The sequence below is a fragment of the Cetorhinus maximus genome, chromosome 34, assembly GCF_964194155.1.
Source record: "Cetorhinus maximus chromosome 34, sCetMax3.hap1.1, whole genome shotgun sequence".
NCBI lineage: Eukaryota > Metazoa > Chordata > Chondrichthyes > Lamniformes > Cetorhinidae > Cetorhinus > Cetorhinus maximus.
The window spans coordinates 3970915-4041708 of record NC_135912.1 but is presented as its reverse complement, the minus strand read 5'-3'; the positions used below and the strand labels follow the sequence as shown (position 1 = coordinate 4041708).

Genomic DNA, 70794 nt, shown 5'->3' with positions numbered 1-70794 from the left:
ATATCAAAAAAAGAGAACATATATAAAGGAGAATGAAATGGTATGTGGGATAAGGCCATGTAAGCTCTGATGGGAGTGTGTGAAATAGCCTTAATGAAGGCTCCAGCCTTTTGTGCATTAGTCTGCTATATAATGAAACTGAAGTTGGGGAAAAGCCATTTGGAATTCCACTGTCAAGTGGACATTGCTTTAGCTTGCTGATTCTGTTTTAAATCTCAAATCTATTTTGGACTGTTGCCTTAAAGGGGGTATAACTGGGAGTCAGGTTAATTTTAGGATTTGTTATAGTAGTAAGTAATTGTAGTCTTATGTATGTGCCTGAAAACTTTTATTTTGCTAATAAATCTTTTAATTTAATTTTTAAAAAACCTCTAAAGATCTTGGTGGACCCATTACTTCTGAATTCAGTGCACACGTCTCATAATAAATACAAATTGCAAAACTGTTGTGATAGCTTGGCCAAGTTTCCCTCATGGATTTGATCTGCCTGGCACACACCATCTGCCATATTATAACACGGTTCCTCTCGTACCGAGCCAAATTGCTATTGCCTCGACACAGTCACCAGTAGAGTAAAACTAACTTGCCTCACATGGTCTAAGCCCAGTTTACATTCCCTACTAATGGGTGAACAATTCAATGCTTGGCGAATTCTGCTTCACAATGGTAGGAAGAGCTGACATTGAAGAGTCAAATTGGAGGTGTAAGGTGAGGATGACCCCTCTCTGTAGCTTTAATGTGGCGAATAATGTTCACTTGGTACTTAAATTCAGTGAGCAGGGAGTTTACTCTCTTAAGTACCTCGATAAGACTAGTGATCACACAACTCAATAGTCCAATCCTAGAGTCATAGAGTCATAGAGTTATACAGCACAGAAACAGGCCCTTTGGCCCATCGTGTCTGTGCCAGCCATCAAGCATCGATCTATTCTAATCCCACTTTCCAGCACTTGGCCCGTTGCCCTGCATGCTATGGTTTTTCAAGTGCTCATTTAAATAGTTCTTAAATATTGTGAGGGTTCCGGTCTCTACCACCTCCTCGGGTAGTGTGTTCCAGATTCCAATCACCTTCTGGGTGAAAAAAAAATCCTTAAATCCCCTCCTGCCCCTTAGCTGAAATCTATGCCCCCTGGTTATTGACACCTCTGCTAAATGGAAACGTTTCTTCCCATCTATCCTCTCCAATCTTTCCTCATGACTGCAAATCCCACTGCTAGGGGGTCAATATTGTGACTCGACTCCGCACTGTCTCGCCTGAGACTCACTAACCAGAATTGGACATAGTCCCCAAGCTGTGGCCTGACCAGAGCTTGGTCACAAATTTATTGGGCTTGTACTCTGCTGTTCTGACTATGGAGTTCAACACTGAATTAACCACAAAAGTATCCAGCTGTTAGTGTGGAGAATGAGAGGGTTAACATTGAAACATAGAAAATAGGAGCAGGAGGAGGCCATTCGGCCCTTCGAGCCTGCTACGACATTCAACATGATCATGGCTGATCATCCAACTCAATAACCTGCTTCCACTTTCTCCCCATATCCTTTGATCCCTTTCGCCCCAAGAGCTATATCTAACTCCTTCTTGAAAACATACAATGTTTTGGCCTCAGCTACTTTCTGTGGTAATGAATTCCACAGGCTCACCGCTCTCTGGGTGAAGAAAGTTCTCCTCATCTCAGTCCTAAATGGTCTCCCCGTATCCTCAGACTGTGACCCCTGGTTCTGGACTCCCCCACCATCGGGAACATCCTTCCTGCAGCTACCCTGTCTAGTCCTGTTAGAATTTTATAGGTTTCTATGAGATCCCCCCTCATTCTTCTGAACTTCAGCGAAGAGAACCTCCCCTTCCCTCTTCTCCTCTCCCCCTCCCCCCTCTCCCCCCACCTCCCCTCTCCACCCTCTGCTCTCCCTCCTCCCCTCTCGCCCCCTCTCCCACTCCCTCCCCTCCCCACTCCATCCACTGCCCCTTCCCTACCTCCCCTCCCTCTACCCCCTCCCTCCCCTCTCCCCCTCCCTCCCCTCCCTTCTCCCCACCTCGCTTCCCTCCCCTCTTCCCACTCCCTCACTCCCTTCTGTCCCTCCCTCCCCTCTACCCCCTCCCTCCCCCTCCCTTCTCCCCACCTCGCTTCCCTCCCCTCTTCCCCCTCCCTCTCTCCCTTCTCCCCCTCCCTCCCCTCTACCCCTCCCTTCCCCTCCCTTCTCCCCACCTCGCTTCCCTCCCCTCTTCCCCCTCCCTCTCTCCCTTCTCCCCCTCCCTCCCCTCTACCCCTCCCTTCCCCTCCCTTCTCCCCACCTCGCTTCCCTCCCCTCTTCCCCCTCCCTCCCCTTCCTCCGCCCTCTCCGCCCCTCCCCTCTCCCTCTCCTCTCCCACCCCCTTCCGCACCCCCCCTTCCCTGCCTCTCTCTCTCCCCCTCTCCCTCCCTCATCCTTCCCTCCGTCTTGCCCTTCCTCTGTTGTATTTCTCTCAATCTCTCTGTATAAATGTTTGCCTCTATCTCATTCTATTTTATATCTATATATAAATGTGTATTTATCAATATTTCGCACTCACTTTCTGTATCGGCGCCGTTTTGATGTCATCGGATTGTGACTCCAGTGACATCACAGAGGACGGGTAACGCAAGGGGTTAGTTACAGAGTAAAGCTCCCTCTACACCGTCCCCATCAAACACTCCCAGGACAGGTACAGCACGGGGTTAGATACAGAGTAAAGCTCCCTCCACACCGTCCCCATCAAACACTCCCAGGACAGGTACAGCACGGGGTTAGATACAGAGGAAAGCTCCCTCTACACTGTCCCCATCAAACACTCCCAGGACAGGTACAGCATGGGATTAGATACAGAGTAAAGCTCCATCTACACTGTCCCCATCAAACACTCCCAGGACAGGTACAGCATGGGATCAGATACAGAGTAAAGCTCCATCTACACTGTCCCCATCAAACACTCCCAGGACAGGTACAGCACGGGGTTAGATACAGAGTAATGCTCCCTTTACACTGTCCCCATCAAACACTCCCAGGGCAGGTACAGCATGGGGTTAGATACAGAGTAAAGCTCCCTCTACACTGACCCCATCAAACACTCCCAGGACAGGTGCAGCACGGGGTTAGATACAGAGTAAAGCTCCCTCTACACTGTCCCCATCAAACGCTGATAAGGTTGGATGAAGTAAGGCGTGAGGAGGCTCATGAGAAGCACAAATGGAGTTGGGCTGAATGACATATTTGGATGCTGTACACGCCTTCATAACATGATCATATTGAATGTAGTGTTTGAAAGGCTGAAACATGACATGGTTAAGGTTCTCGATTGAGTTAAAGTTGACCTCAATGTGATGAGACTAATACCATTCAGCTGTAAACTGGGCAAATCTGTTGATAACATAACAGAAAATCATTGATAGATGTTCAATAAAACAGAATTTAATGCAATATCAGCTGATACCCCTAAAGGGCAAGGAATCTACTTGCAAAAAATAAATAACCATAAATGACTAAAGAGTTAAAAAGTGGCAACATTTAACTAAAAGTTAATGCTTACAAGAATGGGAAAAAAACCAGCAGAGTCCTTGGCAAATGGCCAACAAAGCACAAGGCAGAAGATAATAAGAACGATGTGAAAAGAGTCTTCAAGGCAAAAGCAAAACCAGCACACCATTTAAAAAAAAATTATATCAGGTAAAGGACAGTTTTAGTTTAAACCATCCCCAACCACTCTGGCAAATATTCCCCTCCACAAGGACATCAGTCCCGGTCCTGCCCAGGTGTAACCCGTCCAGTTTGTACTGGTCCCACCTCCCCCAGAACCGGTGCCAATATCCCAGGGAACCTGAAACTCTCCCCCTCACACCATCCCTACAGCCACATATTCATCCTGCTATCTCTACTCTGACTAGCACGTGGCTCTGGTCGTAATCCTGAGATCACTACCTTTGAGGTCCTACTTTTCAACTTACTTCCTAACTTCCTATAATCTGCTTTTAGGACCTCATCCCTTTTTTTAACCAATGTCGTTTGTACCAATGTGTACCACGACCACTGGCTGTTCACCCTCCCTCTTCAGAATGTCCTCTAGCCGCTCTGAGACGTCCTTGACCCTAGCACCAGGGAGGCAACATACCATCCTGGAGTCTCATTTGCAGCCACAGAAACGCATATGTATTACCCTTGCAATTGAATCACCTATAACTATTGCATTGCCACACTTTTTACCCCTCCCCTATGCGGCAGAGTCAACTGTGGTGCAACGAATTTGGCTGTTGCTGCTTTCCCCTGGGAGGCCATTCACCTCAACTGCATTTTGCAGGGGAATAGCCACAGGAGATTCCTGCACTGCCTGCCTAGTCCTCTTGCTCTGCCTGGTGGTCACCCATTCCCTTCCTGCCTGTGGACTCTTGGCCTGCGGTGTGACCACCTCTCTATACGTGCTATCCACGATACTCTCCATCTCGCGGCTGCTCCACAACGTCCCCAGCTGCCGCTCCAGCTCCGAAACCTGGGCTTCCAAGAGCTGCAGCTGGAGACACTTCCCGCACACATGCTGGCCCCGGGCACTGGAAATGTTCCCCGGCTTCCCACATAGAGCAGGAGGAACATACCACGGCTTTGAGCTCTCCTGCCATGACCATAAGACATAGGAGCAGAAATTAAGCCGTTCGGCCCATCGAGTCTGCTCCGCCATTCAATCATGGCTGATAGGTTTCTCAACCCCATTCTCCCGCCTTCTCCCCGTAACCTTTGATCCCCTTACCAATCAAGAACCTATCTATCTCGGTCTTAAATACACTCAATGACCTGGCCTCCACAGCCTTCTGTGGCAATGAATTCCATAGATTCACCACTCTCTGGCTAAAGAAGTTTCTCCTCATCTCTGTTCCCTTTACTCTGAGGCTGTGCCCTCGGGTCCTAGTCTCTCCTACTAATGGAAACATCTTCCCCACGTCCACTCTATCCAGGCCTTTCAGTATTCTGTAAGTTTCAATCAGATCCCCCCTCATCCTTCTAAACTCCATCAAGTATAGACCCAGAGTCCTCAAACGTTCCTCATATGTTAAGCCTTTCATTCCTGGGATCGTTCTCGTGAACTTCCTCTGAACCCTCTCCAGGGCCAGCACATCCTTCCTGAGATACGGGGCCCAAAATTGCTCACAATATTCTAAATGTGGTCTGACCAGAGCCTGATAAAGCCTCAGCAGCACATCCCTGCTTTTATATTCTAGTCCTCTCGAAATAAATGCCAACATTGCATTTGCCTTCCTAACTACCGACTCAACCTGCAAGTTAACCTTAAGAGAATCCTGGACTAGGACTCCCAAGTCCCTTTGCAATCCAGATTTCTGAATTCTCTCCCCATTTAGAAAATAGTCCATGCCTCTATTCTTCCTACCAAAGTGCATGACCTCACACTTCCCCACATTGTATTCCATCTGCTACTTCTTTGCTCATTCTCCTAACCTGTCCAAATCCTTCTGCAGCCTCCCCGCCTCCTCAATACTACCTGTCCCTCCACGTATCTTTGTATCATCTGCTAACTTAGCCAGGATGCCCTCAGTTCCTTCATCTAGATCATTAATGTACAAAGTGAAAAGTTGTGGTCCCAACACTGACCCCTGCGGTACTCCACTAGTCACCGGCCGCCATCCTGAGAAGGACCCCCTTATCCACACTCTCTGCCTCCTGCCAGACAGCTAATCTTCTATCCATGCTAGTACCTTGCCTCTAACACCATGGGCTCTTATCTTACTGAGCAGCCTCCTGTGCGGCACCATGTCAAAGGCCTTCTGGAAGTCCAAGTAGATAACATCCATTGGCTCTCCTTTGTCTAACCTACTCGTTACCTCCTCAAAGAATTCTAACAGATTTGTCAGGCATGACCTCCCCTTGATGAAACCATGCTGACTTTGCCCGATTTTACCATGCACTTCCAAGTATTCTGAAATCTCATCCTTAATAATGGACTCTAAAATCTTACCAACGACCGAGGTCAGGTTAATCGGCCTGTAATTTCTCGTCTTTTGCCTCACTCCCTTCTTAAACAGGGGGGTTACATTAGTGATTTTCCAGTCCTCTGGGACCCTCCCTGACTCCAGTGATTCCTGAAAGATCACCACTAACGCCTCCACTATCTCTTCAGCTACCTCCTTCAGAACTCTGGGGTGTAATCCATCTGGTCCAGGTGATTGCAGTTGGCCGCTACATGACCAGACTTGCCGCATGAGCGACAAAGTTTTGGGCTGCCCAGCGTAGACAAGGTAGCCACGGCTTCCCCCGATAGTGAAGCTGGAAGGAGGGTGGAAGATGGCTCCCTTACCATCGGTCTTGAGCGTGACCTTAACCTGGCGTTTGCATGTCCAAATCCCGAAGGCGTCTCTAACCTTGGTGCAACTCCCAACCTTGTCGGCGTACCTGGCGAGGAAGATGAACACGTCGGCGACAGGGACGTGGGGGTTGTAGAGATGCACCGTCACCACATGGTCCCGTTGCAACGGCAGAGCAAAGAGCGGCCCCACAGTCAGGATCTTCATCTCGGCTGGTCTCTCTTCTCCTTGAACACCTTCAGGAACTTGACGCAAGCCGCCACACGCTTGAAAGTCACGTTGAAACATCCAGCGCTGGGGGAGTCTTGTACACCCGTAGGACTTCTCCCAGAATTTTTTTTTTTTTTTGTAAAAATATGCTTTATTCATAAAATATCTTCAATCACATTCCACACCATTTCAAAAACAACATTACAAGGGTACAATCCAGGTTAAACTTTTACAAAATGTATCACCAGGTGCATCAGTACAAACAATATTACAATCATTTACAGCCTTTCATTTTGATCTGTACAGCCCGAGGGGCTCTAAACAGTTCCCAGTCTCTCGGTGCGCTGTGGTAGAAAGGTCTTAGACAGCGACCCTTCCCCATTGCGCCTTTGCGGCAGCTGCCCCAAGCTTTAGTGCGTCCCTCAGCACGTAGTCCTGGACTTTGGATTGTGCCAGTCCGCAACAATCGGTCGGGGACAACTCTTTGTGCTGGAAGACCAACAAGTTTCGGGCAGACCAAAGCGCCTCTTTCACCGAGTTGGTGATCCTCCAGCTGCAGTTGATGTTTGTCTCGGTGTGTGTCCCTGGGAACAGCCCGTAGAGCACAGAGTCCTGTGTCACAGAGCTGCTCGGGATGAACCTCGACAGCAACCACTGCATCTCTCTCCAGACTTTCTTTGCAAAGGCACAATCCACAAGGAGGTGAACAACGGTCTCTTCCCCACCACAGCCACCTCGAGGGCAACGTGCAGAGGGGGTGAGCCTCCTGGCGTGTAGGAAGGATCTGACGGGGAGGGCCTTTCTCACCACCAGCCAAGCTACGTCTTGGTGCTTGTTGGAAAGTTCTGGCGATGAGGCATTCTGCCAAATGACTTTGACAGTCTGCTCGGGGAACCATCCCACAGGGTCCACCCTCTCCTTTTCCCTCAGGGCCTCTAGGACGTTACGTGCTGACCACTGCCTGATGGACTTGTGGTCAAAGGTGTTTTTCTGCATCAATTTTTCCACCAGGGACAGGTGGTACGGCACGGTCCAACTACTTGGAGCGTTCCGCGGCAGCGTGGCCAGACCCATCCTTCGCAACACCGGGGACAGGTAGAACATCAGCACGTAGTGACACTTGGTGTTTGCGTACTGAGGGTCTACGCACCGCTTGATGCAGCCGCACACAAAGGTGGCCATCAGTATGAGGGCGATGTTGGGCACGTTTTTTCCCCCTTTATCTAGAGGCTTGTACATCGCGTCCCTGCGGACACGATCCATTTTCGACCTCCAGATAAAGCGGAAGATGGCTCGAGTGATCGCCATCGCGCAGGAGTCTGGAATGGGCCAGACCTGCGCCACGTACAGCAACATCGAGAGTACCTCACACCTGATGACCAGGTTCTTACCCGCAATGGAGAGGGAGCGTCGCTCCCACATGCCCAGTTTCCTTTTCACCATAGCCACTCGCTCCTTCCAGTTTCTAACGCATGCCCCGGTCCCTCCGAACCATATCCCCAGCACCTTCAGGCCGTCAGCCCTGACAGTGAAGGGGACAAAGGATCGGTCAGCCCAGTTCCCAAAGAACATGGCCTCGCTCTTCCCACGATTTACCTTGGCTCCCGAGGCCAGTTCGAACTGGTCGCAGATGTGCATCAGTCTGCGCACCGACAGCGGATCCGAGCAGAAGACGGCGACGTCGTCCATGTACAGGGAGGCTTTTACCTGAGTGCCTCCACTGCCTGGGATCGTCACTCCTCTTATGCCCGGATCCTTCCTGATGGACTCGGCAAAGGGTTCTATGCAGCACACGAAAAGGACAGGCGAGAGAGGGCAGCCCTGCCTGACTCCAGATTTAATCGGAAAGCTATCTGTTTCCCACCCATTGATTGAGACTGCGCTACTGATGTTAGTGTAGAGCAGTTGGATCCAATTTCGAATTCCCTCCCCAAACCCCATTTTGGAGAGCACATCCCCCATGTAGGTGTGCGATATTCTGTCAAAGGCCTTCTCCTGATCCAAGCTGATGAGGCAGGTATCCACACCCCTGTCCTGTACATAGGCAATCGTATCCCTGAGCAGCGCCAGGCTGTCAGAGATCTTCCTGCCTGGCACAGAGCAGGTCTGGTCAGGGTGAATTACCAATTCCAGAGCGGATTTGACCCGGTTGGCGATGACTTTGGACAGAATCTTATAGTCCACATTCAACAGTGAAATGGGTCGCCAATTTCTAATTTCCTCCCTTTCCCCCTTGTGCTTGTAGATGAGGGTGATGATGCCTTTCCTCATGGATTCTGACATGCTGCCGGCCAGGAGCATACTCTCGTACACTTCTAGCAGGTCTGGGCTGATCAAGTCCCACAGAGCCGAATACAACTCCGCCGGCAAGCCGTCGCTTCCGGGGGTTTTACTCTTCTCGAAGGACTCGAGGGCCTTAGTCAGTTCATCAGGAGTTAGCGGTTTGTCCAGGCTCTCCCGCGTACTGTGGTCTAAGACCTCCGTGATAGAGGACAGGAAGGACTGGGAGGCCGTGCTGTCCGTGGGCTTCACGTCATACAGTCCGGCATAAAAGGATTTGCTGATCCTCAGAATGTCGGACCGTGATGACTTTACTGAGCCGTCTTCTTCCTTCAGGCTGCTGATCACAGAGCGCTCTCTGTGTACCTTTTGGAAGAAGAAACGTGAGCACGTCTCATCCTGCTCCACGGAGCGGACCCTGGAACGGAAGATGATCTTGGAGGCCTCCGAGGCAAAGTGCGAGGCTTGCTGGCCCTTCACCTCTTGGAGCTCCTCCTTGACATCGACCCCCATCGACTGCAGCCGGAGCAGATTCTGCATCTTTTTCTGGAGTCGGGACATTTCCCTCTGTTCCTTTCTAGCTTTCTGGGTGCCTTTGCGGATGAAAAACCTCTTGATGCTTCCCTTGATCACTTCCCACCAGTGTGTCAGGGACTCAAAGAGGGGTTTCACGGTTCTCTAACCTTTGTAATCCCTCTTGAGCTCCTCAATGTTCTCTGGGGTCAGCAGTTGCACATTTAGCTTCCATGCCCCCCTGCCCACCCTCAGGTCCTTCTCCAAGTGGCAGTCCGCCAGTAGGAGGCAGTGGTCAGAGAAGAACACCGGCTTGACCTCGGTGGATCTGACTGTGAATGCACGGGACACAAACAGGAAGTCTATCCTGGAACGAATGGACCCGTCTGGCCGCGACCAGGTGTATCTACGCTGCGCTCTGTCTGCAGGGTTGCTGAAGACGTCGTGCAGCTTGGCATCCTTAACTGTTTCCATCAGGGATCTGGACGTAGCGTCCAATCTGCTTCCGGCCCTGCCGGATCGTCCAGCCGCATCGATGATGCAGTTGAAGTCCCCGCCCAGAATGACCGGCCTGGAGGTCGCCAGCAGCAGTGGGAGCTGCTGAAAAACCTCCAGCCGCTCAGCCCCTTGTGCCGGGCCATACACGTTAATTAACCGGAGTGGAGCGTTCTTGTACATTACGTCTGCTACGAGGAGTCGCCCGCCCACCACCTCCTTGACCTCGGAGACGGTGAAGTTGCCTCCCCGCAGCAGAATACCCAGGCCGGAGGAACGAGAGTCGTTTCCGCCCGACCAGATCGATGGCCCGTGGGACCACCATCGTGACCATTGCCTGTAGGAGCTGAGGTGCGGTATCGCACACTCCTGCAGAAACAACAGGTCAGCTTTGACCTTGGCTAGGTAGTCCAAGGTCGCAACACATCGCGTAGTAGATTTAATGCTACGCACATTTATGGATACAATCTTTAAACCCATTTTAAAGCATTTATTCTCCTACCAAACCCACTGTCTCTGAGAGTCCCAGACCTTTAGTCTGCTCCTTCATACCCGTAGTGAGCTCAAATTCCTTCACTTTGGATGGGCTGAGGTAGATCTCCTTGGCCGTGTTCTGCTCCGGTGGCATCTGGAGGTTCACGTAGAGAGCGGGTTTTGAGATGACCTTTGCTGGAGAAGCTTCTCCAAAACTCACCCCCTCTGGGGTGTTGCTGTTCCCGGCTTCCTGGAGCTGGGGTGCGATGATTGCCTCACTGCTCCCAGATTCCAGGGGCTGTGGTGCACTGGCCTCCTCAGGTTGCAGGCAAAGTTGGGGTGCGCTGGTCTCCTTGTTGTCTCCAATTTTCTGGAGCTCGGGTGTCTCGTCCTCCAACGCCCTGGAGCTTTGCCGCCTCTTCTGTCGGTGCCGCTCTGGCACTTCATCATCCGAAGAGCTGCTGCCCTTGTCGTCCGTGTCGGATGGGAGACGCCTCTTGCCGCTTCTCTGGGAAACGCCTTTGCTTCTTCTTCGCTCCCTCTTACTTTTCTTGTTCTTCACCGTCCGCCACTCCCCCTGCTGCTTTTCCACTGCTGCCTCCTCCTCCATTGATTCGCTGTCCTGAGGACTGGGAGGTTCAGGGGGTAGTGCTGTTGATTGGCTCTCTGTTGCCTCAATCTCTTTCTCCGCCTTGTCTCTCTCTGTGTCCTCCTTTGTCCCGTTGAGCTCCCTGGGGGCCTTGGTGGTTGGAGTGACACGAAACATTTCTTCTGCTTCCCCCTGGTCGGCTTTGGCTGCCTGTGCGTAAGTACGGCAGCGTTTGGGGCAGGTCCTGTAGAGGTGACTTGCCTCGCCACACAGGTTGCAGCACTTGGCCTGTTTGCAGTCTTTTGTCTGGTGCCCTTCCTGTTTGCAGATCTTGCAGAGGGAGGCGCTGCAGTTGGCCGCCACATGACCAGCCTTGCCGCATGAGCGACAATGCTTGGGTTGCCCAGCGTAGACCAGGTAGCCCCGGTTTCCCCCGATAGCGAAACTGGAGGGAGGGTGGAAAATGGCTCCCTTACCATCGGTCTTTAGCGTGACCTTAAACAGGCGTTTGCCTGTCCAGATCCCCAAGTCGTCTCGAATCTCGGTGCCGCTCCCCACCTTATCGAAGTACCTGGTGAGGAAGGTGACCACGTCGGCGACAGGGACGAAGGGGTTGTACACATGCACCATCACCTCACGTTCCCGTTGCAACGGCAGAGAAAAGTGCGGCTCCGCCGTCAGGATCTTCATCTCCGGCAGGTCTCTCTTCTCCTCGAACACCCTCAGGAGCCGGACGCAGTCTGCCACTCGCTTGAACGTCACGTCAAAGTAACCACCTTTGCGGGAGTCGTGCAGGGTGAAGATCTCCGTAGCTTGGAAGCCGCATGCCTTCAACAGGATCCTCCTGGTGAAGAAGCCCCGATCCATAGGTGATCCTCCTTCGCTGTGGTTCACCGTGACTCGGACGGTGATAGGTAACCCACGGTATGGATTTGGATTGCGATTGGTTATCGCCCTTCCATCCCGACCTTGCCTTGGCAGGACCATGGTGTCGCCCCTGCAACACTTGATCTTAGCCAAAAGGCCGAGAAGGGACTTCTCCCAGAATTTTTTTTTTTTTTTTGTAAAAATATACTTTATTCATAAAAATCTTCAATCACATTCAAAACCATTTCAAAAACAACATTACAAGGGTACAATCCAGGTTAAACTTTTACAAAATGTATCACCAGGTGCATCAGTACAAACAATATTACAGTCATTTACAGCCTTTCATTTTGATCTGTACAGCCCGAGGGGCTCTAAACAGTTCCCAGTCTCTCGGTGCGCTGTGGTAGAAAGGTCTTAGACAGCGACCCTTCCCCATTGCGCCTTTGCGGCAGCTGCCCCAAGCTTTAGTGCGTCCCTCAGCACGTAGTCCTGGACTTTGGATTGTGCCAGTCCGCAACAATCGGTCGGGGACAAATCTTTGTGCTGGAAGACCAACAAGTTTCGGGCAGACCAAAGCGCGTCTTTCACCGAGTTGATGATCCTCCAGCTGCAGTTGATGTTTGTCTCGGTGTGTGTCCCTGGGAACAGCCCGTAGAGCACAGAGTCCTGTGTCACAGAACTGCTCGGGATGAACCTCGACAGCAACCACTGCATCTCTCTCCAGACTTTCTTTGCAAAGGCACAATCCACAAGGAGGTGAACAACGGTCTCTTCCCCACCACAGCCACCTCGAGGGCATCGTGCAGAGGGGGTGAGACTCCTGGCGTGTAGGAAGGATCTGACGGGGAGGGCCTTTCTCACCACCAGCCAAGCTACGTCTTGGTGCTTGTTGGAAAGTTCTGGCGATGAGGCATTCTGCCAAATGACTTTGACAGTCTGCTCGGGGAACCATCCCACAGGGTCCACCCTCTCCTTATCCCTCAGGGCCTCTAGGACGTTACGTGCTGACCACTGCCTGATGGACTTGTGGTCAAAGGTGTTTTTCTGCATAAATTTTTCCACCAGGGACAGGTGGTACGGCACGGTCCAACTACTTGGAGCGTTCCGCGGCAGCGTGGCCAGACCCATCCTTCGCAACACCGGGGACAGGTAGAACCTCAGCACGTAGTGACACTTGGTGTTTGCGTACTGAGGGTCTACGCACCGCTTGATGCAGCCGCACACAAAGGTGGCCATCAGTATGAGGGCGATGTTGGGCACGTTTTTTCCCCCTTTATCTAGAGGCTTGTACATCGCGTCCCTGCAGACACGATCCATTTTCGACCTCCAGATAAAGCGGAAGATGGCTCGAGTGATCGCCATCGCGCAGGAGTGTGGAATGGGCCAGACCTGCGCCACGTACAGCAACAGCGAGAGTACCTCACACCTGATGACCAGGTTCTTACCCGCAATGGAGAGGGAGCGTCGCTCCCACATGCCCAGTTTCCTTTTCACCATAGCCACTCGCTCCTTCCAGTTTCTAACGCATGCCCCGGTCCCTCCGAACCATATCCCCAGCACCTTCAGGCCGTCAGCCCTGACAGTGAAGGGGACAAAGGATCGGTCAGCCCAGTTCCCAAAGAACATGGCCTCGCTCTTCCCACGATTTACCTTGGCTCCCGAGGCCAGTTCGAACTGGTCGCAGACGTGCATCAGTCTGCGCACCGACAGCGGATCCGAGCAGAAGACGGCGACGTCGTCCATGTACAGGGAGGCTTTTACCTGAGTGCCTCCACTGCCTGGGATCGTCACTCCTCTTATGCCCGGATCCTTCCTGATGGACTCGGCAAAGGGTTCTATGCAGCACACAAAAAGGACAGGCGAGAGAGGGCAGCCCTGCCTGACTCCAGATTTAATCGGAAAGCTATCTGTTTCCCACCCATTGATTGAGACTGCGCTACTGATGTTAGTGTAGAGCAGTTGGATCCAATTTCGAATTCCCTCCCCAAAGCCCATTTTGGAGAGCACATCCCCCATGTAGGTGTGCGATATTCTGTCAAAGGCCTTCTCCTGATCCAAGCTGATGAGGCAGGTATCCACACCCCTGTCCTGTACATAGGCAATCGTATCCCTGAGCAGCGCCAGGCTGTCAGAGATCTTCCTGCCTGGCACAGAGCAGGTCTGGTCAGGGTGAATCACCAATTCCAGAGCGGATTTGACCCGGTTGGCGATGACCTTGGACAGAATCTTATAGTCCATATTCAACAGTGAAATGGGTCGCCAATTTCTAATTTCCTCCCTTTCCCCCTTGTGCTTGTAGATGAGGGTGATGATGCCTTTCCTCATGGATTCTGACATGCTGCCGGCCAGGAGCATACTCTCGTACACTTCTAGCAGGTCTGGGCCGATCAAGTCCCACAGAGCCGAATACAACTCCGCCGGCAGGCCGTCGCTTCCGGGGGTTTTACTCTTCTCGAAGGACTCGAGGGCCTTAGTCAGTTCGTCAGGAGTTAGCGGTTTGTCTAGGCTCTCCCGCGTACTGTGGTCTAGGACCTCCGTGATAGAGGACAGGAAGGACTGGGAGGCCGTGCTGTCCGTGGGCTTCACGTCATACAGTCCGGCATAAAAGGATTTGCTGATCCTCAGAATGTCGGACCGTGATGACTTTACTGAGCCGTCTTCTTCCTTCAGGCTGCTGATCACAGAGCGCTCTCTGTGTACCTTTTGGAAGAAGAAACGTGAGCACGTCTCATCCTGCTCCACGGAGCGGACTCTGGAACGGAAGATGATCTTGGAGGCCTCCGAGGCAAAGTGCGAGGCTTGCTGGCCCTTCACCTCTTGGAGCTCCTCCTTGACATCGACCCCCATCGACCGCAGCCGGAGCAGATTCTGCATCTTTTCCTGGAGTCGGGACATTTCCCTCTGTTCCTTTCTAGCTTTCTGGGTGCCTTTGAGGATGAAAAACCTCTTGATGCTTCCCTTGATCACTTCCCACCAGTGTGTCAGGGACTCAAAGAGGGGTTTCACGGTTCTCCAACCTTTGTAATCCCTCTTGAGCTCCTCAATGTTCTCTGGGGTCAGCATTTGCACATTTAGCTTCCATGCCCCCCTGCCCACCCTCAGGTCTTCCTCCAAGTGGCAGTCCGCCAGTAGGAGGCAGTGGTCAGAGAAGAACACCGGCTTGACGTCGGTGGATCTGACTGTGAATGCACGGGACACAAACAGGAAGTCTATCCTGGAACGAATGGACCCGTCTGGCCGCGACCAGGTGTATCTACGCTGCGCTCCGTCTGCAGGGTTGCTGAAGACGTCGTGCAGCTTGGCATCCTTAACTGTTTCCATCAGGGATCTGGACGTAGCGTCCAATCTGCTTCCGGCCCTGCCGGATCGTCCAGCCGCATCGATGATGCAGTTGAAGTCCCCGCCCAGAATGACCGGCCTGGAGGTCGCCAGCAGCAGTGGGAGCTGCTGAAAAACCTCCAGCCGCTCAGCCCCTTGTGCCGGGCCGTACACGTTAATTAACCGGAGTGGAGCGTTCTTGTACATTACGTCTGCTACCAGGAGTCGCCCGCCCACCACCTCCTTGACCTCGGAGACGGTGAAGTTGCCTCCCCGCAGCAGAATACCCAGGCCGGAGGAACGAGAGTCGTTTCCGCCCGACCAGATCGATGGCCCGTGGGACCACCATCGTGACCATTGCCTGTAGGAGCTGAGGTGCGGTATCGCACACTCCTGCAGAAACAACAGGTCAGCTTTGACCTTGGCTAGGTAGTCCAAGGTCGCAACACATCGCGTAGTAGATTTAATGCTACGCACATTTATGGATACAATCTTTAAACCCATATTAAAGCATTTATTCTCCTACCAAACCCACTGTCTCTGAGAGTCCCAGACCTTTAGTCTGCTCCTTCATACCCGTAGTGAGCTCAAATTCCTTCACTTTGGATGGGCTGAGGTAGATCTCCTTGGCCGTGTTCTGCTCCAGTGGCATCTGGAGGTTCACGTAGTGAGCGGATTTTGAGATGACCTTTGCTGGAGAAGCTTCTCCAAAACTCACCCCCTCTGGGGGGTTGCTGTTCCCGGCTTCCTGGAGCTGGGGTGCGATGATTGCCTCACTGCTCCCAGATTCCAGGGGCTGTGGTGCACTGGCCTCCTCAGGTTGCAGGCAAAGTTGGGGTGCGTTGGTCTCCTTGTTGTCTCCAATTTTCTGGAGCTCGGGTGTCTCGTCCTCCAACGCCCTGGAGCTTTGCCGCCTCTTCTGTCGGTGCCGCTCTGGCACTTCCTCATCCGAAGAGCTGCTGCCCTTGTCGTCCGTGTCGGATGGGAGACGCCTCTTGCCGCTTCTCTGGGAAACGCCTTTGCTTCTTCTTCGCTCCCTCTTACTTTTCTTGTTCTTCACCGTCCGCCACTCCCCCTGCTGCTTTTCCACTGCTGCCTCCTCCTCCATTGATTCGCTGTCCTGAGGACTGGAAGGTTCAGGGGGTGGTGCTGTTGATTGGCTCTCTGTTGCCTCAATCTCTTTCTCCACCTTGTCTCTCTCTTCAGTCACTTCTCACCAGCACCCTCTATTGGATGCTCTTCCTCCTGTTGAGTGCAAGAGTCCTTCTCCTCGATTCCCTCCTGAGTCGCGGTGGCTGCGGTGACTTCTCCCAGAATGCTTCAGTCACTTCTCACCAGCACCCTCTGTTGGATGCTCTTCCTCCTGAGTCGCGGTGGCTGCGGTGACTTCTCCCAGAATTTTTTTTTTTTTTTTTTTGTAAAAATATACTTTATTCATAAAATATCTTCAATCACATTCCAAACCATTTCAAAAACAACATTACAAGGGTACAATCCAGGTTAAACTTTTACAAAATGTATCACCAGGTGCATCAGTACAAACAGTATTACAATCATTTACAGCCTTTCATTTTGATCTGTACAGCCCGAGGGGCTCTAAACAGTTCCCAGTCTCTCGGTGCGCTGTGGTAGAAAGGTCTTAGACAGCGACCCTTCCCCATTGCGCCTTTGCGGCAGCTGCCCCAAGCTTTAGTGCGTCCCTCAGCACGTAGTCCTGGACTTTGGATTGTGCCAGTCCGCAACAATCGGTCGGGGACAACTCTTTGTGCTGGAAGACCAACAAGTTTCGGGCAGACCAAAGCGCCTCTTTCACCGAGTTGATGATCCTCCAGCTGCAGTTGATGTTTGTCTCGGTGTGTGTCCCTGGGAACAGCCCGTAGAGCACAGAGTCCTGTGTCACAGAACTGCTCGGGATGAACCTCGACAGCAACCACTGCATCTCTCTCCAGACTTTCTTTGCAAAGGCACAATCCACAAGGAGGTGAACAACGGTCTCTTCCCCACCACAGCCACCTCGAGGGCAACGTGCAGAGGGGGTGAGCCTCCTGGCGTGTAGGAAGGATCTGACGGGGAGGGCCTTTCTCACCACCAGCCAAGCTACGTCTTGGTGCTTGTTGGAAAGTTCTGGCGATGAGGCATTCTGCCAAATGACTTTGACAGTCTGCTCGGGGAACCATCCCACAGGGTCCACCCTCTCCTTTTCCCTCAGGGCCTCTAGGACGTTACGTGCTGACCACTGCCTGATGGACTTGTGGTCAAAGGTGTTTTTCTGCATCAATTTTTCCACCAGGGACAGGTGGTACGGCACGGTCCAACTACTTGGAGCGTTCCGCGGCAGCGTGGCCAGACCCATCCTTCGCAACACCGGGGACAGGTAGAACATCAGCACGTAGTGACACTTGGTGTTTGCGTACTGAGGGTCTACGCACCGCTTGATGCAGCCACACACAAAGGTGGCCATCAGTATGAGGGCGATGTTGGGCACGTTTTTTCCCCCTTTATCTAGAGGCTTGTACATCGCGTCCCTGCGGACACGATCCATTTTCGACCTCCAGATAAAGCGGAAGATGGCTCGAGTGATCGCCATCGCGCAGGAGTCTGGAATGGGCCAGACCTGCGCCACGTACAGCAACAGCGAGAGTACCTCACACCTGATGACCAGGTTCTTACCCGCAATGGAGAGGGAGCGTCGCTCCCACATGCCCAGTTTCCTTTTCACCATAGCCACTCGCTCCTTCCAGTTTCTAACGCATGCCCCGGTCCCTCCGAACCATATCCCCAGCATCTTCAGGCCGTCAGCCCTGACAGTGAAGGGGACAAAGGATCGGTCAGCCCAGTTCCCAAAGACTTCTCCCAGAATTTTTTTTTTTTTTTTTGTAAAAATATACTTTATTCATAAAATATCTTCAATCACATTCCAAACCATTTCAAAAACAACATTACAAGGGTACAATCCAGGTTAAACTTTTACAAAATGTATCACCAGGTGCATCAGTACAAACAATATTACAATCATTTACAGCCTTTCATTTTGATCTGTACAGCCCGAGGGGCTCTAAACAGTTCCCAGTCTCTCGGTGCGCTGTGGTAGAAAGGTCTTAGACAGCGACCCTTCCCCATTGCGCCTTTGCGGCAGCTGCCCCAAGCTTTAGTGCGTCCCTCAGCACGTAGTCCTGGAATTTTTTTTTTTTTTTGTAAAAATATACTTTATTCATAAAATATCTTCAATCACATTCCAAACCATTTCAAAAACAACATTACAAGGGTACAATCCAGGTTAAACTTTTACAAAATGTATCACCAGGTGCATCAGTACAAACAATATTACAATCATTTACAGCCTTTCATTTTGATCTGTACAGCCCGAGGGGCTCTAAACAGTTCCCAGTCTCTCGGTGCGCTGTGGTAGAAAGGTCTTAGACAGCGACCCTTCCCCATTGCGCCTTTGCGGCAGCTGCCCCAAGCTTTAGTGCGTCCCTCAGCACGTAGTCCTGGACTTTGGATTGTGCCAGTCCGCAACAATCGGTCGGGGACAACTCTTTGTGCTGGAAGACCAACAAGTTTCGGGCAGACCAAAGCGCCTCTTTCACCGAGTTGGTGATCCTCCAGCTGCAGTTGATGTTTGTCTCGGTGTGTGTCCCTGGGAACAGCCCGTAGAGCACAGAGTCCTGTGTCACAGAACTGCTCAGGATGAACCTCGACAGCAACCACTGCATCTCTCTCCAGACTTTCTTTGCAAAGGCACAATCCACAAGGAGGTGAACAACGGTCTCTTCCCCACCACAGCCACCTCGAGGGCAACGTGGCTTCAGTCACTTCTCACCAGCACCCTCTATTGGATGCTCTTCCTCCTGTTGAGCGCAAGAGTCCTTCTCCTCGATTCCCTCCTGAGTCGCGGTGGCTGCGGTGACTTCTCCCAGAATGCTTCAGTCACTTCTCACCAGCGCCCTCTGTTGGACTTACCCCTTTAAATTAAACTAAACCTTTTGGAGGATACTTAATATCGAATAATATCAATTACTCTAGGGCCCTTCTTCCCTGCTTCTCGTTGTTACAGAATAAAGCCCTTACAAATGACGAACCACAAAATAAGACCTTAAAAACTGTAAGCGATAAGAGTTGGAAATACCCGATGGGTTAGGTGATGGGACAGGAAGGGCATTGGAAAAAGTAAAAAAGATTTATTGTTAAAGATAAATCAAGTGGATAATCTGGAGATGGGATCAGCAGCGTGAGAGAGAAAGATAGCTTGCAGAGAATGCCAGCATTACTCTCCATGCCACAGAATCCACTTGGTGTCTGGTTTCCAGTAAAACATTTACCTGCTGCAAGCTGAGAGAGTGTTCAACATTCTCGAAAGCTCCCCCACGGTGCTGGATACTGATTTGAAGAAAGGCCGATCCCGGTGCCTGATGCGCTGGTTGAACTGGGCACGGTTCAGTGATGTCCCGAGCAGACGCGACCACCCGGCGTGACTCTCACAGCGGTGCGAGGCAAGGAGTGATATCCCGGGTGCTGCTTTTTGAAACCGCTGGAAGGGTTGGTTTAAAAAAAAAATCACGTCAGAGGGACAGATCAGGAGGAGTCCGAGTTGGCAGTGGTGAGGAGAGGCGGGAGTGTGCTGACGTGGCATGATGCCAGAGGGCAGAGTGAATCTGGCAATCGCTCTGATAAGACAAAATGTAAATGAACAGCATTATGCATCCAAGCAGAACAACGGTGAAGTCACCAGGATGATCGTAATAAACACATTCGTCTCGAACCTGCTGCCTGGAAACAGATTCAACAGTAACTTGCAAATGGAAATTGGATAAACGTTTATTTGCAGGTCCCTAGGGAATGGGCAAGGGAGTGGGAGTGATCCAGTACAGTCATGAAGGGCTGAATGGCCTCTCTGTGCCTTATGCTGCTGCGTGTGTGTGTGTGTGTGTGTGTGTGTGTGAGGGTGGAAATAAACCATTGAAAGTTCATGTGCGCTGGGTGTTATTGTGTCATATCAGCTCTGGTCTGATTGTGTGATTTTCATCACCTCCCTCAAATCTCCTCTGGGGTGGGTGAGGGGGTGGGAGTTTCTGGCCCCGTCCACAGTCAGGGTCGTCCACTCCCCGCTGAAGGTCAATGGCCCTTTTGGCTGGGCGGCCGAATCTCCTGGGGTAAGGCCCCACCGCTTTGGGGGCCGGAAACCCCAGCCGTAGTCTTCCCAGCCCTCTGGGGAAGGGCGTCCGCGTATAACCAGTCACCCTGCACCCTGGGACCATTCCAGCCAACCTTGACCATGCCCCGGGGTCTGAAAACAGAAAACGCGGACAGGCCAGGGAGGCAGAGGAGGGGATCACGGGGACAGCTGACCGGCCGATTGGAGTGAACCTCCAGCTGTTGTCCAGCCTCGGCTCTCTCTCTCTCTCTCTCTCTCTCCGGGGCTGGGCGTCCCTTGCCGCCAGAGCGAGAAATCTCCACCCTGAGTTTCAGGGAACGGGACACGGAACCGGATCAGCGGGCTGGCTGAGGATTCCAAGGAAGGCAGCGAGAGGCCACAGAGATGCAGGGGATGGGTTGGTCGCGCTGGGGCTGGGCGGCGGGGGGAGGGGGGGAGGGTTGGAAGGACCATCGAGCCAAACCTGGTCGACTGAGCGTGGCAGGTGACTGGACCCCGGGAGTGGCCACGATCCCGGTGACCGGCAGGTTCCCGATGGCAGGAGTGCTGCACACCCCAGGCAGCGCGGAGAGTCATATACCAGCACAGACAAGAGAGTGGGGAGGGGTGGGGGGAAAGAAATAACACCCTCCAGGCACTCAGCCAGGTAGCAGAATGTGGACAGCATGCAACAGCATCGCCATCGCTGAATCACCCCGCCATCAACATTGACCAGAAACCCAACTGGGCCAGGCGTTAAATACTGTGCTTACAAGAGCCAGGTCAGAGGCTGAGAATTGTGCAGCGAGTAACTCACCTCCAGCCTCCCCAAAGCCTGTCCATCGTCTACAAGGCACAAGTCAGGTGTATGATGGAATACTCCCCACTTGCCTGGATGAGTGTAGCTCCCACAATACTCAAGAAGCTCAACACCATCCAGGACAAAGCATCCCTATTCACTGGCACCCCATCCACCAAGTTAAACATTCACTCCCTCCGCCACCGACGCACAGTAGCAGCAGTGTGTGTACCATCTACAAGATGCACTGCAGCAACTCGCCAAGGCTCCTTCGACCCACCTTCAAACCCATGACCCCTACCACCTCGAATGACAAGGGCAACAGACACATGGGAACACCACCACCTGGAGGTTCCCCTCCGAGCCGCTCACCATCCTGCCTTGCAAATATATCGGCCGTTCCTTCACTGTCGCTGGGTCAAAATCCTGGAACTCCCTCCCTAACAGCGCTGTGGGTGTACCTACACCACAGGGACTGCAGCGGTTCAAGAAGGCGGCTCACCACCACCTTCTCATACGTTAGAAGGAAGAAAGTAAGTGAGAATTTATGGTGAGGGAGAATTCATTAGAAGGGAATGAATTACTTAAATTAGAACCTACAGGCAGGCCAGTGCAAACCAGTAAATCAACAGTTAAACCAGATGAACTTAGTACCCCCTCAGGGCTTGCAATCGCCAGCAAGGTCCTGGGAGCTAGACTGGACATGAAGGAATTAAAAATAAGATAGATTGGCTGTCCTGGGAGTCAGACTGGAGACTTAGGTTGGAAAACAACTAAGATTAAGTGTGATCTTCAACAGATAGGGGAAGGGCAGATGGTTCCAGCTTAGATAGGAGGGAAGGTCTCTGCCTGGGTGAAAAGTGGGATGTACCTGATGCCAGAGATGTACGTGATCAGTAAAGTATAAATATTGCTGAACACTTGTAGTTTAGCAGAGTGCTGTCTCAAGCTGCCTTGAGATGGTTCTCTCCTTGCAATTGCTTGAATAAACAATCGTGACCTGTACCTGAGCCTCCTGTAGTCCGTTTGTCAAAGCTACCACCACAGTTTGGCGTAGTCGGTAGGATACTTGGATCGGATCCTCGGGATGGCTCTGCAAAGTGGGTGAGTGTATTTTACTTACCACCCGCAGTTAGTGCAGTAGGCCTACCCGAGAATAGTCCAGCCCAGGATCAAAGAATCGGGAGGAGGACTCAGGACAGGACTATGGAGAAGAGGCACCGGGGTAGGAGGCAAGAGCCGCGCTGGTGGGTTAGTGGTGCCGAAGCCGCGCAGGGAGGCCAGACCACTACCCGAAGCAGGAGGTGGAGCCGTACTGGCGGGCTATGTTTTGAAATATAACCATAGCCGAAGCCGCGCAGGGAGGCCAGGCCCCTAATTAAACCCCGAGGAACTAAGTTGTTAGAGCCGGATGGATTAATTGTGCAGAGACAAACAAAATAAGAATGCTGTCAGGAACACAGGAGACGGGAAAACAGGAAAGTGCTATGGAACCCGACCGGGGAACCCCGGACTCCATCACCAGATTCATAGCAGAACAATAGCAAAAATTAATCGAGAAAATGTGGAAGGGTGATTGGGACCCGAAAGGTCGTCTACTGAATTTTCTGTAGCTTAAAAAAGTGAATTGATCTAAGCTACAAGAGCAGCTTGTGCTGAAGAGAGAGAGAGAAAGAGTGGAAAGGGGGGTTATTGAGCAGTGACAGGCAGGGGCAGAGGAAATTTGAGCCTCCGACTAGTTTGATTGTCCCTATAGGTGGAGCTTTCAAGGCCTCTTTATTCCCCCCACTGCTATTTGAAGTTTCATTTAGAATTTGAGAGTTTGAAGTCGTCAAGTTAAGGATTCAGGAATATAACTGCATACCTCTAAATATATGTTTGTTTGTTTTCGTGCAAGGAAGCATTTGTATGTGAGTGTTAATGTGTTTCCTTCCTTAAATTGTCATTTGTGTGTGCAGTTCAGCACTTTAGAGTTGAAAGTCCATATTAGATTAAAGGAAAAGTGTACTAAAACATTCCAAAGTTTTGAGTATAAGGTTTGAGTTGAGATTTCTGGCAAAAATCGCAATTTGAAGTGTTGTAAAGCTAAATCAGGGTTTGCCTTTGTTTGAAATGAACCAACCTTTGTACCACACCCTTACAGACTAATATCACCAGCTTCCAAGCTGATTGGGATTGATACATACGAGTTACATTAACTCATACGAGTTGGTATTCTAAAATTCTGAGGAAAAGAATTTTACCTGAAATTCAGAAGGATTCTAGGAAAACCAAAAGACATAAACACACGGTCTAGGGTGGGTCCAATGGATAAAAATGGGTTTCTTTTGAAGAGATGAATTAAATAGGAAAGGAAATCTGCATCCCAATAGCACTGTGATTTGAATTTGGGACAATCTTGAGATGTAAAAGTGCAGTGTAATTTAACAGGTTACTTCTGAATAACTAGGATGCTATCTAAGATGGAGAATGTGTCGATAAACATATGGGACCTTTAATCTGGATACAAATCATTACACATGAGAAAGAGGTAGTTTTAATTTTGATAGTGTAAATTACAGTTCTTACCAGGTTTAAATTTGAGGTTTGGTTCGTGATCAAGTTCTCAAAAGGGAATTTTCATTTTAAAGGGTTTTTGACAACAATTGGCACTAATTCAAATGCTACAAGCTTTTGTATTTATAAAGTCTGTTCCCAAAATATGAAGCTAAGCTCAAGACCTTGACAAAGTTTGGTAGAAATCCAATTTTTGGCCCAGTTAGTGAATCTGGGATAATTCTAAAAGAAACGGGTCAGACACAATTTAGACTTGAGACAATAAAATGTTTGAGAAGAAGATAAGGAAGCAAAACATGTCGATACCTAATTTCTGTTTTAAAACTGTTATGAGAATATTTTATTGGATTTTACAGTCTCTCCAGACACCTGAGCAAGATAAGGGAAGTGAATTTGATAATGTGGCCATCAACTGAGACTTTGGAACCACACAGGGGGAGATAAGCAAAGATCTAGAGACAGAGATCCCCATTGACATGGAATAGTTAATATGGCCTAAAGAGTAAGGAAACATTGTAAACGGTCAAGACAATAGAGAAACTGACCTCAAGAGAATCGGGGGATCAGATTGAAACTTACAGAATACTGAAAGGCCTGGAGAGAGTGGACGTGGGGAAGATGTTTCCATTAGTAGGAGAGACTAGGACCCGAGGGCACAGCCTCAGAGTAAAGGGAAGACCTTTTAGAACAGAGATGAGGAGAAACTTCTTTAGCCAGAGAGTGGGTGAATCTATGGAATTCATTGCCACAGAAGGCTGTGGAGGCCAGGTCATTGAGTGTATTTACGACCGAGATAGATAGGTTCTTGATTGGTAAGGGGATCAAAGGTTACGGGGAGAAGGTGGGAGAATGGGGTGGAGAAACTTATCAGCCATGATTGAATGGCGGAGCAGACTCGATGGGCCGAATGGCCTAATTTCTGTTCCTATGTCTTATGGTCTTATGGTCTTAGGATGATATTGGCCAGGGAAAAAAAAAACTTAGAGGTAAAACTATGTGAAATCTGTAGTTGAGACATTTGAAAGGTAAGGAGAAATAATACTTAACAACAATTCACTACAAGATGGACACAGGGGAAGGAAAAGCTGGAAAAAGGCTAACAGATGTATTACTGCGAGCTACAAAGAGTAAGGGCAGGATTAACATCATGATGAAAGACAGAGTTAAATGGCTCCCAAAGAGATCTGACACTGGAAGTGAAGATACTGGGCCATTGAAAGATAGGATAAGAAGGTACAGTGTAGAGTTGTGTAGACAGCTTAAGGAATTGAGGTCCGATGTGGGACAGCAGCAGGAGGTAATAGACTGGAAGGAGTGGAGGGTGCCTATCCAGATCAGGGAACTCATTTCACAGGAAGTCATTAAAGAAATGTATAAATTTAAATTGAAACAGAAATTCCACATTCCCTACCAGCCACAGAGCTCGGGGATGGTGGAAAGGATGAGCCAAACTCTTAAAAAAAAAACATCGATTGCAAAAGCAATTCAAGAGACAGGGAACAGCCCAATATCCTAATGTGCCTTGGGGGCTAACCCAAGCAGGACCACCAGGTTCACCCCATTTGAAATAATGACAAGGAGAGCAATGCAGTTACCCGAGGGGGCCATAGTAGTTAGGAGGGGGTGTAGGACTACTAAAAGGAAGGATGCGAGACTATGCGAGGGAAATGAGTCAAATCCAAAAAGCAACAATGGACCCCCGCAGCCCCCAAGTGGGGAATAAGGTGGTGGTCAAGGTGAGCCCAGAGTGAACAAGGTTTTCCCCCAGGTGGCATGGACTGTATGAGATAATTATGACAGGTACGCACTTGTAGATATGAGAATGGGAAGTAAATGGAGGCATTACACACGGTTAAGGATACATAACAATTGACCAAGCGGTAACCCGGAGAACGGGAGCCGATGTTAATGTCTCCACAGATCTGCGATCCTGGTGGTGGGCCTATCAGTACTGGCAACAAGGTCGGGGATCATCACTGCTCATCCCGCGCCGCAGGAGGAACTTTGGTACAGCACGGACAGTGCCGATTGCGACACGCAACGGGGAATGATAAATGTAACAGTAGGAGAACAAGTGATTTTGAATTGTAGCAATGGTTTTCTTCAGATCGGGTGTGGAAGTGTCAGGGATATGACACGTACAGGGTTAATGGTTAATTCGCTTGATCAGAAGGTCCGGACCTTGAGCTCCAAGCTTAAGGAAACCTTAGAACGGGAACAGGGAATTCACAACACCCAAACTAAATACAGACCAGGACATGACACAGTTAATTCAAAGCCTGGCTACCGTGTTCAAAAGTCATGTGAGGACTATCAATAAACTAATTGAAATAGGGAAAAATATTTCAGACGAAGCAAGCAGAAATGATGTCAGCAGCACCTATGGATCCTGGGCACTGGAACAAGCCCGAGAGAATTGAAGACAGATTAATGAAGGAGTAGTTCCTTTATGGGTAACTAATGAACATTTATTTAATCTTTCACAACATAGACTTGACCGGTTGCCAGCTCAGAGGTTTAACACATGTATATGGAATGAATGTTGAATGTATAGTGAATAATAATATGCTAATAGGCATTGTCTTAGTGATACCTGTTATACCGATGTCAACACCCGGCAGAACGTTACATGTAGTAGAAAATATTGGGGTGATACGGGGGGATTATTATATTAGGTACCATGACATTCCACCATAGGCAGTAGACATAGAAGGGAATATAGTTAGCGCCACATTAGAAGGGTGTAGTATAGAGGCCACCACAGTAGTATGTGCACATCCAATGTATTAGACGGAAGAAGCTAAGTGTGGATTTAAAGCAGCAGCAGATTGTACAATGGAACTATATGGGCTGCGAAAGAACTGACCCATGTTGCATATTTGGGGAATGGGAGATATTGTATCACCACATGGCAGCAAGAGATCCAGTACGGGAGCAACCAAATGTGCCCCATCCACAATCATTCGGTGTGCCTACACCCACAGGTGCCAGCAAGGAGGGGGTAGGTGGAACTGGTCGAAATATCCAAGAGAGGAGCGGCTACTATTCAGGGCAAGGAAAGCCTTAAGGATGACCTGACACAATGTTTGAACCAGTTCGCCTACGAAATTCCCCTATTACCAGAGCATCTCACCGCGATTCGGGGACAGGCTCACCAGATATACAGAGCTCACTACACACTGCAGCAACAGGTTAGAGCCATCAAAGAGGGTATCGAGCAAATAGGTTCCTCCACATGGTGGCGGTGGAATTGGGGCTCAAATGTACAAATACACCCGTGGATTCGGATGATCTCCCATGCCCTGGTTGTGATTCAGCTGGTACTAGTTATATATTTAACATACTTGATTCGTCGCACCCGAAGGTCACAAAGGAGGTGGCGCTGGGGGAGTTTTAGCAGGTGGGGAAGAAATTTAGTCAGCCTGAGGCCTGGTTTGAAGGGCCAGGTGATACAGATGGTCTGATGGTACCTTTTACAACCTGGATGACTGGCCAGCATCAATGGGCAGCGGGGCTTAAAGGGACGGACAGTACCACTATAGTTGGCTACCTCAGGCTAGGCCAAGGGCCAAAAGGAGGGTTAGGAGGAAGATAGTAAGTGAGAATTTGTGGTGAGGGAGAATTCATTAAAAGGGAATGAACTACTTAAATTAGAATCTGCAGGCAGGCCAGCGCAAACCAGTAAATCAACAGTTAAACAGTTAAACCAGATGAACTTTGTACCCCCTCAGGGCTTACAATAGCCAGCAAGGTCCTGGGAGCTAGACTGGACATGAAGGAGTTAAAAATAAGATAGATTGGGTGTCTTGGGAGTCAGACTGGAGATTTAGGTTGGAAAACAGCTAAGATTAAGTGTGCTCTTCAACAGATAGGGGAAGGGCAGATGGTCCCAGCTTAGATAGGAGGGAAGGTCTCTGCCTGGGTGAAAAGTGGGATGTACCTGATGCCAGAGATGTACGTGATCAGTAAAGTATAAATATTGCTGAACACTTGTAATTTAGCAGAGTGCTATCTCAAGCTGCCTTGAGATGCTTCTCTCCTTTCAATTGCTTGAATAAACGATTGTGACCTGTACCTGAGCCTCCTGTAGTCCGTTTGTCAAAGATACCACAACACATAGAAACATAGAAACAAGGAGCAGGAGTAGGCCATTCGGCCCTTCGAGCCTGCTCCGCCATTCAATATGATCATGGCTGATCCTCTATCTCAACGCCATATTCCTGCTTTCTCTCCATACCCCTTGATGCCCCTAATATCCAAAAACGTATCAATTTCTTCCTTGATTATACTCAGTTACCCGATCTCCACAGCCTTCTGTAGTAGAGAATCCCACAGCTTAACCACCCGCTGCGTGAAGAAATATTTCTACATCTCAGTCCTAAATGGCTTGCCCCATATCCTGAGGCTGTGGCCCCTGGTTCTAGACTCCCCAACCAGGGGAAACATCCTCCCTGCATCCAGTCTGTCTAGCCTTGTTATTATTTTATACGTTCAAATCAGATCCCCTCTCATTCTTCTAAACTCTATTGAATACAGGTCCAGTCAAACCAATCCCTCCTCATACGACAGTCCTGCCGTCCCCGGTATCAGCCTAGTGAACCTTCGCTGCAGTCCCTCTATGGCAAGTATATCCTTTCTTAGGCAGGGAGACCAAAATTGCACGCAATACTCCAGGCGTGGTCTCACCAAGGCCCTGTATAACTGCAGTGAGGCATCCCTACTTCGGAACTCTAATCCTCTTGCAATGAAGGCCAACATACCATTTGCCTTCCGAATTGCTCGCTGCACCTGCCTGTTTACTTTCATTGACTGGTGTACAAGGACACCCAGATCCCCCTGTACGTCTACACTTCCCAATATATCACCATTTAAATAATACTCTCAAAGGCAATTAGGGATGGGCAATGAATGCTGGCTCCTGCTCCTAGTTTCTATGAGAAGGTGGTGGTGAGCCGCCTTCTTGAACCGCAGCAGTCCCTGTGATGTAGGTACACCCACAGTGCTGTTAGGAAGGGAGTTCCAGGATTTTGACCCAGTGACAGTGAAGGAACAACGATATATTTCTAAATCAGGATGATGAGTGGCTTGGAGGAGAACTTTCAGGTGGTGGTGTTCCCACACGTCTGTTGCCCTTGTCCTTTGAGGGATTATCCTCCCATTGGGAATCTGCCAGTCACTGGGATCGTGGCCAGAACCTGGATCCAGTCACAAGCTCGCCTGCCAAACTCAGTGTACGAGGTTTGGCTTGAAGGTCAGGAGTATTTCAAAGGCAGGTTGCTGAACCTGTTAGGTTACCTGTCAGAAGGCAGGAAAACAAAATCTTGGACGTTTTTTAATTCTATTTCTTAAAGGGCATTAGTGGACCACTGTTGGGTCCAGTGCCCTTGGTTTGTTGGGGCTAAAGGACCCGAGTTGCACACTTGTTTCGTGGTGACCGAGTGGGTTGTTATGACTGAGCAGTTGGTAACGCTGAGTTATTTAAAAAAATCCCAGAGGGAAACTTTAAACAACTGTCATAACCTATCATTTTAATTGTTATATTTGAGATGCAACTCTAAATTCAGGAATCAGACTACCAGTTCTCGAGAGGTTTTATATTAAGCTAAATGAAACATTTTATTAATTTACACAAGTTAAACTTAACGAGTCCTAGTCCAGGATTCTCTTAAGGTTAACTTGCAGGTTGAGTCGGTAGTTAGGAAGGCAAATGCAATGTTGGCATTTAATTTGAGAGGGCTAGAATATAAAAGCAGGGAAGTGCTGCTGAGGCTTTATCAGGCTCTGGTCAGACCACATTTAGAATATTGTGAGCAATTTTGGGCCCGGTATCTCAGGAAGGATGTTCTGGCCCTGGAGAGGGTCCAGAGGAGGTTGACGAGAATGATCCCAGGAATGAAAGACTTTCAATAACGCATGAGGAACGTTTGAGGACTCTGGGTCTATACTCGATGGAGTTTAGAAGGATGAGGGGGGATCTGACTGAAACTTACAAAATACTGAAAGGCCTGGATAGAGTGGACGTGGGGAAGATGTTTCCATTAGTAGGAGAGACTAGGACCTGAGGGCACCGCCTCAGAGTAAAGGGAAGACCTTTTAGAACAGAGATGAGGAGAAACTTCTTTAGCCAGAGAGTGGTGAACCTATGGAATTAATTGCCACAGAAGGCTGTGGAGGCCAGGTCATTGAGTGTATTTACGACCGAGATAGATAGGTTCTTGATTGGTAAGGGGATCAAAGGTTACGGGGAGAAGGTGGGAGAATGGGGTTGAGAAACTTATCAGCCATGATTGAATGGCGGAGCAGACTCGATGTGCCAAATGGCCTAATTTCTGCCCCTATGTCTTATGGTCTTAAACATATATACATGGCTACAAATTACTACGGCCATAGCTTTTAACAAATTCCCAAACTAATCTCCATTTAGGCAACAGCAACCCATAGACTTAACCAGACACCAGGGAAAGCATTTTCATCCTACAAATTCAAAATGAGGTCTTTTCACTTTGGTTCCTGTGCAGCCAGTTGGAGGCTTGCAGCTGCCTTTTGATCTCACATTGCATCTGCTCTGCACGCACAGAACGGTTGCCTGTTATACCTGGCACAGCCCATTGAATGTAAATTCTCATTGTATTACCAACCTCTTTGAACTTCACCTCTCTTAACAAAATAACTCCTTTCAGAGTACCAATTATCTTAGTAATATAAACATATTGCTTGGAATCTGCTAGCTAGGTGGTAATTTTCACCCCGCTTCTTGAATGCTCTTTTCAAAAAAATGCAAGTGCACTCTACCACTCTTATATACCAAAATTAGTACATATCAAAGCACTCAGACTAGCTGGCTTCAATCCAATTAAGACACACCCACAGACTAAACCTCTAATTTAAAAGGAAAATATTTTCCAATCATATTATATACATTAAGAGCGTCATGACGTTGGTACAGAGACAGAGAACATCTGGAGATTGTTGTTAGAATAAACACATGCAGTTCATTTACAAGCTAAACTCAACAGCCACACTTGTGTACTCACAACTTAAAACTCTGTCTTCACTCATCAGTGACTAACTCAAGCATGGATTTATGAAAGGAAAATCATGCTTCACAAATCGACTGGAATTTTTTGAGGATGTAACTAGTAGAGTTGATGAGGGGGATGAGTTGGATGTGGTTTATTTGGACTTTCAGAAGGCTTTCGACAAAGTCCTACATAAGAGATTGGTGTGTAAAATTAAAGCGCATGGGATTGGGGGTAGTGTGTTGAGATGGATAGAAAACTGGTTGGCAGACAGGAAACAAAGAGTAGGAATAAACGGGTCTTTTTCCGTATGGCAGGCAGTGACTAGTGGGGTACCGCAGGGATCGGTGCTGGGACCCCAGTTATTCACGATATATATTAGTGATTTAGACGAGCGAATTAAATGTAATATCTCCAAATTTGCAGATGACACAAAGCTGGGTGGGAGGGTGAGCTGTGAGGAGGATGCAGAGATGCTTCCGTGTGATTTGGACAAGCTGAGTGAGTGGGCAAATGCATGGCAGATGCAGTATAAATGTGGATAAATGTGAGGTTATCCATTTTGGTAGCAAAAACAGGAAGGTAGATTATTATCTGAATGGCTATAAATTGAGAGGGGAATATGCAACGAGACTTGGGTGTCCTTGTACACCAGTCGCTGAAGGTAAGCATGCAGGTGCAGCAGGCGGTAAAGAAGTCAAATGGTATGTTGGCCTTCATAGCCAGAGGATTCGAGTACAGGAGCAGGGATGTCTTGCTGCAATTGTACAGGGCCTTGGTGAGACCACACCTGGAACATTGTGTGCAGTTTTGGTCTCCTTATCTGAGGAAGGATGTACTTGCTATAGAGGGAGTGCAGCGAAGGTTTACCCGACTGATTCCTGGGATGGCGGGACTGACATATGAGGAGAGATTGGGTCGATTAGGATTATATTCACTGGAGTTCAGAAGAATGAGGGGGGATCTCATAGAAACCTTTAAAATTCTAACAGGACTAGACAGGGTAGATGCAGGAAGGATGTTCCCGATGGTGGGGGAGTCCAGAACCAGGGCTCACAGTCTGAAGATACGGGGTAGACCATTTAGGACTGAGATGAGGAGAAATTTCTTCACCCAGAGAGTGGTGAGCCTGTGGAATTCGTTACCACAGAAAGTAGTTGAGACCAAAACATTGTATGTTTTCGAGAAGGAGTTAGATATAGCTCTTGGGGGCGAAAGGGATCAAAGGATATGGGGAGAAAGCGGGAGCAGGCTATTGAGTTGGATAATCAGCCATGATCATAATGAATGGCGGAGCAGGCTCGAAGGGCCGAATGGCCTACTCCTGCTCCTAGTTTCTATGTTTCTACGGTTCTAACTCAAGACTCTCCCACAGATGTAGCCCGTGCTGCTCTTCTACTGGGTATTGAGATCATGTGACCTTACATTACAATACTTGTCTTAAAGGTATATTACATATCAGATTACCACATCCCTCCCCCTTTACTGAAAAATACATTTTACAATTTTTTCAATATAATCATGTTATTTCCACAGATCAATTATTTACAAAGCCAGTCTCTCCTGAGGGGTTTCCTTATGCGTGTAGAATGTTTCAGCTCCACAGCTTCTGAAGTTTGATTAGGAACCTCCTTTACTGAAGTCGTCTGTGCATCTGGTTCTTCAGTAGGTACCTGTAAATCTGTTTCTTTGACTCTTTCAGGTACAGTTGGCCTTTCAAATGCACTTGTACTCAGTTAAGTCCTTTCAACAGGAGATGTTGACTGAGTCTCGAACTCTGGTAGAATCACTTCTGGGCATTTGATTTCTTTTCTTATGTGATCCACATGTCTCATTATCACTCGATGTTATCGAATCTCCAGATAATTTCTTTGTGCCAGATTTGAACGTCTGAACTGGTCTCTCGGTAAGTCCATTTGGAGAAGCGGCTGGTTGTTAATTGGCCGGCCAGCGTGAAATCGCGGTCAGGGGCCAATTGCGGGTGGTGGACTGATTCCCGGCCGCTCCCCGCTCCGCCCGCCTAATGACCCGCATCTCCTGCCCCAAGTGTGGAGGTCATGATAACCTCACATCAGCTGAGATGGATGGTGATGTCATCAGAATGCCCAACTCAAGGCTGCCCAATCAGGCGCTCTGCTGAGAGCTACGCCAGACGGGGAACCCATTCTTACTTGAAATGTTTCAGAGCCCCCCCGCCCCCGACGGTCTGCTCCATTCACATCCACTGCAGATGTCCAATCACGACCTAAATGGCGACCCTTTATCAGAAATGGTTCCAAGACCCTCCAATTAACAAGAGCAGCCGCTGAGAGAGAATGGCGAGAGAGATGGGAAGAGGCAACAACCCACCACCAGCCCGACTGGCTGACTGTCCTCACTGTGACAGAGCCTGCAGGGCTAAGACGGGGTTCCCGGGCCAGTTGAGAACCCACGGCCAAAGCTGACACCTCCACTTAACCCCAGCTACCCGCAAGGAAGAATCATCCTCGACACGGGACTGTTGGTGGGGACATGCTCTGAAAGTTAAGCAGCAAGTTAGAGCCAGAACAGCTGTAATGCTGAGGCTGAATGCATGCGCTCTATTGTTGTGGGCTGTGAACTTGCTTGGCTGTTTCAGGCATCTTTGTCCGCTTTCTGTGACCAGTCACCGCTGACATTATATATCCGGGGTTTCCTTGCTTTTTCTTACTTTGTGTCACTTGTGCCTCTATAGAAAGTATACCAGCCGCTCCTGTCCTTGAAACAGCTTTGTTAATTGTCAATCATCGAATCGGAGGATGGTTACAACACAAAAGGTGGCCATTCAGCCTGTTGGGTCCATGCTGACTCTCTGCAAGAGCAACTCACTTCATCCCACTCTCCTGCCCTTTTCCCCGTTTCCTTCCAAATTTTTTCTCTTCAAGTAACTAGCCAATTCCATTTCAAAGGCCACGATTGAGTCTGCCTCCACCACACTGTCATGCAGTGAATTCCAGACCCTAGCCACTTGCTGCTCGAAAACATTTCTCCTTGTGTTGCCACGGTTTCTTTTGCCAATCGCCCTCTGGTTCTTGACCCTCCTGCCAACAGGAACAGCTGCTCCCCACCGACTCGGTCTAGGCCCCTCATGGTTTGGAACACCACCATATTCAAGGCTAGAAGTGCCTCTTATCAATTTGACTCTGCCAATCTGTTTTTTCAGACGTTGCTATCAGGTCAATGTCATCGGCAAATCTGACTTTGTTTAAAATCTTGCCATATAAGGAGATTTCTCTAGTCTCATCTTTTGGCGTGAGATTCATTGGCAGTGCCCACTGTTTGTAACAGGAGCGTCAGTCCCTGTGGAAATTTGCCCACTATACACCCTGGCTGCTGTAACCAAGAAACCTCTGAAAAGCTTGAAGAGGTTGTTCAACCTTTGTCTCTTAACTTCCCACTCAGTCTCCCTATTATACTTGGCATTGGAGGTAGATCAACAAGTTTCACTAGGTTGATTCCTGGGATGAAGAGACTGTCTTAAGAGGAAAGGTTGAGCGGGTTGGGCCTATCCTCATTGGAGTTTAGAAGAATGAGAGGTGATCTTATTGAAACATATACGATTCTGAGGGGGCTTGAGAGGGTAGATGCTGAGAGGATGCATGGGAGAATCTAGAACTAGGGGCCACAGATTCAGAATAAGGGGTCATCTATTTAAGACGGAGATGAGAAGGGATGTCTTCTCTCAAAAGGTCTGTTAATGCCCTTTAGGGAAGGAAACTTGCCGTCCTTACCTGGTCTGGCCTACATGTGACTCCAGACCCACAGCTAAGTGGATAGATCATAAGACATAGGAGCAGAAATTAGGCCATTCGGCCCATCGAGTCTGCTCCACCATTCAATCATGGCTGATAAGTTTCTCAACCCCATTCTCCCACCTTCTCCCCGTAACCTTTGATCCCCATACCAACCAAGAACCCATCCATCTCGGTCTTAAATACACATGGTTGACTCTTAACTGGCCTAAAAGGGCAATTAGGGATGGGCAACAAATGCTGGCATTGCCGGTGATGCTCACATCCCATGAAAGAATAAATAAATAAAAAAACTTTGGAATTCTCTCCCCCAGTGAGCAGTGGAGTCGGGGTCGTTGAATATATTCAAGGCTGAGTTAGACAGATTTTTAATCGACAAGGAAGTCGAGGGGGGGGGTGCAAGGAGGAAAGTGGAGTTGAAGCCACAATCAGATCAGCCACGGTCTTATTGCATGTCAGAGCAGGCTTGAGGGGCCCAGTGACCCACTCCTGCTCCTATTCCTTATGTTCCATTGTCTGAACGGCCCAGAGCAAATTGCACCCCGCTGATGGTCCAACTGGAAGGAGAGGTACCATCTCCTCAGTGGTGTTGGGAGAGCTGAGCGGGGCTGAAATACCCTGCGGCCTTGGTCACTTTCACGGCTTTCTGGCTGCGGCTAATTGCAACACAAGTGGGTTGGACCCGCACAGTCCCAGGAACAGTTTTCAGGCTTACTTTGGGCAGTCTTCAGGCTCCCCCATTCGGCCGTGCAGGAGGGGCTGGAAAGCCGGGAAAGTTATCGGACTCCGCTGCCCCATAAGCAGCACTTACGGGTCCGAGAAGCCCCGGGAGGTGATTTAACTGGGGCGGGACTTGATGGCGCGCAAATCCCATTTTACCGCTTGAACCAACCGAGATGGTTTGATCAGCGCTTCGAGCAACACAAAATGGTCGGTACCATTTGATCAACATCGATTGGGATAGGTGAGGACCGTGTACGTGGTGGGGGCTGTAATAGATGGAATCAATCAGGCTCCAGTTTGCGCCCATGTTTTACTGCGGCTGCTAATCTAAAACATTCCGTTCGTCGAAATTGCTCCACCAGTTCCATGAACACTTATAACTGCGCTCGCTGTTAGAGTTGCTTTCGTTTAGTCTAGCAAGTTTCTCAGGAAGGTGATGGTGTGGTGGTATTGTCACTGGGCTAGTAACCCAGAGTAATGCTCTGGGGACCTGGGTTCGAATCCCACTCACCGTGGATAATAGAATTTAAATCCAATAAAAATCTGGAATTAAAAGTCTAATGATGACCATGAAAAACCCATCTGGTTTACTCATGCCCTTGAGGGAAGGAATTCTGCTGTCCTTACCAGGTCTGGCCTACATGTGATTCCAGACTCACACCAATGTGGTTGACTCTTAAATGCTCTTCTAATGCAATTAGGGATGGTAACTGGCTGGGACTGTTAGTTCATTGTTGCATTGATCCATGTAGTTTCCTTGGAAGCACAACAGTCTATGAGTGAAATAGGTATAGGCTTTAGGAGTGTACAAGAATGTAGTGGGAACCCCCATTTGATAGGCACCATTGCTAACCCAGCGTCAGTGTAACACTCAAATGGGTGCAAGATTCAGCTCACAGGGGCCAGTTATAGAGGCTGTCCTTTCACTGTGCACAGAAGTTAGTGTTAGGAGGGAGCAAAGGGTATTTGTTCAAATATTGAGTAAAGCCAGTCAGATGAACTTTGTCATTCTGGGCTTTGCAACATAATCATCTGACCATGCTATCAGATTATAAATAAAACAGTATCTGTCCCTCTGGAAAAGGCACACCTTGCGAGACATAAGCAGCTTCTTTATAAACTTTTCTTCGCATAGAGGATTGTGAATCTTTGGAATTCTCTAATGGAGGGGGTCATGGATGCTCCATCGTTGGATATATTTAAGTCCGGGATAGACCGGGATGGGTCTCTCAAGGAATCGAGGGTATGGGCGGGAAAGCGGAGTTAAAGCCCAAGATCATATTGAATGGCGGAGCAGGCTCGATGGGTTGAGTGGTCTACTCCTGCCCCTATTTCCTGTGTTCTTGAAACTGGGAATTGGGACCAAATTATTCCGGTGTCATCTGCCAAGACTCACTCTGTTTCCAGATGACTGCAGACTGTAGCTGTACTCATTGAATCATGGCGCAAGAGAGCGGAGGGCTGGCGTATGGCCTGTTGCCCATGTTTTACGTTGCAGGGACCCTTGTTGATTAGAAATGTCCAAGCGCTCGTCACTCCTCCTTTGATTTACAGAACATATTCTGTTCACTTCTGTAGGCATCCAGAATGATGGCCATTATCACCCCAATGTTGCTGACTTTGGTTACACCCGTAACACTGAGCAAAGAGCAATCATTTCTGCAACGTCATTTGGTCTAAGCCTGGTTGCGAGATGCATGGGCCTGTGTTTGGGTTATATGATGACACAGCTGATGGTAAAGGCTGAATTGCTCAAATCCCAGAGGGAAACTTGAAACAACTGTCATAACCCATTTTTGCAATTTGTATGTTTTGAGATGCAGGCTTTGAATTCAGTAGTAATAAGACCACCGAGTCTCAAGAGGTTTTTTTTTAATATAAAACTAAATTAAACATATATCAATACAAGGAAAATTGTAAACACATACATACATCTACAAAGTTACTACTATAATAACTACAAAAACCCCTAATTAATCTGACTCTCAGTTATACCCCCGTTAAAGCAACCGTAAAACTCAGATTTCAACAGACCCTTGGAAAAGCACACCCTGGGTAGTCCTATTCAAAATGAGTTTCTTTCAGTTCTGGGTCCTTGCAGACAGACTTGAGGCTTACAGGCTGGAGGCTTCTCACACTTGTTGGATCTTAAAATGCCTCTACGTTACCCACGACCTCCTTATACATATCTTTCTCTACGAATGTAAAGTTTCCATTGTATCACTCGGCTTTTAACTTTCCCTCTCCTAATAATAACATCCTTTCATTCCACCAATTTTATTAGTAAGCTGAAAAAGAAAATAAACACAATGCTTGGCATCTTCTAGCTAGGTGCAAGATTTCACCCACAGTCTTGAATGTGTTTCTTTTAACAAATGCAAATTTACACTTTACCTTCTATCCTCCTTACATTTACCTAATTAACACCTCAAAACTACTATACACCAAAGCACTCAGACTAGCTGGTTTTAATCCAATTAAGACACACACACACACACACATAGACACAGATCCACCAGAACTCTATTTTAAAAAATAATTTCCAATAACACCGTTCTATCTCCTTGACAGTTACAAAAGGGCTGGGGCTTGGCATCACATTCCAACCCGGGTCTACAGCATGTGAGCCAGGCCAATGGAGCATTGCATTGCTGGGGATTCCATTATACTGATCAGACATCACGCCGATGTGCCTCTCTCTGCTCAGCTGGAGGTTAGAGAGACAATGGGAGACTCTGATGGATTGGGATGAAAGGCTTAATTAAATTGAATGGGTCGTGTTAAGAGTTTTAGGTTTTATGGTTGTGTTTGTTTAACTTTATCTCTTTGTCACTGTGCTCCCTGCTGTATTTTTCTTTTTCCTTTCATTCATGGGATGTGGGCGTCGCTGTCTGGGCCAGCATTTATTACCCATCCCTAATTATCCCTTGAGAAGGTGGTGGTGGGCCGCCTTCTTGAACCGCTGCAGTCCCTGTGAGTTATTCTCCACAGGAATCCTAGCCTCAGACCTGCTGTTGTAGCTACAGTATTTATATGGCTGGTCCAGTTCAGTTCCTGGTCAATGGTAACCCCCAGGATGTTGATAGTGGGAGATTCATTGATGGTAATGCCAGTGAATGCCATGGGAAGATGGTTAGATTCTCTCTTGTTGGATATGATATTGCCTGGCACTTGTGCAGCGTGAATGTTACTTGCCCCTTGTCAGCACGCATGCTTGTCACCTGCTAACTCATCACATGAGAGACTGAACAAGCCTGAGGAAAATTGGGTGGGATCACTCACAGTGCTACCCATTCTAATTTGGTCCCTTTCCCTGTACCTGCTCCACTTTCATCCCCTTTTCCCTGGAGCTGTTCTGCTGTGGTTCCATTTTCCCTGTTCCCATTTCGCTTTTCCCTGTATCTCCTCTATTCGTTTACTATTTATTTTTTCAAGAGATTTGGGCTTTGCTGGCAAAGCCAACATTTCCTGCTCATTGCTCATTGCCCTTGAAAGGTTGGTAGTGCCGCCTTCTTGAACCGCTGCATTCCATAGGAATCGTGCAACGAGTAACTCACCTCCTGACTCCTCAAAGCCTGTCCACCATCTACAAGGCACAAGTCAGGAGTGTGATGGAATACTCCCCACTTGCCTGGATGAGTGCAGCTCCCACAACACTCAAGAAGCTCGACACCATCCAGGACAAAGGAGCCCACTTGATTGGCACCCCATCCACAAACATTCACTCCCTCCACTACCGACACACAGTAGCAGCAGTGTGTGTACCATCTACAAGATGCACTGCAGCAACTCACCAAGCCTCCTTAGACAGCACCTTCCAGACCTATGACCTCTACCACCTAGAAGGACAAGGGCAGCAGACGCATGGGAACACCACCACCTGCAAGTTCCCCTCCAAGTCACTCACCATCCTGACTTGGAAATCACTGTTCCTTCACTGTCACTGGGTCAAAATCCTGGAACTCCTTTCCTAGCAGCACTGTGGATGTACCTACACCACATGGATTGCAGTGGTTCAAGAAGGCAGCTCACCACCACCTTCTCAAGGGCAACTAGGGATGGGCAATAAATGCTGGCCCAGCCAGCGAAGCCCACATCCCGTGAATTAATTTTTAAAAATGTGGTGTTAGGGAGGGAGTTCCAGGACTTTGACACAGCAACAGTGAAGGAACGGCGAAATATTTCCAAGTCAGGATGGTGAGTGGCTTGGAGGGGAACTTGCAAGTGGTGGTGTCCCCATGTGTCTGCTGCCCTTGTCCTCCTAGATAGTAAAGTTTGGAATTTGGAAGACTCTGTCTAAGGAGGCTTGTTGAGTTCCTGCAGTGCATCTTGTAGATGGTACACACTGCTGCTACTGTGCATCGGTGGTGGAGGGAGTGAATGTTTGTGGATGGGGTGCCAATCAGGTGGGGTTGCTTTGTCCTGGATGGTGTTGAGCTTCTTGAGTGTTGTTGGAGCTGTACTCATCCAGGCAAGTGGGGAGTATTCCATCATGCTCCTGACTTGTGCCTTGTAGATGGTGGACAGGCTTTGAGGAGCCACGAGGTGAGTTACTCATTACAGAATTCCCAGCCTCTGACCTGCTGTTGTAGCTATGGCATTTATATGGCTAGTCCAGTTCAGTTTCTGGTCTATGATAACCTCCCTGGATGTTGATGATGGGGGATTCAGCGATGGTAATGCCATTGATTGTCAAGGGGATGTGGTTAGATTCCTTCTTGTTGGAGCTGTTCATTGCCTGGCACTTGTGTGGCATGAACATTTGCAATCTATCCTAGTTCAACCCTGTTCCCCTTCACCCATTTCACCATGGTTTATTTTCACTGCCCCGGTTTTACTTTGATTGCCAGTCTCTCCAATTTCACCACTCCTATAAATGTGTATCCCTTGGACATGTTCACCTGACTTTTTTCCTTTCCTTCCCTTTCCGGTAACCAGCTCCATGTGTCAAGGGCTGGTCTAGTGTCCTTGGTTGTAATGACTGTTGGAGCTAATGGAGTTCTGGGTCTCTCTAGAATTCACACAGCTAACTAACCTCGCTGAGTCCTGAGGTCATCTCAGAAATAAATTTAGAAACCGGCCCCTGACAGTTTTGCCATGAGAACTGAATGCCATCTGGAAATATCTCCTCTAAAGGGCTACAGGTTGAAATTTTCAAGACTGAGATTGACTGATTTCTGTTAGGTGAGGGCGTCAAGGGATATGGGCCAAAGGTGGGTAAATTGGGTTGAGGTACAGGTCAGGCATGATTTAACAGGATTGTAGAACAGGTTTGAGTTGCTGTGTTGTTCCAGTTATTGATAGAGGGCAGGAACTCCAGAGAGCTGCGTTCTTCAAAGGGCCTCAGCAACTTATAGGTCACATTGCCCTGGTACCACATAATACTCAACTTCATTGGGTTTGGTTCCATATCTAGCACCGCCACTCTCAAGGGCATCCCGGTTCACCAGTTGCAGCCAATGTGGGATTTGATGCCCCGCCATTCCCATAGGTCCATTCCATGGCCGCTACCTTAGAGGGGCTTGAAATATCATTCCGGATTTTTACTTTTTTGCTTTCAATTCTGGCTCGCTTTGACCAGCTGTGGCTTGTTTTCCTTTATCCTGTGGGACTCTGGAGGTTTTCAGCAGCTTTTCCCCGAGAGAATCCAAAAACGGGTCCCGCTGCGGGCTCTGATGCTTTGCGTTTGCCTGGCGTCTGAAGGCGTGAAGCGGGACGTCATTCTGTTCTCTAAGGCCGCGCGCCACAGCCCGAACGAAATGAGCTTGTGGTGGGAGATATAAAAAGTATTCCCGAGTAAAGGGGGAGGGGTGCGTTAATTATAGTTTTTTCTAATGCGTAATATAGCTTTAAGAAGAATGCGGTTAAGGGAGATCACATGATCTTGAGTAACCAATAGAAGACTAGTGCGGGCTACCTCTGCAGTTAGTAGTCAGTGGTATGGAGATAGAGTTTGAAGTGGAAGCATGCATGTAGTTGCTGCTGAGTATCTTTGCAAATAAACATAACTTCCACCTAAGAAGTGTTTGCTGATAAACTCTATCTATAGTACCAACTTGGCCACCACTTGCAAAAAAGCATGCAATAAGGATCCACAAGATCCAACCCCATCCTACTTATAGTATGGAGCCCAAAACTGCACAAAATACTCCGACTGTAGTTTTGCGAAGGTTAGAGACAGATCCACAAACATCTCAAGTGTTACATTCTTGAGCTCTGCTCATAAAACCATCATCCCGTTACACAGAAACACAGAAAAATAGGAGCAGGTGTAGGTCATTCAGCCCTTCGAGCCTGCTCCGCCATTCAATACGATTGTGGCTGATCCTCTTTCTCAACGCCGTACTCCCATTCTCTCCCCATACCCCCTGACGCCTTTAGAGTCTGGAAATCTATCTATTTCTTTCTTAAATATATTCAGTGACTTGGCCTCCACAGCCTCCTGTGGTAGAGAATTCCACAGGTTCACCCCCCTCTGAGTGAAGAGGTTTCTCCTCATCTCAGTCCTAAATGGCCTAACCTGTATCCTGACACTGTGACCCCTTGTTCTAGACCCCCCCCAGCCAGAGAAACATCATCCCTGCATCCAGTCTGTCCATCCCTGTCAGAATTTTATACATTTCAATGAGATCCCCTCTTATTCTTCTAAACTCCATTGAATACAGGCCTAGTAGGCCCAATCGCTCCTCACACGACAATCCTGCCAACCCAGGAATCAGTCTGTGACCCTATCCATCCGTTAGTGACCTTATTTATTGGGGGGGTGGCGTTGCCTTTAAGGTCTCATGGACCTGAAGCCTCAAATCTCTACTCTCCCATGTCAAAGTGCAATTCCTCTTTTGACTTTTCTCCAACCAGGGGCACCATTTTACAGTAAGAGCTATCTGCTACGATCCACCATTTTATCCATATTCTCTCATGGCTCCCTTTGAGCCTTGGGCTGGTTAACCGTTCCTCCAGTTTTAGCATTGCCCTTGAGCTTGGACCCCATTCCCTTGAACCTTTCATCCAAACCATTGATCTACATGGTGAACAGACGCAGTCCCAGGACAGGACTCTGTGGAACACTGCGTTTCTAAGTGAGTGGTTGTTAGGTAATTTACGCTTTTGATAAGTTGTCTAAGCCACAAAGCTCACAGGTAATGCACAAGATCCAACATTTCTGCACTCCTGAGACATGACTTCAAACATGGCCAATGAGAATGTGGGCCCCATTCTCTTGCCTCCTTCTCGACGAAGCTGATAGATCTTGTCCCCCACCCACTCCCCACCTCCCCAAAACCCTGCCAGAACCTAGTAAACCCCCTCCTCAATCGTCACTCTTCACCCTTATCCTATCCTTAGTCTAGCCTCTGCCAGTCTAGATCCTGGTATCTCAGTGCTCCCTTATCCAGCGACTGCATTCCCAGCAACCTCTATTTTAAAAAAAATTCATTCATGGGGATGTGGGATTTGCTGGCTGAGCCCAGCATTTATTGCCCATCTCTAGCTGCCCTTGAGAAGGTGGGGGGTGAGCCGCCTTCTTGAACCGCTGTGGTCCATGTGGTGTAGGTACACCCACAGCGCTGTTAGGGAGGGAGTTCCAGGATTTTGACCAAGGGAGACTGGGGATGGGGGGAGGGGAAGGGGTGGGCAGCTGTTGGGGGTGGTGGTGGAGACGGTGGTGTAGAGATAATGTCACTGGACGTGGTATCCAGAGGCCCAGGCTAATGCAGTGGGGACACGGGCTCAAAACCCAGCACAGCAGCTGGTGAAATTTCAATTCAATTAATAAATCTGGAATTAAAAGCTTAACGATGACCAAGAAGCCATTGTTGCTTGTTGTAAAAACCCATCTGGTTCAATAAGGTCCCTTTAGGGAAGGAAATCTGCCACCTTCACCCGGTCTGGCCTACATGTGACTCCAGACCCACAGCAACGTGGTTGACTCTTAACTGCCCCTCTGGAATGGCCTTGCAAAGCCACTCAGTTCAAGGGCAATTAGGGATGGGCAACAAATGCTGGCCTTGCCAGTGACGCCCACATTCCATGAAAGAATTAAAAATAAAACACAAACTTCTCCCAGTGCTTACAGCCCCCCACCCCCCCCAAGGTTTTCCTCCCCATACCCCACATCCCAGAATTTGCCGAAACACCTTCACCGGTGTCCCAGGGGCTGCTGGACCCTCGCCATGAACTCAGGCCTCGGGTCTGGTCTCAGGACCGGCCAATCAAGAGAGAGAGGGACCCCTCAGAGAATATGGCCGGTCACCTCTCCCGGTGTTGCCAGGTCCCGGGACGTCTCTCGCAAAGAAGGCATCGCTCGCACCGCGTGGGCGTTTTGCATTTGTTAAATTGGTCAGTGTTGCTGCAAAATGGGCCGCGGTGTCTAGGCTTTTCGTCTCGCACCCATCTGGACAGATTTGCAAAGGGTATCGAATCGAAAGGGAAACCTCTGCCTCAGGGAAGCGCGTTCACTGAATCCATTTAAGACAGAGGTCGACTGATTCGGGTCCGGCAAGGGTTATCGAAGGTTATTGGAGGCAGATGGGAAGGTGGAGTTCGAAACGCAAACGGATCAGCCACGATCCTAAGGCCTACTCTTCCGCTCCTATTTCGTGTGTCCGCATGGGGCTTGTGAAGACCAGTCCAAAGATGACAGAGGGCAAAATGCAAGGGCAGAATGGGTTTAGAGTTTGAGGTTGTAGATGTGCAAAACACCGTGAGTAATGTTGGTGAGCTACAGCCACGACTGTGATAGAGCAGCGGTGATGGAGACCTGACTTAACCAAGAGGAGGAGCGTACATTTAATCTCTCTGGCTACCACGGATGCAGGAAAGATAGGGAAGGGAATAAAGCAGGGAGCGCAGGAGTGTTAATCAACGGTAATGATGAAGCACTGACTGATGATGCACTTGCAATTTCAAAAACTGAATCTATTTGAATTGGAATTTCGAAGGGGGAGGTGAGAGTGACTGCCCTTGACATCAAGGCCGTATTCGACAGAGTGTGGCATCAAGGAGCCCGAGCAATACTGAAGTCAATGGGAATCAAGGGGGAAAACTCTCCGCTGGTTGGAGTCACACCTAGCACGAAGGAGGATGGTTGTGGTTGGTGGAGGTCAAGTCATCTCAGCTCCAGGACATCACTGCAGGAGTTCCTCAAAAGTGCCCTATGCCCAACCATTGTCTGTTGTTTCATTAATGACCTTCCTTCCATCATAAGGTCAGAAGTGGGGATGTTCGCTGATGATTGCACAATGTTCAGCACCATTCGTGACTTCTCAGACACTGAAGCAGCCCATGTCCAAATGCAGCAAGACCTGGACAATATCCTGGCTTGGGCTGACAAGTGGCAAGTAACATTCGCGCCACACAAGTGTCAGGCAATGACCATCTCCAACAAGAGAGAATCTAACCATTTCCCCTTGACATTCAATGGCATTACCATCACTGAATCCCCCATTATCAACATTCTGGGAGTTACCATTGATCAGAAACTGAACTGGACCTACTATATAAATACTATGGCTAGAACAGCAGGTCAGAGGCTCGGAATTCTAAGACTTATAACTCACCTCCTGACTCCCCAAAGCCTGTCCACCATCTACAAGGCACAAGTCAGGAGTGTGATGAAATACTCTCCACTTGCCTGGATAAGTGCAGCTCCCACAACACTCAAGAAGCTCAACACCATCCAGGATAAAGCAGCCTGATTGATTGACACCCCTTCCACCAATCTAAACATTCACTCCCTCCACCACTAACACACAGTGGCAGCAGTGCATACCAGCTCCCACAACATTCGTCAAGGCTCCTTAGACAGCGCTTTCCAAACCCATGACCAAGTCAAGATGGTGCATGACTTAGAAGGGAACTTGCAGATGGTGGTGTTCTCATGCAACTGCTGCCCTTGTCCATCCAGGTGGCCAAGGTTGTGGGTTTGGAAGGTGCTGTTGAAGGAGCCTTGGTAAGTTGCTGCACTGTATCTTGTAGATGGGATACACTGCTGCCACTGTGCGTCGGTGGCAGAGGGACTGAATGTTTAAGGCGGTGGATCGCATGATAATCAAGTGGACAACTTTGTCCTGGATGCTGTTGAACTTCATGAATGTTGTGGGAGCCGCACTCATCCAGGCAAGTGGGGAGTATTCCATCACACTCCTCACTTGTGCCTTGTAGATGATGGACAGGCTTCGGGGGGGTCAGGGGGTGAGTTACTCACTGCAGGATTCCCAGCCTCTGACCTGCTCTTGTAGCCACAATATTTATATGGCTGGTCCAGTTCAGTTTCTGGCCAATGGTAACCCCCAGGATGTTGATAGTGGGGGATTCGGTGATGGTGATGCCATTGAACATCAAGGGGCGATGGTTAGATTCTCTCTTGTTGGAGATGGTCATTGCCTGGCACTTGTGTGGCGCGAACGTTACTTGCCACATTTGCATCAGGAAGCAGTGGGACCGGGATCTGGATGGTTGTCGGGAACTGGAACACAGCGTGCGATGTGGATGGGAACCAGGAGGAATTTTAATCGGAGTTCATTTTAATATGGGATTGAATCCAGGATTGGGCGATTGGTGTCGGGGGTGGAATTGGGACTGGGGTTGAACTGGGAATGGGATTGGGCTCTGGATTGGAGCCAGCGGCAATATTGGAATGGGAGCTGGGAATGAGATTAGGATCGGCTTGGGGATTTGGGGGCAGGGGTGGAATTGGGAGCCGGATTGACTCTGAATGGGATCTGCATTGGGACCAGTGACCGGATTGGAAAGGATGAGTAGGGATTGGCAGCAGGGTTAGAGGATTGGGATTGGGATATGAACCGGGACCAGGGTTGGGATTGAGGTTTGGATTCAGCACTTTTAAAAAAAACAGGAATGGGATTGGGTTTAAGAGGGACTGGGATTGGGAGTTTGAACAGGAGTTACGTTGGGATCCGATTGGTCTGGGGGGACGGGATTGGAATGGGAATGACCCAGGGCTGGGGGGTGGGAAAGTGGGATTGGAAGAAGTAGGAGAGAGAGAGAGAGAGTTCAGGTTGGGAGCGAAGCCCGGGAATCGCTCTGGCTTCCGGCTGAAATACGCTTGAAATTGCACCAGCGTTTGGCGGTTTCTCCGCCCCCACCCAACCCAACCCGCCCCGCTGCCCCGAGGGGATGGACCAGGCGCTGAGAAGCCAGTTTCGGACAGCTGACCGGCCGCCTCCAGCCCTCTCTCTCTCTGTCCTGGTCACTGAGCACAATGAGGATCCGCTTTGCTCCGGTCAGGATCCCTCTGGAGAGGAGGCTCCAGACCCTGGGGGTTCTGCAATGGGTCTTCTCATTCCTGGTTCTCGGTAAGTACCTCTCCTCCCGGATCCTCTTACCCCCCTCAACTCCCCTGTTAGGTTTCCCTCCTCCTCTCAACTCCCTGGGTCTCTCTCTCTCTCTCACTCACTCTCAACTCCACTTGGGGATCCTCTTTAAACTCACTATTTGCCCCCACCCATCACTAAGGGGTCCCTCTTTTACCCCCTACCCACCCCCCACCCCCCAACACCACCCCAGTGGACCCTCTTTGACTTCCCATTCTTCTTGGGGTCACCCTTTTCCCCCCAACCCCAGGGTCTCTTCCCCCTCGATCACTCCCACCCACCCACCCCAACCACCTGGACGTCTCCCACCCACCCTCCCACCCCCCTAACCACCGGGACGTCTCCCACCCACCCTCCCACCCCCCTAACCACCAGGACGTCTCCCACCCACCCACCCACCCTAACCACCGGGACGTCTCCCACCCACCCACCCACCCCAACCACCTGGACCTCTCCCACCCACCCACCCACCCTAACCACCTGGACCTCTCCCACCCACCCACCCACCCCAACCACCTGGACCTCTCCCACCCACCCACCCCAACCACCTGGACCTCTCCCACCCACCCACACACACCCCCCCCTCCCCCCTCCCCACCCCCCAACCACCTGGACCTCTCATACTCTCAATCGCTGGATTCACTTCCCCACCCTCAACGTTCCCCCCCCACTTCGCTCTCTCTCTCTCTCTCTTCTCCACCCTACTCCCACCGCAGGAGGTGGTTGGGGGGGGTGGAAAGAGGGAATGGGGTGGGGTGGGGTGCGGGAGGGGAGAGTGACCCTGGGGAGGGAGTGGGTGGGGTGGGGGAGGGGAGAGTGACCCTGGGGAGGGAGTGGGTGGGGTGGGGGAGGGGAGAGTGACCCTGGGGAGGGAGTGGGTGGGGCGGGGGAGGGAAGAGGGACCCTGGAGGGGGGCGGGAAGCGGAGAAGGATGGGAGAGGGACAGCGGGGAGGGGGAATAGTGGGAGGGGAGCCCACCACACCTGCTTCCCCCTCACCCTCTTGGGTCAGTTCATGGTCCTTTCTTTCCCCCAATGCGTTCCTCCCTCCGACCCACCCACCCTCCCCCCGACACCATGGGAGAGCGATGCCCCCTGACATCAGTAACCGAGGAGGCGAATTGCCCAATCTCTCGGGGTTGGGAGACTGGACTGGGGAAAGTGTCAGTGCCGATTTTCGCAATCGCTGCGAGGAAACTGAGAGGCTGAAGCTGTCAACTTGTGAAATAATTCCGTGTCAACATCAGTGCTTTAATGTTTCACCCGACGAGTTGCACAATCCGTGGGTTGAGTGTGCCACCGCTGTCGGAGTGGGCGGAGGGGGTACAGAGGGTGCTAGGCACAGCTGCTTGGCTGTTACAGGCTGTGCACGTTTGCACTGGGCACAGCAAGAGCCCACGCCTTGCAGCTTGAATGTACCCCGGGTCTGGCTGGGTTCTGATCTCTCTTTGCCCTCCCCTGCCCCCACCCCCTCCATCCACCCATCCACCCATCCATCCCCCCCTTCCCTCTCACCCTGCCCCCCACCCACCCACCCTTTCCCCCGCGCCCCCCACCCACCCCTTCCCTCTCACCCTGCCCCCACCCCCCCACCCACCCACCTTCCCTCTCACCCTGCCCCCACCCCCCCCACCCACCCACCCCTTCCCTCTCACCCTGCCCCCACCCTCCCACCCACCCACCCCTTCCCTCTCACCCTGCCCCCACCCACCCACCCCTTCCCTCTCACCCTGCCCCCACCCACCCACCCCTTCCCTCTCACCCTGCCCCCACCCCTCCACCCCCACCCCCACAAAAGAGTCATACGGACTCGAAACGTTAACTCTGTCTTCCTCTCCACAGACGCTGTCCGACCTGCTGAGTTTTTCCAGCTATGTCTGTTTTTATTTCAGATTTCCAGCATCCGCAGCATTTTGCTTTTATATAAGATTAAGAGGAGATTTTGTGGAGGCGCTCGAAATCATGAGGGGTCTGGACAGAGTAGATGGGGATAAACTGTTCCCGTCGGTGGAAGGATCGAGAACCAGGGGGCACCGGGTCTAAGGTGATCGACAAAAGAAGCGATGGTGACACGAGGAAAACCTCTTTTCTTGCGCAGCAAGTGCTTAGGATCTGGAATCCACTGGCTGAGGTTGTGGTGGAGGCAGACTCAGTCCTGGCTTTCAGGAGGGGATTGGATAATTATCTCATGGGAAAATAACTTGCGGGACGAGCGGGGAGTGGGTCTGGGCAGGCTGCTCTTGCAGAGAGCTGGCACGGACCCGACGGGCTGAATGGCCTCCACCTGTGCTGTAACTGTCCCAAGATTCTATAATCCAAAAGAATTAGGCACCCAGGAGACAACTGACGTCAAGGTCGGTCAAAGAGATGGGTTTAGAGGAGGAGGGAGGAGAGGAGTTGAGATTTAGAGGGTGAATTCTAGAGCCTTGGGCTTAGGCAGCTGAAGGCACGGACGCCAATGGTAGAGTGAAGGGAAGGCACAAGGGGCCAGAATTGAAGGGTCGGAGAGTTGGTTGGGCTGGGGGAGGGAGATGAGGTTACAGAGGTAGGGAGGCTATTGAGTGATTCTTGATCTCGAGGGTGAGGTTTTAGACTTGAGGCATTGGGGAGGAATAAGGAGTTGGAGATGGGATGGTAGTTTGGATGGAGAGAGGGTTAGAGAACGGGTTTTTTTTTTTGGTGGGGGCATGATGATAGTTTTGATGGGTGGTGTGATCACGGAGTCATTATGGCACAGAAGGAGGCTATTTGGCCCATTGAGTCCATGCTGGCTCTCTGTAGAGCAACCCAGTCAGTCCCACTCCCCCTGCTCTATCCCTGAAGCTCTGCGAGTTTATTTTCCTCAAGTGCCCTCCAATTTCCTTGTGAAATCATTGATTGCCTCTGCTTCCACTCTCCCTCGTAGTTGACGAGTCCCAGGAGAGAGGAACATGAACTCTATCGGGGAGAGCAGATGGATGGTGGTTACGTTCGAGGGAATGGGGTTGAGGGATCCAGAGGTGAGCTTGTACAGGGGAAGGTGGGTGAGAAACGAGGGGTTACTTTTTGATTTCTGTCTTCAGCACAGTGCTGCCTGGCTATCTTCGTCCTGCTCCTGCTCACTAACTACTGGTACCTTGCTGCCATTTACGCCGGATGGTTTTACTTGGACCGAGAGACTCCGGGGAGGGGCGGCCGGAGATCAATGTGGATCCGGAACTGGCCAGTTTGGCGCTACTTCCGCGATTACTTCCCGATCACAGTGAGTTTGCCGCAGCCTGGCTCGGATTGAACGCAAGACGTGGCGAAGCTGGAAACAAAAATAAAAATTTTAAAAATCACGCATCTCCCCTTTCCTGGCAATGGCCCATTGCTGCAAAACAACACCCGGTGTGGGACTGAGTAAAACACAGCGCAAGATAAATAGCCATCTCCCACCCCCACTGCTTCGTGTCCTTTCACTTTCCTGCCCATCCTGTGAGCCTCCCTGGAGCGGTTAATGGTTTAATTGCTCTGCGTTTGACTATGTGAGTCTGGTAACTGATATGTGCTCACTGTGCTTGATTGATTAAGCCTGGGTGATGACTCAGAGCAAAGTAAACCGAGAAAGACCGAGAAGCCGAGTTGTAAGCATGAGGGCAGACACTTTGTGACCTTAAAACTCTTGTAAATAAACTTGTTGCGCCCTTAGAAACTAGAGGCATTGAGCATAAAAGCAGGGAATTACTGCTGAACCTTTTACACAGCTCTGGTTACAGACAAAAAAACTAGAGTATATCATCCAGTTCTGGTCACCACACTTTGGGGAGGATGTGAGGGTCCTTGAGAGGGTGCGGAGGAGATTTACCAGAATGGGGTCCAGGGTTGAGGGATTTTGGCCACAAGGTTGGGTTGGAGAAGCTGGGATTTTTCTCCTTGGGGGCAAAGGAGATTGAGGGGGGATCTGACAGAGGGACACAAGGTGATGACAGGTTTAGATAAGGTAGACAAAGAAAAGCTGTTCCCGTTGGCTGATGGCACAAGGGCTCGGAGACACCGATACAAGGCTTCATACAAGAGATGCAGGAAGGGGGAATGTGAGGAAGAACCTTTTTCTTTTTACACAACGAGTGGTAATGACCTGGAACTCGCTGCCCACGAGGAGGGCGGGGGGGTGGGTGGGGTGGGGGGGGGGTGGAAGCTGATTTCAGAAGGAAATTGGATGGGCACCCGATGGAAATAAACTCGCAGGGACGTGTGGACAGAGCCCGGGGGTGGGGGGCAAGAATGGGACTGACGAATTGCCCTACAGAGGGCCGGCATGGACCTGTTGGGCCGAATGGCCTCCTGCTGGGTTGTAATGATGCTATTATGTGCTACGTGCTCCCTGGAAGATGCGCATGTGGGTAGCCTCTCAGCCACCTTTACCGATTCGCGCAGCGTAACAAGGCGGAGTCGAAGGAACATTGGCACCCGGAGCCTCCCAGATTCCCCCGAGTGGCCTGTGAAATTGACGCCCCCGACCCCCAACCCCCCAACCCCCCACCACCATTGTCCCCGCCGGCTCCCCCTACCCTTCCCGGCTTCCATGTGCAGCCCATGACTCATCTCCCCTCTCCAACCACCCTTGAGCGGGGCAATGGTGACATTTGGGAGCGGGCGAAAACCATTCTCCTCATTGCCGGAACGTGGTGGGTGGCAGACTCCGGGGGGTGGGGGTCACGGATTGGGGGGGTCAGATGTCATCGGGAGCGCCGATTGCCTGTACTTGATGATTTGTTGAAACGATTCCCTCCCTCCCCCTCACCCCCCCCTCCTCTCTCTCCCTCTTTGTGAAGCTGGTGAAGACGGCAGACTTGGACCCGAAGCACAACTACCTCTTTGGCTTCCACCCTCATGGTGTCCTGGTTGCTGGGGCATTCGGCAACTTCTGCACCGAGGCCACTGGCTTCTCTCGGCTCTTCCCCGGCCTCACCTCCTACCTCCTGATGCTGCCCTTCTGGTTTAAGCTGCCTTTCTTCCGAGAGTACATCATGTGTGGAGGTAAGTGCTGTGCCTTGTGTGTCTACCTCTGCTCGCGCACGGTTGTGTGCCTGTTTATGTCCTTATTCCATTCTCTCCTGGGACGAGGGCTTCGCTGGCTGGGCCAGCATTTATTGCCCAGCCCTAATTGCCCCCTTGAGAAGGTGGCGGTGAGCCGCTTTCTTGAACCACTGCAGTCCATGTGGTGTAGGTACACCCACAGCGCTGTTAGGGAGGGATCCAGGATTTTGACCCAGTGACAGTGAAGGAACGGCCGATATATTTCCAAGTCAGGATGGTGAGTGGCTTGGAGGGGAACTTCCAGGTGGTGGTGTTCCCCATGTGTCTGCTGCCCTTGTCCTTCTAGATGGTCGTGGGTTTGGAAGGTGCTGCCTAAAGAGCCTTGGTGAATTCCTGCAGTGCATCTTGTAGATGGTACACACACTGCTGCTACTGTGCGTCAGTGGTGGAGGGAGTGAATGTTTGTGGATGGGGTGCCAATCAAGCGGGGCTGCTTTGTCCTGGATGGTGTGGAGCTTCTTGAGTGTTGTGGGAGCTGCACTCATCCAGGCAAGTGGAGAGTATTCCATCACCCTCCTGACTTGTGCCTTGTAGAATCTGTGGGTGTGTGAGCGTAAGAGTGTCTGTGTCAGGAGCCCTCAGTGTTTGATGTTTTAAATTTTGTTGCAATGCTGGGTTAGGGAGAAAATCCAGTTAAAACTGACCAATGGTTCCTGTTTCTGGTTGAAAAAAAAGACTTGCGTGTACCTATTGCCTTTCATGACCACAGGACATTGCAAAACACCTTTGCAGCCAGTGAAGTACTTTTTGAAATGTATTCACTGTTGTAATGTAGGAAAGAGGGTAGCCAATTGTACACAGCAAGCTCCCACAAGCATTTATTGCCCATCCCTAATTGCCTATGTTCAGACTGCATTTAAGAATCAACCACCATTGCTGTGGGCCTGGAGTCACATGTAGGCCAGACCGGGTAAGGACAGCAGATTGCCTTGCCTGATGGACATGAGTGAACCAGATGGGGTTTTTTTGCAAAAAAATCACCGATGGTTTCGTGGTCATCTCCCAGATTTTTATTGCATTCAAATTCCACCGTTGGCCGTGGTGGGGTCCAAACCCGGGTCCCCAGAGAATTACCCTGGGTCTCTGGAATGCTAGTTGAGAGGCAGTACCGCTGTGCCACCCCCACGTTTTGTTATAGTCCTTTATCCGTGAGCAATGCCACGGGGGTCCACTAGGAATAATGAATGAACAGACATCGGAAAAGAGGCCATGCTGAATTTAGATTTATTTAATGACTCTTTGAGCCCTTTATCCATGAGCAGTGCCATGGGAGAGCCTTCCAGTGTTACTTTCAACCTTCACCCTGCCGATCGGTTATTGCCTTTGCTGACTGGCTGTTGCCTTTTGTTTCAACGTTGTTGCAGGGCTGGTCTCTTCGGAGAAGCACAGCGCCAGTTACATCTTGAGCCAGGAGAGTGGCGGGCAGGTGGCGGTGTTGGCGGTGGGAGGTGCCCCGGAGTCGCTGGACGCCCGCCCAGGGGCCCTGACATTACGGGTGCTCGGGAAGAAGGGGTTTATTAAAATGGCGCTGAAGACCGGGTGAGGGTTAGGAGGAGTGGGTTGAGGATCGGGGAGGTGGGGGGGGGGAGGGAGGGGGGAGGGGAGGGGGGGTATGAGGTACTGGGGGCGGGGAGACACCCCCAAGAGGAATGAGAGGGCAGATCGGGGGGTGAGAGGATTGGCTCGTGAGGCTGGAGGGGGGTGGACATCAGCTCCTGCGATGAGGAGCTTGAGTAGGCCAGGACCGTGTTCCCAGGGGAAGAGTAAGAAATGTATAAAATCCTTCAGCAGTCGCCAAGAGTAGATGCTGAGAAGATGTTTCCCCCCCTCGTCGGGCAGTCTACAACTTGGGTGGGTGGGTGGGGATGTCGGGGGCTATGACACTATCTCAGAATGATGTTGGGAGGGGGTGGTGGCCATTCAAGACTAAGATGAGGAGAAATTTATTCACTCAAAAGGGGCTGCGAACTTTTGGAATTCCCTCCCCCAGAGAGCTGTTGATGCCCAACCATTGAGGATATTCAAGGCTGAGATTGATAGATTTTTGGACACTAAGGGAATTGAGGAATATGGGTAAAGTGGAGTTGAGATGGAGCACCAGCCATTATCTTGTTGAATGGCAGAACAAGCTGGAGGGGCCAAATTGGCCTACCCCCTGCCTCCTATTGTGGTTCTTATGGGCATGGACTCAGGTGCGTCCATGTTTGGGGAGCCGATGTGCCCTGGGCTAAAAGGGGAAAGGGTGGGTGAATCTCCCCCTCCTAAACACTAGGGGGGGTCACTGTGCCCTTTCTTCCCAGACCAGTCAGAGCCAAGAGGTTACCCTTGCTGGGGATTGACGGGGGTGGTCACGGGATGAAGATTCGGGTGAGGGGGCTTTATGGGGGTGGGAATTGAGATTTTGAAGACTTTTTTTTTAAAAAGGGGTGAGTCTTTGAGGGAGAAGGGGGGTGAGTGGGGTGGGGAGGAAATTTGAATATTGGTGATGTCAGCTCCTTTCCTTCTCTCCCGCGACCCTGCAGTGCCCACCTCGTGCCGGTGTTCTCGTTCGGTGAGAACGAGCTCTTCAACCAAGTGGAGAACCCCCCCGGCTCGCTGCTGCGGAACGTGCAGGAAAGGCTGCAGAAGGTGATGGGCCTGGCCCTGCCCCTGTTCCATGCACGTGGGGTGTTCCAGTACAGCTTCGGATTCCTGCCCTTCCGAAACCCTGTCTACACGGTCGGTAAGAGAGAGAGAGAGAGAGAGAGATGCCGCGACGCAGGCTTGAGGGGATGAGGGCAGAAATGTGGTAGAAATTGGGTTTGGTTCCCTTTTTTCCAAGCGTAGGCCCGAAACCAGGCCTGGAGCCTCAATTTGGAGGCAACTTGTCCGATCGCAGCTTCAAAATTTCGTGAGATTCTCGCGCCTGGGGCGTAACCTTGGAAAACTGGCCACTTTCTGCAGCTCCGCCTCCCTTTTTCCTGCTACCCCATCGCATATTGTCACCATGACCATCAGATCTGAACAGTGGTTAAATCACTGCTGACAAATCACAGCACCACCAACTGGCCAGAGCCTGCAACTGCATTGTGACAGGCAGCTGTTTACATACAGGATTGCCATTGTAACTCTTTGCACAGACAATTTGAATAACACAAAAACTGGCATAGAACCGATTGATACAAGATTTTTATAACACAGGTTATGATCGGGTGGTTTCTCTTGTCAAGACGGTGTGCGGGAGGACTAAGCCAGGCAGACAAGGAAGATCCCGGGCCTGTGCTGTGATAGTGACCTCTTCGGTGGGCCGACATGATAATCGGACGCAATCCCACAGAGTTAGAGAGGGGTGAACCAGCCAAAATTCCCAATCCTTACACTGTCCGATGATCCTGACGGGAAAATGTGATGCTTCCAGTAGTTGAACAGCTTGCTGACGCTTTCAAAGGCTTCCTTCCTCCTGTGTGAATATTGGGCATGTGGGCTGCAGATCAGTACCTTAGCAACAGACCATGGCTTCCAACTGGGGAAAATGAGACAAGGAAGGGAATGGGATTCAGGGTGGAAAGCAGAATGTCGTGGACAAGTATTTCAATACTAAGCTTGTATAATATTTCATTATCTTTTTGTCTGTTCTTCTGTCTGTCTGTCTCTCCCTTTCCTGTCTGTGTCTGTGTGTTTTGTTCAAACCCCTCTCTCTGTTCATTTGTCACTCTCACTCACTCCCCTCCCATTCTTTCTCTCTCTTTCTCTCCCCCTCTCTCCACAATCCCCTCTCTCTCTCTTCCACCTCTCTCTCTCTTCCACCTCTCTCTCTCTCTTCCACCTCTCTCTCTCTCTCTCTTCCACCTCTCTCTCTCTCTTCCATCTCTCTCTCTCTCTTCCACCTCTCTCTCTCTCTTCCACCTCTCTCTCTCTCTTCCACCTCTCTCTCTCTCTTCCACCTCTCTCTCTCTCTTCCACCTCTCTCTCTCCCCCCCTCTCTCTCTCCCCCCTCTCTCTCTCCCCCCCCCTCTCTCTCCCCCCCTCTCTCTCCCCCCCTCTCTCTCTCCCCCCCTCTCTCTCTCCCCCCCTCTCTCTCTCCCCCCCTCTCTCTCTCCCCCCCTCTCTCTCTCCCCCCCTCTCTCTCCCCCCTCTCTCTCTCCCCCCCTCTCTCCCCCCCTCTCTCTCTTCCCCCCTCTCTCTCTCTCTTCCCTCTCTTTCTTTCTCTCCCTCTTCCACCTCCCCCCGCTCCATTCTCAGTGGGAAAGCCTATTCCTGTACAGAAGAACTGTAGTCCATCCCGTGAGGATATTGAGACTCTCCATAAGGAATATCTGGATCGTCTAGTCGACCTGTTTGAAGACCATAAGAGCAAGTACGGTATTGAAGAGCGCAGCCACTTGGTGCTGATAGAGTGAGACTGGGCAGTGCCCCCACACGGCGTCACCCACAGCCTCCCGGTACAGATGTGTCTGGAGGCTCATGCGATCTCTCCTGCGATTGGCCAATCTAATAATACTCAATTAAATAAACCTTAGTTTACCGCCTGGTAACAGCTTCCCAGAACCCCTTCTTTCATCTCCGCATAGAATTGGGATCGTGCCAGAGAGAAAGATCATTTAAAAAGCTCCCGTCTTTGGGAATGTTTCTGCTGTTGAAAGGTTTTTGGCCAGGTGCGAATTTTATTCTCATTTTCTTCTTAGCCAGTGCCCTGTGATCGAGGGTGACTTGCTTCCACTCCCGTTCGATGGATCCTGAGGTCTGATAAGTCCAGTGATGAATTTTCTCCAGTGTTCAGTGTAAAAATCCTAGATCATGTACAGTACAGGCTGTAGAGCACTACAGGGAGCTTCTCTCTCACCCCGTGCTGCACCTGTCCTGGGAGTGTTTGATGGGGACAGTGTAGAGGGAGCTTTACTCTGTATCTAACCCCGTGCTGTACCTGTCCTGGGAGTGTTTGATGGGGACAGTGTAGAGGGAGCTTTACTCTGTATCTAACCCTGTGCTGTACCTGTCCTGGGAGTGTTTGATGGGGACAGTGTAGAGGGAGCTTTACCCTGTATCTAACCCCGTGCTGTACCTGTCCTGGGAATGTTTAATAGGGACAGTATAGAGGGAGCTTTACTCTGTATCTAACCCCGTGCTGTACCTGTCCTGGGAGTGTTTGATAGGGACAGTGTAGAGGGAGCTTTACTCTGTATCTAACCCCGTGCTGTACCTGTCCTGGGAATGTTTAATAGGGACAGTATAGAGGGAGCTTTACTCTGTATCTAACCCCGTGCTGTACCTGTCCTGGGAGTGTTTGATAGGGACAGTGTAGAGGGAGCTTTACTCTGTATCTAACCACGTCCTGTCCCTGTCCTGGGAGTGTTTGATGGGGACAGTGTAGAGGGAGCTTTACTCTGTATCTAACCCCGTGCTGTACCTGTCCTGGGAGTGTTTGATGTTGATACTTAATTTGATGAGTACAAAAACCGAATTCCTTGATCTGCTCTATGGGATTACCCCTCCCCTACTGTTCCCACGGAGTAAAATGTGCAAAATGGGTCTTGATAGTGTCACGTAGAGGAGAGGCCCTCAGTGAATGGAGTGGTGGTTATCTGAGGGGGAAGGGATAGTGAGTGAGTGGACAGAGGTCAGGTTGGAGTTGTATGATTAAATCTGTCTTGGTTACTGACGAAGGATTAGGAGGGGCCCTCCGAGCCTGCGAGGGAGCCCTCATTGCCCCCCCCAGCCCCACTGCAGCTCAGGGGAGAGAGGCTCAGTAAATGGTCAGCGCTGTTTTCTCCGACAGCCCGTGCTGCACCTTGTGCCTGTTGAAGAGACTGGTTACAGCTTCCATGTACTCAGTGTGGTATCGATCAACCTCCTCCTCCGAAGGGTTTGTGCTCTGGGTGACTGGGATCGGCTCACCGACTGGTGGAGAGAAGAGCAGAGCTCTGTAATATGGTAACTAAATCTCTGTCCCAACACCCACCCCTCAGCACCCACCACCCCCCCCGCACCCACCCCACCCCGCACCCACCCCCCCCGAGCACCCCCCCCACCCCGCACCCACCCCCCCCAAGCACCCCCCCCACCCCCGCACCCACCCACCCCCAGCACCCACCCCCCCCCGCACCCACCCACCCCCAGCACCCACCCCTCCCCCAGCACCCACCCCTCCCCCAGCACCCACCCCCCCCAGCACCCACCCCCACCAGCACCCACCCCCCCTCAGCACCCACCCCCCCCTGAGCACCCCCCCACCCCCGCACCCACCCACCCCCAGCACCCACCCCCCCCCTCAGCACCCACCCCCCCCTCAGCACCCACCCCCCCCTCAGCACCCACGCCACGTACCTTCCCAAATTATATTACATAATATTTCCAGCACAGACACAGGCCGTTCAGCCCATCTACTCCGTGCTGGTGCTGATGCTCCACACGATCCTCCTCCCACCCCCTCGTCATCTCACCCCGTCACCCTACCCTTCTGTTCTCTCCTCCCTCGTGTGTTTGCCCAGCTTCCCCTTAAATGTATCGACACTGTTCACCCCAACCACTCCCTGTGGTAGCCAGTTCCACAATGTCTCTGGGTAAGGAAGTTTCTCTCGAATTCCCGATTGGATTTATGAGCGACTGTCTAGTATTTGGGGTCCACCCTCGTTTTAGTCTCCCTGACACGTGCTGACCTCTCCACATCTTCTCCATCAAACCCTCTTCGATTATCTTGCTCTGGAAGAGTGAGAGGTGACGTGACTGGAATGTATAAAATGCTCATGGGATTTGACAGGGAAGGTACAGAGAGAAAGCTTTCCCTTGGCGGGGGAAATGAGGAATGGGGAACAGAGCATCATGTTCTCGGGTTAAGGGGGTCGGCCGTTTTGGACTGAGAAGAGAAGACATTTCTTCACCCTGAGGCACGGGAATCTTTGGAATTCTCTACCCCAGGGAGCTGTGGAAGATCGGTCGTTGAATAGATTCAAGACTGCGATCGAGAAGATGTCTTTGGGCATCAAGGGGATGTGGGGATAGTGCGGGAAGGCGGAGATGAGTTAGAAGGGCGAGGGGGAAAGAGGGGCAGCAGTGGGCCATTCGGCCCCTCCAACCTCGCTCCGCCATTCAGTAAGATCAAGGCTGATCTGACCGTGGCCTCAACTCCACTTTCCCTGCCTGTTCCCCCCACCCCACCCTCACCATAACCCTCGACTCCCTTATCGATCCAAAACCCGTCCAACTCAGCCTTGGATGTACTCAGTGACCCAGCCTCCACTGCTCGCTGGGGGAAGAGAATTCGACAGACTAACTACTCCCTGAAAGAAACAAAAATTCCCCTCATCTCCGTCTTAAATGGGGGACCGCCTAATCTTTGAACTGTGCCCTCTAGTTCTTGATTCTCCCTCCCCTCAACGAGAGGAAACATTCTCTGAGCATTCACCTGGTCAAATCCCCTCAAAATCTTAGATGCTTCAGTGAGACCAGAAGGTCAGGCGAGATCTTATTGACTGATGGAGCAGGCTCGAGGGGCTGAATGGCTCTGAGAGGTCACAATCGGGTCACCCCCTTCGGGCTTCTCCTCTCTGGAGGAGAGGAGTCCGAGCCTGTTTTAGCCCCGGCTGCCTCAATAATTATAACCGCTCGAGAACTGGAGCGTTAACCGATTTCCCGCCTTCCCCCCCCGCCCGTCTCACCCATGACCCCTCCTTCCAAGTTGCCCTCTTTCTCTCCCACCCCCCAAGGGGAAACCTCAAACCGCCCCCCTGATGCTTGACTCTGCTGAAGCAGGCTTCCCTCCCTCGAGGGCTGACCTGCCCACACGAGGCTGAGCCTCTCGGTCGCTGTACCCACCTACAGTCGTGATGGGCTTGGCGTAGGGCATGAGGCCCCAGGAGCTGCTGAACAGGAGGCCCCTGCCCTTGAACAGACAGGGAGCAAACCCCATATACTTCTGGAACATCAGCTGATAGTACTTCATCCAGCTCCCTGGCTCGAACACAACCTGGTCAAAGACATCGTTCTCGCCAAAACTGTAGATGGGAACCAGATTGGCCCTGGACATGGAGAGAGAGAGAGAATATGGTTATCTCTGGAGAGATGGTGAAAGAGTGAATGAAGGAAAATCCCTGGAGGAAGCAAAAAAGACTGACTTGCATAGCCCCTTTCGCACCCTCAGTGTCTAATAGGTGAGAGAATCTATCGCCCCTTGGCGTTCAATGGCATTACCACTGCTGAATCCCCCACTATCGACATCCTGGTGGTTAACCATTGACCAGAAACTGAACTGGACTTGGCCATATAAATACTGCGGCTACAAGAGCAGCTCAGAGGCTGGGAATCCTGTGATGAGTAACTCACCTCCTGACTCCCCCCAAAGCCTGTCCACCATCTACAAGGCACAAGTCAGGAGTGTGATGGGAATACTCCCCACTTCCCTGGATGAGTGCAGCTCCCACAACACTGGAGAAGCTCAACACCATCCAGGACAAAGCAGCCCCGCTTGATAGGCACCCCATCCACAAACATTCACTCCCTCCACCACCGACGCACAGTACAGGTCGGTGGTGTACCATCTACAAGATGCACTGCAGGAATTCACCAAGGCTCCTTCGACAGCACCTTCCAAACCCACGACCACTACCACCTAGAAGGACAAGGGCTGCATTTTGATGGGAACACCACCACCTGGAAGTTCCCCTCCAAGTCACTCACCATCCTGACTTGGAAATATATCGGCCGTTCCTTCACTGTCGCTGGGTCTTGGAACTCCCTCCCTAACAGCACAGTGAGTGTACCTACACCACATGGACCCTTACCTCCACTGGGGATGTAATCTCTGTAGATGGACTGCAGTGGTTCAAGAAGGCGGCTCACCACCACCTTCTCAAGGGGCAATTAGGGAAGAGCAATAAATGCTGGGCCCGGCCGGCAACACCCACATCCGGTCAATAAATAAAGAAAAACATTCATTTACCAAATCAGGGAGCAGAAGACATTCTGGGATTCACAGCTCTTTTATTGTTAAACTACAGGTGAGTTCAAATACCAATTCCGACTCCTCCCTTCTGGATCCTCTCCCTGTTCAGAGGCAAAATACACCCCCAAACCGCCCCCTGGGCAAACCCCAGCTCTTAAGTACAGGCTTCAATGAGCTTCATCTGCTTCTCAGTTCACTCTGAAACTTGTCCTGGTTTACCCCTTAAAGGGCCCTGCAGTCCTAACCTGGTCACTCAGGACGTCCCAAAGCCCTTTGCAGCTGGTCAGCCATTTTTTGAGGCCGAGCCTCAGTTGGCAGCCAACTTATCGCACAGCAAGATCCCCCGCGGGCGGCAATGTGCCAACGACCGGGCCACCCCCCCTATCTTGGTGACGCTTGGCATGGGACACCGACGAGAGCCTCCTCTGCTCATCATCGGAACGGCGCCCGAAAGGGCGGAGGGGTTCCTCGGTTTAGCGTCTCATCCGAAAGGCGCTGGCGCCTCTGACAGTGTGGCACTCCCCTCGGTGGTCCGCTGGGAGGGTCTGACTCGCGTTTTGGCCCCCAGGTGCGATTTGAACCCACAACCTACTGACTCCGAGTGCCGAGCGGACTACGTCTTGCTCTGCAGTGCAGTCCCTGGGGAGGCGGTGGCCATTTTGTGCACAGCAAGCTCCCACAAACGGCAAAGGCCAATCAATGTGCTTCTGGCAGGGAGGGGTGAGGGGGGCAGGGAGGAGAAATGTTGGACGTAGAGTTCCGCCAACTGTTGAAATAGTCCCTAACCTCATCTCTTCATCACCCACTGACTCAGACCCTCACTCTACCCAGTGCCAAATTGCCATTGACCTCAGTATTGCCATGGGGAGCATGATGCCCTCCCCTCCTTCCCACCCGACCCCATCCCTTCCTCGGGATCACCTTCCAGTGCCTCTGGCCGAGGATCGGATGCAACTGAACTGCGACGCACCCCGTGGTCAAATAGCAGGCAAGACGCAGCGCGTTGCAACGTATCTCTGGACAGGAGGAGTTGTCGGGAATGGGGGTGAGGGCACGGGGTGGGGATCCACCCCTCTACGTACCCGTGCTTCAGAGCGATTCGGATGAACCCTTTCCTGTTCTTCAGTAAGAGTGAGTGCTCCCCGGGTCTCCCGCTCATCGATTCAGCTGCCCCTCCGACCACCACGACCACCGCGTTTCCCACCCCGCTCTTTGACAGGAGGTGGGTGAGGCTTGACCTGCTGACCGAGCGGCCTCCTGGGGAAGAGAGAGAGGAAGGAGAGAGATCAGATAGCCCACGTGGAGCCTGTGCCCGAGGGCCTCGCGTGGGCGTGTGTGCCCTGGCATTGACCTGGGGGCCAAGATTCCAACCTGTTCCTACTCCTTACTTCCACTCCGAATGTGCCTCGCCTCCTCCCGTCTCCAGCCGACCATGAGGACGCCCTCTTCCCGGCACCCCGTCTTCCGCATTCCATAAACCTCAGCTCATCCACTGGCTGTCCGATGTCCTAAACCGGCCCGAGTTCCTTTCGCCCATCACCCGCTGTGCCCGCTGACCTACACTGGCTCCCGATCTGGCAACGCCTCCAACTGTAACGTTCTCACCCTCGTGTTTAATCCCCTTCCTGGCTTCGTGCCCCCTTCCTATCCCTCGACAGCTCCTCCAGCCCAAGGGCGATACCTCTAGTCCTTCGATGCCAGCCTCTGGTGGCATCCCTCGGTCCCTTTGCACCACAATTGGCAGCCATGTCTTCAGCTGCCAGGGCCCTAAGCTCTGGGATTCCCTCTGCCCCCCCTCTCCTTCCACTGATAAGACGCTCGATAAATCCCACCTCTTTTAAAATCAGCCCTCCTAACATCTCCTTTGGTAACCATTTTGAGTCTGGTGAAGCACCTTGGGATATTTTCCCACAATGGCAGACTATCATCAACACAACCATTTGGCCCCTTATCCACTCGCGAGATACGGGCATCACTGGCAAAGGTAACATTTATGCTCAGCCCCTAGTTCCCCTGAGAAGGTGGTGGGTTGTAGGCCAACTGAGTGAATTGCTCGGCCATTTCAGAGGGGCAGTTAAGAGTCAACCACATCGCTGTGGGTCTGGAGTCACATGTAGGCCGGACCGGGTAAGGATGGCACATTTCCTTCCCTAAAGGGGTCATTAGTGAACCAGATGGGCTTTTACAATAATCCAACAGTTTTACAGTTGACCAGCTTTTAATTTCCAAATATTCAATTCTCTCTCCATGTTCTCAAACTGGGCAGTCCAGTCCCCCACTGTCAACATCCTGGGTGTTACCATTGACCAGAAACTGAACTGGACTTAGCCATATAAATACTGTGGCTACAAGAGCAGGTCAGAGGCTGGGAATCCTGTGATGAGTAACTCACCTCCTGACTCCCCAAAGCCTGTCCACCATCTACAAGGCACAAGTCAGGAGTGTGATGGGATAATCCCCACTTGCCTGGATGAGTTGCAGCTCCCACAACACTCAAGAAGCTCGACACCATCCAGGACAAAGCAGCCCCGCTTGATTGGCACCCCATCCACGACCTTAGCCCTACATGCCAGCATTTACTGCCCATCCCTAATTGCCCCCTTGAGAAGGTGGGGGTGAGCCGTCTTCTTGAACCGCTGCAGTCCCTGTGGTGTAGGTACACCCACAGTTGCTGTTAGGGAGGGAGTTCCAGGATTTTGACCCAGCGACAGTGAAGGAACGGCCGATATATTTCCAAGTCAGGATGGTGAGTGGCTTGGAGGGGAACTTCCAGGTGGCGGTGTTCCCCATGCGTCTGCTGCCCTTGTCCATCTTGGCTGCGGTGGTGTTAAAGGAGGCATGGTGAGTTGCTGTGGTAGATGGTAAACTCTGCTGCCACTGTGCGCTGATGGTCGAGGGACTGAATGTTTAAGATGGCGGATGGGGTGCCGATCAAGTGGCGATACCTGTGGAACCCTTATGCCATTACTGGGAAAAGGAAGGAAGGAAGGAGAGAAGGAATAAAATCAAGAAACTGGAGATTAATCGTTACCCTTACCTGTGCTGAGGATGTAATCCCTGAAGATGGGCAAACGGAAGAGTCCATTCAGGGTTGCCACATGGGGGGTGATACCGGGGAAGATCTTGGAGAAATTGGTGGCCTCGGTGCAGAAGTTACAGAAGGCACCGAAACACAAGATCCCGTGGGGATGGTAACCGATGACATAGTTGGCCTCAGGACTGAGCTCAGCTGTTTTCACTAGCTGGAGTTAAAAGGAAGATTGAAGAAGAATTACATGCAGCCATCGCTGGTCTGTTACCCACACAACCAGCAGCTTCTGTGGCCCTTAACCTTCCTTAACCTGACTTGTTTTCCAGTCATGCTCTGCACGCCAATATAACTATAACATGTCACATCTACCTATGTTAATCCCTATGTAAACAAGCCCTCTCACATCTCTGCAATCCCCCGATCCTGGCCTCTTGAACATCCCTGATTTCCACTGCTCCTCCATTGGCGGCCATGCCTTCAGCTGCTTGGACTCCAAGCTCTGGAATTCCCTCCCTAAACCTCTCTGACTCTCTCTTCTCCTTTAAGACGGTCCTTAAATCCCTCTTTCAGGCAGTGTCCTAATATCTCCTTCTGTGGTTCAGTGTCACATTTCAAGTTGATGAGGTTCTTGCTGGATGTGTTATTATATTAGAGGAGCTGTATAAATGCAGGTTTTTTTTCTGCCTTTGGCGGTCTGTGGGTGGTGTTGCGTATTGAAAATCGCAATGTGCATTTTGTTTACTTAAGATAACCACGCCTGCATGCATCTGTAGAGGTAATCTGGAAGGTAACAAAGAGAATCCATGTTCCAACAGCACCTACGGTCCTGATTCTGAATGTTTCTTCTTGAATATCTTGCTGTTTCTTCCCAAGAATTTCACGGGTGTACTGACGCAATGCTGCTTGGCAAGAATACGACAAACCTGGTTTGCATCTATTCGCCCCAGCTCCAAGGCCATTTCTTTTCACCTCCATCACACTGTTTGACTTTGTCTCAAACTCATCTGCTGCTGAAACCCTCATCCATTGCTTTGTTACCTCTACACTCAACTATTCCAACCCACTCCTGGCAGGTCTCCCACATTCTATCCTCCGTAAACCTGATGACATTGAAAAGCTCCCTCCTGCGCCTTAACTCACAGTAAGTCCCGTTCCCCCAACCACCCCCTGTGCTCGCTTATGACCTACATTGTCTCTTGGCCAAGCAACATCTTGATTTTAAAATTCTCATCCTTGTTTTCAAATCACTCCACGACCTCGCCCTCCCTTTCCCTGAATCGTCCAGCCTTTAAGGTCCTGCTCTCCTCTAATTCTGGACTCTTGCACATTCCCAATTTTAATTGCTCTGCCTTTGGTGGCTATTCCTTCAGTTGCCTGTGTCCGTGAGCTCTGGAACTCCCTGTCCCTCTACCTCACTTTCCTCCTTTTAGACACTCAAACATTGCTGAAAAGAGAGACATGTTACTGAAGCTTTTCATATGTACTCATCAGGACAAACACAAGAATACCAAATTTCAAAGGATCACAGCAATTTTTACTACAGGAGAGAGGGGTGCCGATTGTTGCTTTCCATGGCAATGCCTCAGTCAATCAGAGTTGACTTGCCAACAAATCTGCCTCCTTTTCTCCTGTAGTATAAATTGTTGTGATAGTTTGAAATTTGGCATTCTTTCATTTGTCCTGAAAGACAAAAGACTTTGGCCACATGTCTCTCTTTTCAGCAATAGTTAAGTCAGCCCTTAAAAACCAATCCCTTTGACCCAGCTTGCCTTCATTCACGGGACGTGGGCTTCGCTGGCTGGGCCAGCATTTGTTGCCCACCCCTAATTTCCCTTGAGGGGGTGGTGGTGAGCCGCCATCTTGAACCGCTGCAGTCATCTGACCCAATATCTCCTTCCATGGCTCATTGTCATACTGTTTTATAACGCTTCCAGTGAGACGCCCTGGGATGTTTCATTGCGTTAAAGGTGCTTATGTGAATATATGTTGTTATTAATTAGGCCCCCATTCCTGTTGCGGGTGAGAGAGCCAGGCTGCCTACATTGGAGTCGATATGGAATTGAAGAGGGAGGGTCACCAGGGGTCGTTTGCTGGTTCGAGTGAGAGAGGCGGAATTAAAGCTCCTTTTGACTCCATTCAGTGATTGCAAAGGCTCATATTGATCCCCACTAGCCCAGGACCTGTCTGTTTGTAACTCTTTTGGTTACAAGCAAATGAACTAGATCAGGGATAAAGTAAAAAGCAGCCCCTTAAAGGGAAACTGCAAAAAAACAAAGGCAACGTTTAAATGAAACTTACAAGTATTAAATCAGAATGCGATCAAAGGGGTTGATAAGGCAGCCCACGGTGCCCACCGATCATGGACACCGCGTGCTCCCTTCTCCAGGGACACCCAGCCGCGAGCCTAGCTGCGGAAGAGGGGCAGACGGTTGGGCCAGGCGAACCCCTCAATCGCCCACTGCCTGAACCTGCCGATGGCCAACTTGGCCAGGCCCAGGAGCAGGTTCTCACGAGGAGGAGCTGTCTGTTTGCAGGTGTATCTTCCAATACAAGCAATGGTTAACTTAATGGATCAAGGCCAACCTTCCCAATATCAGCCCTTTATGAAATAAGCAAAGGTCATTGGTGCTGTTCTAGAGTGTTGACTCTGCAGTCCCACGCACTATTAACTGATAAGCTCCAACAGATAACTAAGAATCTTTAAAAAATTTTGAGCATTGCTGGCTGGGCCCAGCATTTATTGCCCATCCCTAATTGTCCCCTTGAGAAGGTGGGGGTGAGCCGCCTTCTTGAGCCGCTGCAGTCCCTGTGGTGTAGGTACACCCACAGTGCTGTTAGGGAGGGAGTTCCAGGATTTTGGCCCAGCGACAGTGAAGGAACGGCCAATACATTTCCAAGTCAGGATGGTGAGTGGCTTGGAGGGGAACTTGCAGGTGGTGGTGTCCCCATGTGTCTGCTGCCCTTGTCCTTCTAGATGGTAGAGGTCGTGTGTTTGGAAGGTGCTGTCGAAGGAGGCTTGGTGAGTTTCTGCAGTACATTGTGTAGATGGTACACACACTGCTGCTACTGTGCGTCAGTGGTGGAGGGAGTGAATGTTTGTGGATGGGGTGCCAATCAAATGGGCTGCTTTGTCCTGGATGGTATCGAGCTTCCTGAGTGTTGTTGAAGCCGTACTCATCCAGGCAAGTGGGGAGTATTCCATCACACTCCTGACTTGTGCCTTGTAGATGGTGGACAGGCTTTGGGGAGTCAGGAGGTGAGTTACTCACCACAGGATTCCCAGCCTCTGACCTGCTCTTGTAGCCTCTGTATTTATATGGCTGGTCCCAGTTCAGTTTCTGGTCAACGGTAACCCCCAGGATGTGGCGGGATTTGGGTCGTGACGGGTAATCAGGACTTGGAGTGAGTTAGGATATGGCACAGCTGTGAATGACCTCAACCCTGTGGAGGATGGGAAGATGGGGATCATTGGGATGGTCAAGTCTAGAGGGAGCACAGGCATGGGTGAGGCTCTCCTGTCTTTAGAGGCCTGGGTCAAGGGTCATTGTGGACAACACCATGGAGACTGGGTGGGAAGGTGAGATAGATGGAGAGGTTTCAATGATGTGCGGCTGTAGGTTGTGCTAGGTAGGAGCGTAGGGACTGGGCTCCACAGTTTCGTGAAAGAGTGTGTTCATGCAAAGAGGGTGACGTGATGAATCTCAAAAGCAACACAGAGTGGACGTAGGGCGGTGGGAGATTGTGCAGAGCTGGGGAATCAGAGCGGGGCCAAGGGGAGGACAAATTCATGAATAGGAGCAGGAGGGAGCCAGTCGGTCCCTCGAGCCTGCCCTGTAAATCAGCAAGATCGTGGTTCATCTTCTACCCCAACTCCACCTTCCCACGCTCTCACCCTATCTCTTCATTCCCTTAGTGTCCAAAAACCTATGGATCTCATTGGGCATGCTCAGCATCCACAGCTCCCTGGGTCGTGAATTGCAAAGATTCACCAGCCCCTGAGTAAAGGAATACCTTCTCACCCTCAGTCCAAAACGGCCGACCCCTTATTCCCTGGACCAGCCTCCCCAGCCAGGCCGGGGAAGCAGCCTATCAGCGAACTCCATCATCATCCAAACTCCATGGTCTATGGGGTTGGAGGGGTGGGGTGTCGGTGGGGCGGGGGGATTCTTCACTCAATCTCTTCTCATAAGACAATCTCCTCATCGCGGAGTCAGTTGAGTGAACCTCTCTTCGTCGCTCCCTCTCTAAGTCAAACATGTCCTTCCTGAGGTAAGGGGTCCAGAACTGTCCGCAGTGCTCCAGGTGTGGCCTCATAAAGTATGACCACTGCAAGATGACTTTGCTCTTGTGCTCCTAGCCCCCTTGAGGAAGGAAAGCGCAGAGGAGAACCAGGGTTGATAAAACAGGAAGGTTGGGAGAGAGAGAGAGGGGGTGGGGCTGGAGGCTATGGGAGCCATGGTTGTCTGGGCCTCATGAGCCTCCCCAGTGCCAAGTGTTGGACATCCATAAGGTCAGTTGGGTGCATCACGGAGTCATTACGGTGCAGGAAGAGGCCATTTGGCCCATCGGGTCCATGCTGGCTCCCTGGACGGCAACCCAATCAGTCCCATTCCGTCCCCGTATCCCCTGAGAGTTTATTTCCCTCGAGCGCCCATTCCTTCTGAAATCATCCATCACCCTCGTGGCCAGCGAGTTCCAGGTCATCACCACTCGCCGCGTTAAAGAAAAAAGTTCTGCCTCACGTACCCACCCCACCCCCCACCTTGTCCAAAACCTTAAATCTGTCCCCCTGCCCCCTCCCCCCGCCAAGTCCTTGTCCCACCAGCCAATAGGAAGAGCTCTTCTTCGTCTACCTTATCGAAACCTGTCGTCACTTTGTACCCCTCCATCGGATGTCCCCTCCAACCTCCTTCGCCCCCCCACCCCCCCAAGGAGAACAACCCCGTCTTCCCCCCAACCCAACCCCGTGGCCAAAAATCCCTCATCCCTGGAACTATTCCAGTAAACCTCCTTTCCAACTACAGCCGAGTTCCCTGGAACGCGTGAGGTGAGGTCAATCCAGAAACGAGGAACGCACCGAGATGGGGAAGTAGTCCCTCATGTATCTCCACAGTGTCCACCTCCTGACCCACTGCGACCTCCGACCCCCTGGAAGGAAGGGAAGAAAGAGCAGTGAGTAGCATCCCCAAACAACTCAAAACGTCAAAATGGAGGGTGTTGGATTTCAGCGAGGCAGGGGTATTCGGGCAGGGGTAGGTTGGGAGGGCGGGGGAGGGAAATCAGCCGTGGGTGTGAGGCACACTACAGTCAAATAGGCTGCCGCGACAACCCCCCCCCCCCCACCATCTAGACTCGTACCCACAAATCATACAATGAGCTACCCAAGGCGTTGGATATTAGTTGATCTGAAGTACTGGCCCCACATTATAACTCAGGGTCACTCTACCTCTTTCTGGAGTATTCCGGTCAAGGGTTAGCCAGGCAAGATACAGGGCCGCCAGTGGCCAGAGGGGTGTAAAGAGTAGATACACAGTCAGGAGGGTGCAGGAGATGCCTAGAAAATAGAGGAGGGAAAGTTATAGACATGACACACACAAAATCAGTCAGCTCTGAATCCCCCCCAATCCCATCGCTCCACCATTGGCGGCCGTGCCTTCAGCTGCCTGGGCCCTAAGCTCTGCAATCCCCTCCCTAAGCCTCTCTGCCTCTCTCTCCCTCCTCCTTAAAGACGCTCCTTATAACCAAACTCTTTGAACGAGATTTTGGTCACTTGGCCTAATATCACCTTACCTGGCTCGGGGTCAAATTTTGTTTCATAAACGCTCCTGTGGAGTTTCTTGGGATGTTTTAATTTATGTCAAAAGTGCTATATGAATGCAAGTTTGTGTGTGTGTGTGTGTGTGTGTGTGTGTATCTGATAGTGTGTGTGTTTGTGACAGTTTGTGAGGATTTGTGAGTGAATGAGTGAGAGTGAGTTTTTGAGAATATTTTTGAGAGTGTGAATGAGAGTGTGTGAATGAGAGAGTGTGAGAGTGAGTGTGTGTGACAGTATCTGTGTGAATATGTAAAAGTGAGAGTGTGTGTGAGTGAGAGGATTGTGAGTGAATCTGAGTGTGGGAGTGTGTGTACGTATGAGTGAGTGTGTAAATGTGTGTGTGAATGAGAGTGTGTGTGAATGAGAGAGTGTGTGTGAATGAGAGAGTGTGTGTGAATGAGAGAGTGTGTGAGAGTGAGTGTGTGTGAATGAGAGAGTGTGTGTGAATGAGAGAGTGTGTGAGAGTGAGTGTGTGTGAATGAGAGAGTGTGTGTGAATGAGAGTGTGTGTGAATGAGAGAGTGTGTGTGAATGAGAGTGTGTGTGAATGAGAGAGTGTGTGTGAATGAGAGAGTGTGTGAGAGTGAGTGTGTGAATGAGAGAGTGTGCGTGTGTGAATGAGTGTGTGAGAGTGAGTGTGTGTGAGTGAGAGTGTGTGTGTGAATGAGTGAGTGTGTGTGACAGTATCTGTGTGAATATGTAAAAGTGAGAGTGTGTGTGAGTGAGAGGAGTGTGAGTGAGTCTGAGTGTGGGAGTGTGTGTACGTATGAGTGAGTGTGTAAATGTGTGTGTGTGCGCGTGTGTGTGAATGTGTGAGAGTGTGAATGAGAGTGTGTATATGTTTGTGTGTGTGAGTGTGTGTTTGTGAGTGACAGTGTGTGTGAGAGTGTTTGTGAGAGTGTTTGTGAGAGTGTGTGTTTGAGAGTGACAGTGTTTGTGAGAGTGTGTGTTTGTGAGTGACAGTGTGTGTGAGAGTGTGTTTGTGAGTGACTGTGTGAGTGTGTGTTTGTGAGTGAGAATGTGAGTGAGAGTGTGTGTGACAGTGTGTGAGAGTGTGTTTGTGAGTGACAGTGTGTGTGAGAGTGTGTGTTTGTGAGTGACAGTGTGAGTGTGTGTTTGTGAGTGACAGTATGAGTGTGAGAGTGTGTAGGGTTCGAGGTGAGGGAGAAATGGTTTGGTTCGAAGGATGTGTTTACAGTCTTGGTTGAATCATACACAGAGTTGGGGAGGGGGTGTGGGGAGAGTGAAGGAGTGGTTCAGGAGGTGGGAGGGTGAGGTGGGTGCAGGGGGCAGGGTTGTTGGGTGGGGGGGTAGGGTGAGGTGGGTGCAGGGGCAGGGTTGTTGGGTGGGGGGGTAGGGGTGAGGTGGGTGCAGGGGGCAGGGTTGTTGGGTGGGGGGTAGGGGTGAGGAGGGTGTAGCCGGCAGTGTTGTTGGGTGGGGGGGTAGGGGTGAGGTGGGTGCAGGGGGCAGGGGTGTTGTTGGTGGGGGGGTAGGGGTGAGGTGGGTGCAGGGGGCAGCGTTGTTGGGGGGTGGGGTAGGGGTGAGGTGGGTGCAGGGGGCAGGGGTGTT

The 70794-nt window shown here is 50.7% G+C and overlaps 2 protein-coding genes across 2 annotated transcripts; one reads left to right on the top strand and one right to left on the bottom strand.

Annotated features, from left to right (window-relative positions):
- Nucleotides 1–39600: 39600 nt before the first annotated feature.
- Nucleotides 39601–55985, top strand: mogat3a (monoacylglycerol O-acyltransferase 3a). The gene is made up of 7 exons (XM_078533869.1): nucleotides 39601–39607; nucleotides 46225–46385; nucleotides 49465–49643; nucleotides 51199–51403; nucleotides 52828–53002; nucleotides 53986–54185; nucleotides 55685–55985. The coding sequence occupies exons 2-7, from the start codon at nucleotides 46292–46294 to the stop codon at nucleotides 55840–55842; spliced, it is 1011 nt and encodes a 336-aa protein (XP_078389995.1). The 5' UTR covers nucleotides 39601–39607; nucleotides 46225–46291; the 3' UTR covers nucleotides 55843–55985.
- Nucleotides 55986–56874: 889 nt separating this feature from the next.
- Nucleotides 56875–68876, bottom strand: LOC144671840 (diacylglycerol O-acyltransferase 2-like). Its single transcript, XM_078533891.1, has 6 exons — nucleotides 68858–68876; nucleotides 68489–68559; nucleotides 63418–63622; nucleotides 61463–61637; nucleotides 59255–59457; nucleotides 56875–57340 (listed from the first exon to the last, which is right to left on the bottom strand). Exons 2-6 carry the CDS (start codon nucleotides 68510–68512, stop codon nucleotides 57186–57188), a joined length of 762 nt encoding a protein of 253 aa, XP_078390017.1. The 5' UTR covers nucleotides 68513–68559; nucleotides 68858–68876; the 3' UTR covers nucleotides 56875–57185.
- Between the last annotated feature and the right edge of the window lie 1918 nt (nucleotides 68877–70794).

What these genes read in the sequence shown, in the direction of transcription:
- LOC144671840 (XM_078533891.1), bottom strand. Translation starts at nt 68,512, where the DNA reads ATGAGGGACTACTTCCCCATCTCG. An exon ending in GGGACTACTTCCCCATCTCG is followed by an intron (nt 63,623 to 68,488) that starts GTGCGTTCCTCG and finishes TTTTAACTCCAG; the next exon opens with CTAGTGAAAACAGCTGAGCT. An exon ending in CGAATCGCTCTGAAGCACGG is followed by an intron (nt 59,458 to 61,462) that starts GTACGTAGAGGG and finishes CTCCATGTCCAG; the next exon opens with GGCCAATCTGGTTCCCATCT.
- mogat3a (XM_078533869.1), top strand. Translation starts at nt 46,292, where the DNA reads ATGAGGATCCGCTTTGCTCCGGTCAGGATCCCTCTGGAGAGGAGGCTC. An exon ending in GCGATTACTTCCCGATCACA is followed by an intron (nt 49,644 to 51,198) that starts GTGAGTTTGCCG and finishes CTCTTTGTGAAG; the next exon opens with CTGGTGAAGACGGCAGACTT. An exon ending in AAACCCTGTCTACACGGTCG is followed by an intron (nt 54,186 to 55,684) that starts GTAAGAGAGAGA and finishes CTCCATTCTCAG; the next exon opens with TGGGAAAGCCTATTCCTGTA.